This window comes from Mesoplodon bidens (assembly GCF_964165515.1).
Source record: "Mesoplodon bidens genome assembly, chromosome: 5".
Taxonomy (NCBI): domain Eukaryota; kingdom Metazoa; phylum Chordata; class Mammalia; order Artiodactyla; family Ziphiidae; genus Mesoplodon; species Mesoplodon bidens.
In genome coordinates, this window is record NC_138161.1 from 131,718,007 (window position 1) to 131,772,895 (window position 54,889).

At 38.5% G+C, this 54,889-nt stretch overlaps 1 protein-coding gene across 1 annotated transcript; it reads right to left on the minus strand.

Moving 5' to 3' along the window:
- Positions 1-22,156: 22,156 nt before the first annotated feature.
- LOC308617983 (mast cell carboxypeptidase A-like) lies at positions 22,157-49,288 on the minus strand (the record flags this gene model as incomplete). Its single annotated transcript, XM_081235373.1, is given in 16 exon segments — positions 22,157-22,344; positions 30,634-30,676; positions 30,678-30,719; positions 32,405-32,607; positions 33,603-33,727; positions 34,596-34,693; positions 36,283-36,384; positions 37,428-37,529; positions 37,639-37,741; positions 39,014-39,132; positions 45,155-45,259; positions 45,516-45,848; positions 49,050-49,125; positions 49,223-49,235; positions 49,238-49,270; positions 49,273-49,288. Coding segments are annotated over 16 exon segments (1,701 nt in total).
- Positions 49,289-54,889: the final 5,601 nt, after the last annotated feature.

A 54,889-nucleotide genomic window follows, 5' to 3' on the forward strand; every position in this document is an offset into this window, starting at 1 on the left:
TGTCATTTAAAGCTTGTGTTTCCTTATTAATTTTCTGTTTGGATGATCTGTCCATTTTTGTAAGTGAGGTGTTAAATTCCCCCACTATTATTGTGTTACTGTTGATTTCCTCTTTTATAGCTCTTAGCAGTTGCCTTATGTATTGAGGTGCTCCTATGTTTGGTGCCTATATATTTATAATTGTTATATCTTCTTCTTGGATTGATCCCTTGATCATTAGGTAGTGTCCTTCCTTGTTTCTTGTAACATTGTTTATTTTAAAGTCTATTTTATCTGACATGAGTATTGCTACTCCAGCTTTCTTTTGATTTCCATTTGTATGGCATAGCTTTTTCCAACCCCTCACTTTCAGTCTGTACGTGTCCCTAGGTCTGAAGTGGGTCTGTTGTAGACAGCATAAATATGGGTCTTGTTTTTGTATCCATTCAGCGAGCCTGTGTCTTTTGGTTGGAACATTTAATCCATTTATGTTTAAGGTAATTATCGATTTGTGTGTTCCTATGATCATTTTCTTAATCGTTTTTGGTTTGTTTTTGTAGGTCCTTTTCTTCTCTTGTGTTTCCCAGTTAGAGAATTTCCTTTTGCATTTGTTGTAGAGCTGGTTTGGTGGTGCTGAATTCTCTTAGCTTTTGCTTGTCTGTAAAGCTTTTGATTTCTCCATCAAATCTGAATGAGATCCTTGCTGGGTAGAGTAATCTCGGTTGTAGTTTCTTCCCTTTCATCACTTTAAGTATACCATGCCACTCCCTTCTGGCTTGTACAGTTTCTGCTGAGATATCAGCTGTTAGCCTCCTTGGAGTTCCCTTGTATGTTATTTGTCATTTTTCCTCTGCTGCTTTCAATAATTTTTCTTTATCTTTAATTTTTGCCAGTTTGATTACTGTGTGTCTTGGCATGTTTCTCCTTGGGTTTATCCTATATGGGACTCTCTGCGCTTCCTGGACTTGGGTGGCTGTTTCCTTTCCCATGTTAGGGAAGTTTTTGTCTATGATCTCTTCAAATATTTTCTCGGGTCCTTTCTCTCTCTCTTCTCCTTCTGGGACCCCTATAATGTGAATGTTGTTGTGTTTAATGTTGTCCCAGAGGTCTCTTAGGCTGTCTTCATTTCTTTTCATTCTTTTTTCTTTATTGTGTTCTGCAGCAGTGAATTCCACCATTCTGTCTTCCAGGTCACTTATCCGTTCTTCTGCCTCAGTTATTCTGCTCTTGATTCCTTCTAGTGTAGTTTTCATTTCTGTTATTGTATTGTTCATCTCTGTTTGTTTGTTCTTTAATTCTTCTAGGTCTTTGTTAAACATTTCTTGCATCTTTGCCTACATTCTTTTTCCGAGGTCCTGAATCATCTTCACTATCATTCTTCTGAATTCTTTTTCTGGAAGGTTGCCTATCTGCACTTCATTTAGTTGTTTTTCAGGGGTTTTATCTTGTTCCTTCATCTGGTACATAGCCCTCTGCCTTTTCATCCTGTCTGTCTTTCTGTGAATGTGTTTTTTATTCCACAGGCTACAGGATTGTAGTTCTTCTTGCTTCTGCTGGCTGCCCTCTGGTGGATGAGGCTATCAATACTGAATTTATATGTATATTCAAAACTCTAAATCCATGCTAAACATAAGCAAGTCTCCTAATTATGAATTTCCTTCCTATTTTCCGTTTTATGTGAAGGCTAAGAACTTGCACAGCACAAAAAGTAGATCAGCTGAAATTTTCTTCTCAAAATGCTTTGATGGTTTGGTCTCTGCTCTCCGCATTTCCTGATGCATTTGTATTAGAAGAAAGATACAGTTTTGGTCATGTTCAAAGTAGGTGTATTTTCAGGGAAACCCCCTCAAACCTGTGCTTGAAGAAAGCACTGCTTGCTGCCGCGGCGGCAGCAGCGCTTGGCAGCGGCAACTTGAGACTGCGCCCGGGGCAAGCCCCCCCCCCCAGGGTGGTGCTCAACTGAGACGGGGGCTCAGTGCCCGAAGGGGCTGCCCCTCCAAGAGCAGAGGCAGCGAGAGGACGTGAGTGCACTGGTCCGCACGGGGAAGCAGTAGGGACGGAGCCCGGCACCACCTCCCGGTTCTCCCTCCAGATACATCAGAACTTCATCTACACGTGGAACAACTCCTACAGAACACCTACTGAACGCTGGCAGAAGACCTCAGACCCCCCAAAAGGCAAGAAACTCCCCACATACCACCTGGGTAGGACAAAAGAAAAAAGAATAAACAGAGACAAAAGGATAGGGACGGGACCTGCACCAGTGGGAGGGAGCCGTGAAGGAGGAAAGGTTTCCACACACTAGAAGCCCCTTCGCGGGCGGAGACTGCAGGTGGCGGAGGGGGAAAGCTTCGGAGTAGCGGAGGAGAGCACAGCAACAGGGGTGTGGAGGGCAAAGCGGAGAGATTCCGGACAGAAGATCGGTGCCCTCAGGCACACACCAGCCCGAGAGCCTTGTCTGCGCGGCCGCTGGGGCGGGTGGGGCTGGGAGCTGAGGCTCGGGTATCGGCTTTCAGTCTGAGCGCAGGGAGAGGACTGGGGCTGGCGGCAGGAAGAGAGCCTGAAGGGGTTAGTGCACCACGGCTAGCCCGGAGGGAGTCCGGGGAAAGGGTCTGGAGCTGCCGAAGAGGCAAGAGACTTTTTCTTCCCTTTTGTTTCCTGGTGCGCGAGGAGAGGGCATTAAGAGAGCTGCTTAAAGAAGCACCAGAGACGGGCGCGAGCCGCGGCTAAAGGCCCGGACCCCGGAGACGGGCGTGGGACCCTGGGGCTGCTGCTGCCGCCGCCACAAGGCCTGTGTGCGAGCGCAGGTCACTGTCCACCCCGCCTTCCGGGGAGCCTGTGCACCCCGCCACTGCCGGGGTCCCGGGACCCAGGGACGGCTTTCCCGGGAAAGCGCACGGAGCGCCTCGGGCTGGTGCAATGTCATGCCGGCCTCTGCCGCCGCAGGCCCGCCCCACACTGCGCGCCCCTCCCTCCCCTCTGCCTGAGTGAGCCAGAGCCCCCGAATCAGCGGCTCCTTTAAACCCGTCCTGTCTGAGCGAAGAACGGACGCCCTCCGGCGACCTATGCGCAGAGGCGGGGCCAGGTCCAAGGCTGAGACCTGGGAGCTGTGAGAGCAGAGAAGAGACAGGGAAATCTCTCTGTGCAGCCTCGGAGGCAGCGGATTAAAGCTCCACGGTCCGCTTGATGTGCCCTGCGTCTGTGGAGTGCATGAATGGACAGCGAATCATCCCAAATTGAGGAGGTGGACTTTGAGGACACGATTTCAGACTTTTCCCCCTTTTCCTCTTTTTACAACGAATTTTCCCAAATTGAGGTGGTGGACTTTGAGAGCAAGATTTTCGATTTTTCCCCCTGCACTCTTTTTGTGAATGTGTATGTGTATGCTTCTGTGTGAGATTTTCTCTGTATAGATTTGCTTCCACCATATGTCCCAGGGTTCTATCTGTCCTTTTTTTTTCAATAATTACTTTTTAATTTTAATAACGCTACTATATTTTATACTTTATTCTATTTTACTTTACCTGCTCTTACTTTTTTTCCTAACTTCCCTTCCTCCCTCCCTCCCTCCGCCCTTCCTTTCCTTCTTTCTCTCTTTCTTTCCTTCCTCCCTCCCTCCCTTCTTCCTTTCACTCTTTTTCTTTCCTTCCTCCCTCCCTCCCTCCCTCCTGTCTGTCTTTCTTTCCTTCCTCCCTCCCTCCCACCCTTCTTCCTTTCAATCTTTCTTTCTTTCCTTCCTCCCTCCCTCCCTCCCTCCCTCCTGTCTGTCTTTCTTTCCTTCCTCCCTCCCACCCTTCTTCCTTTCACTCTTTCTTTCTTTCCTTCCTCCCTCCCTCCTGTCTGTCTTTCTTTCCTTCCTCCCTTCCTCCCTTCTTTCTTTCTTCCTTCCTTCCTTCCTTTCTTTCCTTCTTCCTTTCTTTCTCTCTCTTTTTATTTCTTCTACTAATTATTTCTTTCTCCTTTTTCTCCCTTTTATTCTGAGCCGGGTAGATGAAAGGATCTTGGTGCTGCAGCCAGGAGTCAGTGCTGTGCCTCTGAAGTGGGAGAGCCAACTTCAGGACACGGGTCCACAAGAGACCTCCCAGCTCCACATAATATCAAGCGGCGAAAATCTCCCAGAGATCTCCATCTCAACACCAGCACCCAGCTTCAGTCAACGACCAGCAAGCTACAGTGCTGGTCACCCTATGCCAAGCAACTAGCAAGGTAGGAACACAACCCCACCCATTAGCAGAGAGGCTGCCTAAAAACATAATAAGGCCACAGGCACCCCAAAACACACCACCAGACGTGGACCTGTCCACCAGAAAGACAAGATCGAGCCTCAACCACCAGAACACAGGCACTAGTCCCCCCCACCAGGAAGCCTACACAACCTACTGAAACAACCTTAGCCACTGGGGACAGACACTAAAAACAATGGGAACTACGAATCTGCAGCGTGCAAAAAGGAGACCCCAAACACAGTAACATAAGCAAAATGAGAAGACAGAAAAACACAGCAGGTGAAAGAGCAAGATAAAAACCTATCAGACCTAACAAATGAAGAGGTAATAGGCAGTCTACCTGAAAAAGAATTCAGAATAATGATAGTAAAGATGATCCAAGATTCTATTTCCAAATTCCAAAATCTTAGAAATAGAATAGACAAAATGCAAGAAACATTTAACAAGGACCTAGAAAAACTAAAGATGAATCAAGCATCGATGAAAAACACAACAAATGAAATGAAAAATACTCTAGATGGGATCAGTAGCAGAATAACTGAGGCAGAAGAACGGATTAGTGAGGTGGAAGATAAAATAGTGGAAATAACTGCTGCAGAGCAAAATAAAGAAAAAAGAATGCAAAGAACAGAGGACAGTCTCAGAGACCTCTGGGACAACATTAAACGCACCAACATTCGAATTATAGGGGTTCCAGAAGAAGAAGAGACAAAGAAAGGGACTGAGAAAATATTTGAAGAGATTATAGTTGAAAACTTCCCTAATATGGGAAAGGAAATAGTTAATCAAGTCCAGGAGGCACAGAGAGTCCCATACAGAACAAATCCAAGGAGAAATAGGCCAAGAGACATATTAATCAAACTGTCAAAAATTAAACACAAAGAAATCATATTAAAAGCAGCAAGGGAAAAACAACAAATAACACACAAGGGAATCCCCATCTGGTTAACAGCTGATCTCTCAGCAGAAACTCTACAAGCCAGAAGGGAGTGGCAGGACATAATTAAAGTGATGAAGGAGAGAAAACTGCAACCAAGATTACTCTACCCAGCAAGAATCTCATTCAGATTTGATGGAGAAATTAAAACCTTTACAGACAAGAAAAGCTGAGAGAGTTCAGCACCACCAAACCAGCTTTACAACAAATGCTAAAGGAACTTCTCTAGGCAAGAAACAAAACAGAAGGAATATACCTACAATAACGAACCCAAAGCAATTAAGGAAATGGGAAGAGGAACATACATATCAATAATTACCTTAAATGTAAATGGACTAAATGCTCCCACCAAAAGACACAGATTGGCTGAATGGATACAAAAACAAGACCCATATATATGCTGTCTACAAGAGACCCACTTCAGACCTAGAGACACATACAGATTGAAAGTAAGGGGATGGAAAAAGATATTCCATGCAAATGGAAATCAAAAGAAAGCTGGAGTAGCAATTCTTATATCAGACAAAATAGACTTTAAAATAAAGACTATTAGAAGAGACAAAGAAGGACACTACATAATGATCAAGGGATCAATCCAGGAAGAAGATATAACAGTTTTAAATATTTATGCACCTAACATAGGAACACCTCAATACATAAGGCAAATGCTAACAGCCATAAAAGGGGAAATCAACAGTAACACAATCATAGTAGGGGACTTTAACACCCCACTTTCACCAATGGACAGATCATCCAAAATGAAAATAAATAAGGAAACACAAGCTTTAAATGATACATTAAACAAGATGGACTTAATTGATATTTATAGGACATTCCATCCAAAAACAACAGAATACACATTTTTCTCAAGTGCTCATGGAACATTCTCCAGGATAGATCATATCTTGGGTCACAAATCAAGCCTTGGTAAATTTAAGAAAATTGAAATTCTATCAAGTATCTTTTCCGATCACAATGCTATGAGACTAGACATCAATTACAGGAAAAAATCTGTAAAAAATACAAACACTTGGAGGCTAAACAATACACTACTCAATAATGAAGTGATCATTGAAGAAATCAAAGAGGAAATAAAAAAATACCTAGAAACAAATGACAATGGAGACACGACGACCCAAAACCTATGGGACGCAGCAAAAGCAGTTCTAAGGGGGAAGTTTATAGCAATACAATCCCACCTTAAGAAACAGGAAACATCTCGAGTAAACAACCTGACCCTGCACCTAAAGCAATTAGAGAAAGAAGAACAAAAAAACCCCAAAGTTAGCAGAAGGAAAGAAATCATAAAGATCAGATCAGAAATAAATGAAAAAGAAATGAAGGAAACGATAGCAAAGATCAATAAAACTAAAAGCTGGTTCTTTGAGAAGATAAACAAAATTGATAAACCATTAGCCAGACTCATCAAGAAAAAAAGGGAGAAGACTCAAATCAATAGAATTAGGAGAGATTACTACAAGCAACTCTATGCCAATAAAATGGACAAACTGGAAGAAATGGACACATTCTTAGAAATGCACAACGTGCCAAGACTGAATCAGGAAGAAATAGAAAATATGACTAGACCAATCACAAGCACTGAAATTGAAACTGTGATTAAAAATCTTCCAACACACAAAAGCCCAGGACCAGATGGCTTCACAGGCGAATTCTATCAAACATTTAGAGAAGAGCTAACACCCATCCTTCTCAAACTCTTCCAAACAATTTCAGAGGAAGGACCACTCCCAAACTCATTCTATGAGGCCACCATCACCTTGATACCAAAACCAGGCAAGGATGTCACAAAGAAAGAAAACTACAGGCCAATATCACTGATGAACATAGATGCAAAAATCCTCAACAAAATACTAGCAAACAGAATCCAACAGCACATTAAAAGGATCATACACCATGATCAAGTGGGGTTTATTCCAGGAATGCAAGGATTCTTCAATATACACAAATCAATGTGATACACCATATTAACAAATTGAAGGAGAAAAACCATATGATCATCTCAATAGATGCAGAGAAAGCTTTTGACAAAATTCAACACCCATTTATGATAAAAACCCTTCAGAAAGTAGGCATAGAGGGAACTTTCCTCAACATAATAAAGGCCATATATGACAAACCCACAGCCAACATTGTCCTCAATGGTGAAAAACTGAAACCATTTCCACTAAGATCAGGAACAAGACAAGGCTGCCCACTCTCACCACTCTTATTCAACATAGTTTTGGAAGTTTTAGCCACAGCAATCAGAGAAGAAAAGGAAATAAAAGGAATCCAAATGGGAAAATAAGAAGTAAAGCTGTCACTGTTTGCTGATGACATGATACTATACATAGAGAATCCTAAAGATGCTACCAGAAAACTACTAGAGCTAATCAATGAATTTGGTAAAGTAGCAGGATACAAAATTAATGCACAGAAATCTCTGGCATTCCTGTACACTAATGATGAAAAATCTGAAAATGAAATCAAGAAAACACTCCCATTTACCATTGCAACAAAAGGTATAAAATATCTAGGAATAAACCTACCTAAGGAGACAAAAGACCTGTATGCAGAAAATTATAAGACACTGATGAAAGAAATTAAAGATGATACAAAGAGACGGAGAGATATACCATGCTCCTGGATTGGAGGAATCAATATTGTGATAATGACTCTACTACCCAAATCAATCTACAGATTCAATGCAATCCCTATCAAACTACCACTGGCATTTTTCACAGAACTAGAACAAAAAATTTCAAAATTTGTTTGGAAAAACAAAAGACCCCGAATAGCCAAAGCAATCTTGAGAAAAACAGAAACAGAGCTGGAGGAATCAGGCTCCCTGACTTCAGACTATACTACAAAGCTACAGTAATCAAGACAGTGTGGTACTGGCACAAAAACAGAAAGATAGATCAATGGAACAGGATAGAAAGCCCAGAGATAAACCCACACACATATGGTCAACTTATCTTTGATAAAGGAGGCAGGAATGTACAGTGGAGAAAGGACAGCCTCTTCAATAAGTGGTGCTGGGAAAACTGGACAGGTACGTGTAAAAGTATGAGATTAGATCATTCCCTAACACCATACACAAAAATAAGCTCAAAATGGATTAAAGACCTAAATGTAAGGCCAGAAACTATCAAACTCTTAGAGGAAAACATAGGCAAAATACTCTATGACATAAATCACAGCAAGATCCTTTTGGACCCACCTCCTAGAGAAATGGAAATAAAAACAAAGATAAACTAATGGGACCTAATGAAACTTAAAAGCTTTTGCACAGCAAAGGAAACCATAAACAAGATGAAAAGACAACCCTCAGAATGGGAGAAAATATTTGCAAATGAAGCAACTGACAAAGGATTAATCTCCAAAATTTATAAGCAGCTCATGCAGCTCAATAGCAAAAAAACAAACAACCCAATCCAAAAATGGGCAGAAGTCTTAAATAGACATTTCTCCAAAGAAGATATACAGACTGCCAATAAACACATGAAAGAATGCTCAACATCATTAATCATTAGAGAAATGCAAATCAAAACTACAATGAGATATCATCTCACACCAGTCAGAATGCCCATCATCAAGAAATCTAGAAACAATAAATACTGGAGAGGGTGTGGAGAAAAGGGAACACTCTTGCACTGCTGGTGGGAATGTGAATTGGTACAGCCACTATGGAGAACAGTATGGAGGTTCCTTAAAAAACTAAAAGTGGAACTACCATATGACCCAGCAATCCCACTACTAGGCATATACCCTGAGAAAACCATAATTCAAAAAGAGCCATGTACCAAAATGTTCATTGCGGCTCTATTCACAATAGCCCGGAGCTGGAAACAACTTAAGTGTCCATCATCGGATGAATGGATAAAGAAGATGTGGCACATATATACAATGGAATATTACTCAGCCATAAAAAGAAACGAAACTGAGCTATTTGTAATGAGGTGGATAGACCTAGAGTCTGTCATACAGAGTGAAGTAAGTCAGAAAGAGAAAGACAAATACCATATGCTAACACATATATATGGAATTAAAAAAAAATGTCATGAAGAACCTAGGGGTAAAACGGGAATAAAGACACAAACCTACTTGAGAATGGACTTGAGGATATGGGGAAGGGGAGGGGTAAGCTGTGACAAAGCGAAAGAGAGGCATGGACATATATACCCTACCAAACATAAGGTAGATAGATAGTGGGAAGCAGCCGCAGAGCACAGGGAGATCAGCTCGGTGCTTTGTGACCGCCTGGAGGGGTGGGATGGGGAGGGTGGGAGGGAGGGAGATGCATGAGGGAAGGGATGTGGGAACAGATGTATATGTATGACTGATTCACTTGGTTATAAAGCAGAAACTAATTTAAAAAAAAAAAAGAAAGCACTGCTTGGGTTTATTTCAGTTTCAAGAGTGCTTAGTATTTTTGTCTACTTCCAGAGATGCAAGTTCCACTTTAGTTCAACTTTAGTTTCCTTCACTAAGTCTCTGTGGGGCTTTTAGAAATTCTAGGCTTCAGATTTGTGACCTCTCAAATTAGGGGCATGGTCTGAGAATTTGCTCATGTTATCTAAAGCTCACGATTGAAAAATCTTTCCAGCTGTCAACATCTCAGGCACTGTAGCATAGTGTTTTAGTATAGATTGTGGGTCAGTTAGTCTGGGGTAGGTGTGGTGATGAGAGTTTGCATTTCTGTTAGGCCTCCAGGTGATGCTGAGTAGAAGGAGTTCAGTGTGCACATTTAAAATTTTAAGTGCTAAAAAAAAGAAAAATAAAATAAAATAAAAATTTAACTGCTAGAAGTTGAATGCCTGTTGTTCCACTTATTAGCTCTGTGACATTGAGTAGGGCATTCCGCTGCTCTGTGCCTCCATTTTGGCATCTGTCAAAATGGGAGTGATTAAAATGGCATTTAGCTCTAAGGATTCATTTAAAGAATAACTGGTATATTTCATGTAAAGTATTTAACGTCTAATAACAAAATGATAACTACTAATAAATATTGATATATATTTTATCTGGTGAAGTAGTTGGTCAAGAATTGGAAGGGGAGGCGTCCTAATGTTTATTTTTGCTTGAGAAGCATTTCAGTAGAAGTCAGTGACCAACTGTCCCAGTTTTCCCAGGACTATCTTGGTTTTAGCACTGAAAGGCTCATATCCTGGGAAACCTTCCACTTCTGAGCAAACTAGAACAATTGGTCACCCTTATGTTTTATATAGTTATTTTAAAATTTTCACAGTAACCTTGTAACATAAGTAGCATTACCTGAATTTCACAGATGGACCATAGCTAGTAAGTGGTGAAGCCTCTCTTCAGACCTGCGTTTGAGTGACTTCAGAGTCCTTGTGTGTTCCTTTACATCTGCTGTACATTCAAATGTTGTTCCTGTATTATTAGTCTTACAAAATGTATATCAGAAGCATATTTGGTTTAGAATAAGATAAGGGAATAAAAAATCTTTAACTTCCACAATGTTATTTTAATTAAAAAATCAATAAGCAGTAAATAGGAATATACTAGACACACCAGAATCATGAGGCTACCCTGATCCACAGTCTGAGGAAAGTTGACTCATCTCAAAGCCTTGCTTTTTGTAGACCATATGAAACGGACAGTTGGGTTAAGATGAAGCTTAGAGGCAGAATATTTAAATAATTCTGGGAGAAGGTGGGTGTTTGGGGAAGTGGCTAGGGAAGAATCTGATTTTATTACTTTTTTCTTCCTGACCTTTTTTTCCTAGTCTTCTGTAAAAATGACTAGACATGTGTTCTTTACCTTTCTTCATTTCTCTGTCTTCGAAAAAGATTAATTGCAGCAGATTCAACTGAGCTTTGTCCAGGGGCAACATCAAGGGTTGCCAGAACATAAGAAAGTCCTCAGATTATCCCGTCACCCTGTCTGAGCTTTTTATGTGACAGCCAAAGAACCATATCAGCTGGAATCCTCCCCTTAGTGTTCACTGAAACAAATGCTGTTAACTCCAGAAACACTTCTGCAGATACTTCTCATAGAATTTGCTCAGTTTTACTATTAAGAAAGCTACTGCTCATTGCTGAAGGATTTTTTAGTCCAAACCAAATCAGAGTTTCCTCAGTTGGATATAGCCATAGTGAACCTAGGCCTTGGCAGAAGTGTTGTTTTTATGTTCTAAAAATGGATTTGGATATGACTTTAACTTAAAAACTTTAAACATTTAAAAATTCAATAAATTGATAAATAAAAATATAAGTTATAAATGGTAAAATATAAATTAATGCCAGTTAAAATCTGTAGAATCAACAGAATTTCAAAGGAGGGACCCTTATTTATTTATGTATATTTTAAACTGTTTTAATGTGTAATGGATTTGAAATGTGTAAATCTTTGTTCAAATACTTATTTACAAACATTTTTATGGAAAGATAGAAATTGAAATGGAAATATCATCCCCATTTCATCTATTTGATTTGTCTACAATTTTAATTGAAGATAAAACCGATGAGTAAGTTACTTTTGCAAATAAACTGCACACTTCAATAAAGATCACCATAATTATTGAGAAAAACAATCATTGAAAAGTAATTATTTTTATTTTAGAACATTTAGAATTATTCTATATCGGTGTTTCTCAAAGTGTGATTCCTGGACCAGCAGCATCAGCATTATCTGAAAACTTGTTAAAAGTGAAAATTATTGTGCTCCACCCCAGATCTAATGTTTCAGAAACTCTGGGGAAGGGGCTCAGCAATCTGTACTTTAGTAGGCTTCCCAGGTGATTCCAATACATGTTCAAGTCTAAACCATTTAGAAGAGAGTCTGATGGGTTGTTAAGAAGATATATTGATACCTTTGGCAGGGTTGGAGAATTAGAACCTAAATTGATGACTCACAAATTAGATAACCTCTTTCGCTGTCTCCTTCTAGGAAAGTGATGACCATTGGACAGTGTGGTGTAAGGAAAAGAATTTGAATTTTTAAGTGTGAAGGTCTAGTTTCAGGTTGCAACTTTATATATGCAAGTCACTTAAGAGCCATGGTTTCTAATACATAAAGTGGAGATAATACTAGCCTCCCCCCAACTCAGTCTCAGAGTTGTCGTGATCAAATGCAGACATGCAAGTGAGGGTAATTTTTAAATTATCCAGTGCTATGCAAATGTTACTTTTCATATGATCATTACTGCCAGTATGATTACAATTCCCCCAATTTTTCCTTCTCACCTCCCCTCTCTTTGTCCCATTAAATTTGATTTCCTCTTGGAATTTGTTTTGCAAAGCAGAGATTAAAAAAAAGAAATTGGAGACTTTTTAAATAAGAAGAGAAACCAATGTTCTTGCAATTTCTTTTATATATGAAATGATACATATATGGATTTTTTCTTTGTTTCATGAATAGTCTTTTAAGTCTCTAATCCACAATGTAAAATGAATCAATAGCACATTTCAGTGATACCATGGCAATAATAATGCATTTGGAACATTAAGTGTCAAATTTCCCTCACATATATCAAAAATTGTTTTACATTTTGCTGGTTTAACCTCTCTTGACACCAGTGAACTTAAGGCTTGTAATTGAAGGATAAGTGAGCAAAAAAGCAGTTCAAGTGATAATACATCCATTTCAATTCCTATTTTCTGGACGGAGACCTTTTATGCTAAGTTCATGTGAGAGTAAATTTTTATGACAAAATTATAACCCTCAGATAGATGCTACTCAGGCAGGCTGAGATCTGTCCTGGTATAATGGATTTTGTGACAATGAAATGCAAGAGAATGTCCCAAAAGCTTTGCCTAAGGAATTTCTGACAGTAGCCTATATGCTGCCGAAATTTTCAAGATGCTATTATGACTCATTTCTACTCATTATAGAAAGATGGCTTGGTATTTTAATCGTGAAATACCATTGTGTTGAAAGGAGAAAGAAGTACAAAGGATAGTCTGAAAAATTGCCATGTATTCATTAGTTGCACTATTTAGTAAATTTTGTTGTTTTTGCTGTGATTTTACATAATAAAACCTTCTAATTTAGAAGGTCGAATATATTTGTTACTCCTAATTTGAGTTTCACAAATAACTTTCTCTTTGTCACTAGTTGAATGAAAAGGAGGTGTCCTCTGGCACCAGAGGTAATCTGAACTTCCTATAATTCTGTATAAGTTCTCTCTTCCCTGAGTGGTAGAATACTGCTTCTTCTATTTCAATGTGTTATTATTTTTTTTTGAGGGTAAGTTTGTAAAGTTGTCTCATAATATTGTAACATGTGCAGTTAAAAATATTACAGCATCTATAAGGGCCAAATATTTTTTCTTTTTCTCCCCCTAGTTTTATTGAGATATAATTGACATAACACTGTGTACGTTTAAGGTGTACAACCTGCTGATTTGATATGTATATATATTGTGAAATGACTACCACAGTAGGTTAGTTAACACCTTCATCACCTCACATAATTACGTGTTTTTTTTTTGTGATGAGAACATTTAAGATTTACTTTCTTAGCAACTTTCAAGTATGTGATATAATATTGTTAACTGTAGTCACCATGCTGTACATTAGATCCCTAGAAATTATTCTTATTATAGCTGGAAGTTTGTACTCTTTGACCAATATTTTCCCATTCCCCCAACTCCCAGTGGCTGGCAACCTCTCACTATTCTACTCTGTTTCTATGAGTTTGGCTTTTTATATTCCCCATATAAGTGATATACAGTCTTTGTCTTTCTCTATCTGACTTCATTTCACTTAGCATAATGCCCTCAAGGACCATCCATGTTGTTACAAATGGCAGGATTTTCTTCTGTCTCATGAATGAATAATATTCTTCTTTATCCATTCATCTATAGCTGGACACTTAGGTTGTTTCCATTTCTTGGCTACTGTGAATAATGCTGCATTGAATATGGGAATGCAGATATCTCCTTGAGATCCTGATTTCTTTTTCTTTGGATATGTACGGAGAAGGGGGATCATATGGTAGTTCTATTTTTAATACAGTGAAGAGCCTCCATACTGCTTTCCATAGTCGCTGTACTGATTACATTCCTACCAACAGTGCCCAAGGGTTCCCTTTTATTCACATCCTCGCCAACACTTCTTATCTCTTGTCTTTTAGGTACTGGCCATTATAACAGGTGTGAGGTGATATCTCATTGTGGTTTTGATTTGCATTTCCCTTGATGATTAATGATGCTACGCATTTTTTCAAGTACCTGTTGGCCATTTGTATGTGTTCTTTGGAAATGTCTATTCAGGTCCTCTGCCCATTTTTTAATTCGATTTTTTGAGGTTTTTTTGTTTTTGTTTTTTTTGGTATTGAGTTGTGTAACTCCTTATATATTTTGGATATTAACCCATTATCAGATAGATGGTTTGCAAATATTTTCTCCATTTCCACAGGCTGCCTTTTCATTTTGTTGATTGTTTCTTTTGCTGTGCAGAAGCTTTTTAGTTTGATGTAGTCCCACTTATTTATATTTGCTTTTATTGTTTGTGTTTTTGCTGTCATATCCCAAAAATCATTGTCAAGACCAATGTCAAGAAGCCTTTTCTCTAAGTTTTCTTCTAGGAGTTTTATGGTTTTACATCTTACGTTTCAATCTTTAATCCATTTTGAGTTAAATGCTTTCCATCTGCATGGAATATCTTTTTCTGTTCCTTCACTTTGAACCTGTGGGTGATCTTAAAGCTGAAATGAATCTCTTATAGGCAGCATGTAGTTGGGTCTTGGTTTATTATCCATTCTGCCTTTTGATTGTAGAATTTAATTCATTTATATTTAGAGTAATTATTAATAGATAAGTGCTACAATGCCAAATTATTGTTTTCTGGCTGTGTTGTACTTCCCTTGTTCCTTTTTTCTCTCTGTCTTCCTTTGTGAATTGATGATTTTCCATAGTGGTATGGTTTAATTCCCTTTTCTTTATCCTTTGTGTATCTACTGTAGGTTTTTGCTTTGTGGTTACCATGAGGCTTACATAAACTGCCTTACGGTCTGTTTTACATTGATGACAACTTAACTTCAGTTGCATACAAAAAGTCTACCCTTTTATTCCCCACATTTTATGTTTTTGATGTCAAAATTTACCTCTTGTTATATTGTATATTTATTAACAAATTATTGTAGCTGTGGTTATTTTTAATACTTTTGTCCTTTAATGTTTTTAATACTTTTGTCCTTTAATCTTTTTTTACTAGAGTTAAGTAGGTTAATATGCCACCATATTAGAGAGAGTATTATGAATTTGACTATATATTTACCTTTGCCAGTGTGTTGTATATTTTCATATGTTTTCATGTCACTAATAGTTTCCTTTTATTTCAACTTGAAGAATTCCTTTCACCATTTCTTGTAAGTCAAGTCTAGTGGTGATGAACTCCCTCAACTTTTGTTTGTCTGGGGAAGTCTTTATCTCTCCTTCATTTCTGAAGGAAAACTTCTCTGGACAAAGTATGTGTGGTTGGCAGTTTTTTTCTTTCAGCACATTGATTATATCATTCTGATCTCTCTCGGACTGTCAGTTTTCTGGGAAGAAATTCACTAATAGACTTATGGGGATTCCCTTGTAAATTACAAGCTTCTTTCCTGTTGCTGCTTTTAAGATTCTATGTTTGTCTTTGATATTTGACAGTTTTATTATCAATATAATGTGTCTTGGAGAAGATCTTTATCAGTTGAATTTTTGGGGGGACCTGTGAGCTTCATGAACTTGGGTGAGCAAATCTCTCTCCAGATTTTGAAGTTTTCAGCCATTATTTCTTTAAATAAGCTTTCTGCCTCTTTCTTCCTCTCTTCTCCTTCTGTGACTGTAATTTGCAGATTGCTTCTCTTGATGGTATTTCATAATTCATGTAGGCATTCATTTTTTCTTCTCTGGCTGGAGAATTTCAAAGTTCTCGTCTTCTACTTCACAGATTCTTTCTTCTGCTTGATCCATTCTGATGTTGATGCTGTCTAATGCATTTTTTTTCATTTCATTCATTGTATTCTTCAGCTCCAGAATTTCTGTTGGGTTCTTTTTTTTTTTTTTTACAATTTCTGTCTCTATTAAACTTCTCATTTTTTGTGTATATTGTTTTCCTAATTTCATTGTATTATTTTTCTGTGTTTTCTTGTAGCTTATTGAGCTTCCTTTAAACAGCTGTTTTGAATTCTTTATCAGGTAAATTGTAGATCTCTATGTCTTTGGGGTGAGTTACTGGAATATTATTGTTTTCCCTTGGTGGTGTCATGTTTCCTTGATTTTCCATGTTCCTTGTAGTTTTGTGTTGCTGTCTTCATATTTGAAGTAGCAGTCACTTCCTCCAGTCCTTACTGACTGACAGTAGGAGAGAAATAACCTTCCCTCAGCCGTTCTAGAAATCCTGAGACTTTCTCAGACTTTCTGTAGATATGCCGGCCCCACACTTTTTACTCCATCTTGTGGCAGAATTCTTAAGCTTGTATGCCTTCTCTTGATCCTGCAATATACCAGGCTGGGTGCTGACAGCCTCCTTCTTTTTTTTTTTTTTTTTTTTTTTTAAAGAAGATGTTGGGGGTAGGAGTTTATTAATTAATTAATTTATTTCTGCTGTGTTGGGTCTTTGTTTCTGTGCGAGGGCTATCTCTAGTTGTGGCAAGCGGGGGCCACTCTTCATCGCGGTGCGTGGGCCTCTCACTATCGTGGCCTCTCTTGTTACGGAGCACAGGCTCCAGATGCACAGGCTCCGTAGTTGTGGCTCACGGGCCTAGGTGCTCCACGGCATGTGGGATCCTCCTAGACCAGGGCTTGAACCCGTGTCCCCTGCATTAGCAGGCAGATTCTCAACCACCGCGCCACCAGGGAAGCCCCAGCCTCCTTCTTTACTTTCCCAGGGGAAGTGCTAAAAGTTCAAGTTTGCGGTTTCTCTTTGGCCCACAGATTCAGGCCTGCTTTGAGCATGTGCTCACTATCTGTCTGCCAAAGGTTGCTCTCACAACTATTGGAAGCACACACAGGGAGCTGGCCATGGGGTATGGGTACATGTGTGTGTGTGTTTGTGAAGAGCTCGGAGTGACTGGGCTGGTTGGGGGGAATCTGCAGGCAGGGCATCCCAGTGACTCTTAGGCAGGTCTCTATGATGGAATCTGTGATATGGTTAGTATCATTCATGTCCCTTTGATATGTTCCAAGCCCTGGCTCCTGTTCTCCCAGCTGCTCACTGCTCGCAGTCATGCAGCTCATGACTCAGTACCCTGGATGAGATGAGAGAGAAATGGGCCTCTTTGGTAGTGTCCCACAAAGCTGGGGAAGCCAGGTGCTCACTCACATGCTCTCCTTTTCCTCTGTGGGAGAAATTGCAGGCCAAGAAGGGCTCTCTTAGGCTGAGTTGTGCCACCTTGGGGGAGAGGTGATGAGGGTAAAGTCAAACTATTCCTCTTACCCTCTCCAATGTGTCCAGTCTTGGATTTTTTTGCTCCAGTGGTTCAATGGCTAGAACTTCTCCACTGAACTCCTGGATTTTCACAAGGTAAGAGGCTGATGTTTTTTAAAATAAATTTTATTTATTTATTTATTTTTGGCTGCATTATGTCTTCGTTGCTGCTCTCAGGCTTTCTCTAGTCATGGCAAGCAGGGGCTACTCTTCATTGTGGTGTGTGGGCTTCTCATTGTGGTGGCTTCTCTTGTTGCAGAGCACGGGCTCTAGGTACACAGGCTTCAGTAGTAGTGGCACATGGGCTCAGTAGTTGTGGCTTGCGGGCTCTAGAGCATAGGCTCAGTAGTTGTGGTGCATGGGCTTAGTTACTTTGTGGCATGTAGGATCTTCCCAGACCAGGGCTCAAACCCGTGTCCCCTGCCTTGGCAGGTAGATTCTTAACCATTGTGCCACCAGGGAAATCCAAGGCTGATTGTTTAAGTCAGTATTCTCCAGGGGCTCCCAGACTGCGGCCAAGAGGGGCTAGAGCCAGTTCATGGGCCACTTCAGGGTCCATAGGCAGGGTTGAGGTATGTATGTCTATTACCCTTGGCATATGGGGCTAGATTCTGTTGCTCCCACAGAGGCACCTTTGTCCATGGATGGATGCCAAATTGTTGTTGTTGAGGGGGGGATATTAGTGAGGGACATCTTGTTCGGCCATCTTGGTGATGTGACTCTCCATATACTACATTTGAACAAACACCAGCTCAGGGTCAGAGCGACTGGGGAAACTGTAGGTGGCACTATAGAGCAGGGACACATTCAGGCCACATACTGTAACAAATACGTTGTCATGCTTTAATTATTTTATAAAATTTTAGGGTGTCCAATTTACTTGTTTTTGATAATTGGAAATGTTTTATATTTTCCAGCTATCTAGTAGACACTTTATGTATTTCTTCTGAATATTGTTAAAAAAACAAAGAAAAAAATCAATATTAATAAACAACAACAAAAAAGAAGCAAACTTCTCTACAAACTCTGAGTTCCCTGGGTTGGAGTTCATTTTTATGTGTGCAGATATTTTTCAAATTATGTTGGATTTTGTTTTCAGTTGTGCTTGTAAACTTTTGAGCATCAATAACCCTTAGATTGTAACAATCTGTTGAAAACTTTGCATGCAGGGAAATGTCTTATGCACACATCCCTTTGTACCTCATTATAGCAGAGCCCTGGGGGGAAAGCACACCTGAGGGCAGCCATGGTGCCATATTTCTGTACCACCTGACACCTACCTCAATTAGGAACCACCTGAGCCAACTCTCTTTAGGATAAGTGTTCTTTGTCTCAAATATAAACAAAATGGAAATAAGTAGCTTACCTTGTTGAGCATCTATTATCTCAAATCCTAACTAAAATCTAGGAGATAAGGAGGGCAGGCAAAGGGTGATTGTGTCTTACTGAATATCATTCAGTGGATTCAGGAGTCTAACCCAACCTCCTGATTTCTAGTCCTGTGATTTTGTATACCACCCTCTGGGGATTTTCATCCAGATCACATCTGGAACTGTTATGATAGCTCCTACTATCATATTTTTAGCTTCAGTTCTCAAGAATATTTTATGGTCCAAGCTGATTGCTCAGCCTCAGTCATCACAGTTGTATTCCAGACAAAAGAAAGAGAAAAGAACAGAAAGGAAGGACCAAAGTGTATATGCTAGAGGTCTATGAAGTTAGCTTTCTAGACTTTGCCACATGGTGTTTCCTCTTGCAACTCACTGGCCAGAACAGTCCAAGAGCCACTCTGTTTGAAAGGGAAGTTTGGAAATTGAGCCTTTGAGTAACCATGTGCCCAGTTCAAAATTGGGAGGCCTATTACTAGGGAAGAGGGGAGAATAGATTTTAGGGGACAACTAGCAGTTTATAAGCTTGGGCACAGTTTCTAGGTGCCATTGCTTCATATAAATGAGTGTTCAACTCAGATTGCTTTCTGCTACTGCTTCTTATAATTTGTGTCCTGGGAAATCAACATAATTTAATACTACCATATTTCATTGTAGGTTTTTGGAACCAATGCATGTTCTTTTTTAGAAAAACTCCCATTTACATATTGTATGTTAAAGGTAAAAGGTTAGAAGTTCTCTGCCTTTGATCTTTTCCCATGTCCACAAAAGCCCAACATTCATCTATTTGAAATGACCAAAATAATTTAAACACTTTGTGAGAACAAGTTGGTAGAACCTGAGAATAGAGAGAACTTGAGTATTTTCAGTGATTTCTTGCACGTTTCTCTGGGAATTACTTGTTTGTTTTTTCATCTAAAGAAAATGAGGCATAAATGTTTGTTTCAAATGAGAAACAGAAACTCTTGTCAATAAGCCTAATGTTTACTTGGGCAGTGAGCACTTATGTAGTAATAGAATGTATCCGATATGTAGGGTGTGGGGAGGGTACTTCTGATATGACATTTTAAAATCAGTTTGTAGCCATAATGCCCATTGGAAACTCAAATTTATTTGCATTGCTAAAAATAATCAGTAAGATGTTTCATTTTCTCATATAATGGAGGTCTATGTCTCAGCTACTAGATCATGGCCATAAAAATTTTCAAAATATGAAACAATGTTTCTTGAGTGAATTTGGTGGTAGGAAAACTAGAAGAGGAATGATGACTTAGAAGATTTTTTTTGTGAGACATTGTCAAGAATATTTTAAGAGACAGCACTACTAGTAACTTGGGCACCAAGTCATTTTACTGATAAATGAGAAATATGACAAGGGAAGAATTAAGCACTGACTACTTAAACTTTTCCATAAATAAAATGAAGCTTTATAGTTTTTAAATTTTAATATATTGATAGATATTTTTCTTCACATGTTTATTTTCACAATTCATATGAAGACAAACGAAATACCCTGAGATGTCATGCAAAAGGTATTCAGTTAAGATAAGGAATGATCTTGTTAGGATTTTTGATTTTTAGTCACTCAAATGCTTTCTCTCTGATTGAGGAAAGAAATATTAAGCTACATAAAGGCTCAAATAAAATGGTGAGTAGAACTTTTGTGTCTTTTATAAACTAGGTGAACACTGGATGATATTCAATAATTGGGATTATCTCTTTTACCTCTGCCACCTAAAGACCTAATGGACTTAGAAATATTTATGTAAATTTTAAGATTACAGTTTCTTTCAGTCTTTTATCAGTTGAGTAAGTAAGTGTGAATGAGTGTATAATTCCCATATGGCACATTTAATGGAACAAATTTGCGTCCCTGGGTTCTGAGCTAGTTCTGAATGCTAAATATTGAGGTAAAGATATCGTATTTTTTATAAGGGGCAGTTTAACCTCATAATCAGAGTTTTATGTTTTACTTTCTTGCCATTGTCACCTTTCCCTCCTCCACCTGTAAAGCAGTTTTGTTAGTTTATATTGGTTTCCCCTAGACAATTCTGCACGGGAAACTTTTACCTGCCTTCTAACTATCAGAAATACCATCACCTTGTAGATTTGATGGCACTCTTTCTTTTATGGGCCCTTAAAGGAGTCATGAGGAATGTCCCAAATTATTTGTTAACCTGGTTTCTCAGGATCTTTTAAGATCCTCAAAAATTTTATCCAGATTGTTCTGAGAAGTAAGTTTATAGGAAGTCAAGGAACTCTACTTGTCCCTCAAATTCTGGTCAGGCATCTGTGTTCTGGATTTTTACAGTGTAGATGCCACTGTTGTCACATGATGAAATATTGAAGAATAAAGTTAGGGAAAAGGTATTTTGTGACACTATCTTAAGCAATATTATTACAGACAGTATAAAGGTAATAAGTTACTCCGATTGCCCTTGGTCGACATGACTTTCTCTTTTCCTTTTCAACTTTATTTCCAGGCTTTTTTTCTATCCATTATTAGGCAGGGCTCACAGCTGACCAGATGTTCTGGCTGTGTCTGTAACTGCCAAGAGGTGTTTTGGCAGGTAATTTCCTCTGATTATGGCAGTTTAAACTATTTTGAATTTTATGTACATTATGTTGATGAGAACTGGGTTGGTTGTTTAAAGCACTGAGATTCATCTCTAAATAAACCACTTTATTTCCTGCTAGAACATCCTTTTGCTAGTGTGAAGATATAAACATTGTCAACTTGTATTAAAAAATATGTAGGCAAAATATGTTTTGAAAAAATTGAAGGTGTTCTTTCTTATTAACAGAATGCATAAGAAGCATTAATGATTATTAATGCTAATAGAGGAATGTAGAGAACATAATTTATAAAAAACAGAAGGTGCATTTTGGAATATGTTTTATTTTTATTATATTGGCACATGAAATGATGAAGCCACATGGTGAAAGTCTGGTTCTGGAGAAAGTGAAGATTCTCATTTCCTTCCCGTGACCCACTGTATATCACCTTTCAAAATAATACTTTGTGCTGGGTTCTAACTTAACTTGGTTAAACTTTCACCTAAGGCTATTTGTTAAGATACTATTGAGAGTAAATAAAAGCAAAAAGAAATAACATAGGACTTAAGTGATCAAGAGAGGACCTATTCAGGTGATGTGGAAACCACACTTAGGGATAGGCAAAGATTGACATTCTAGTGAAAGGCACGGGAAGAATTAACTGGCTTATTCCAAACAGAGGGCAGTTCTTTAGGAAGTATGCTTGAGGATATACTTGACAATAAACTTGACAGCTAGCATGGTCTCTTTACAAGTTGACTTTATCTGAGACCCTGGACGGAGAAAACCAAATTTGCCTTTATCTCGGAGCTCAAAGGCAAATGTGTGTTTGATGCCCACGTTGTAAGCCCAGTCTAAAGAAGAACCTGATGTCGGGTCTGTAAAACATAAGCAATAAATATTTAATTAGAAACAAATGTTAATGTTTTTCTTGAAATGGAAATTCACTGGTGTAAAATTAGCAATAAAAAATTTCATGTACAGTTAATTTCAGTATGAATGGGAGTAGTGGTCTGCATAGTATAGTGTCAAGTAAAAAATAATCATGGCTTTGGAATCCATCACACGTTTTAAATGTGTGCTGCATTTTCGAAATTACATTTTGCTTGGATCATTTTGAGTCTAAATTGAGTTTGTCTTCTGGGTGCACATTGTCGTAGATGGAGGTGGTCTAAGCAAGTGCAAGCAGTTGAGGAGACCAGCTGAGGAGGGGTCACTGGTCACTGAAAACCCACCAAGGAAAACTACACGTACAAGCTATGCAAAATTACATTCTTTCTAGTAGTTCAGGTCTCTTTCCTTTCATGTTGCTAGGATAAACTATTTTATAGTTAAAAGACCAAGAAAGTTTAAATCAATTATTTTAAGGATATATTTAATCTCCTAATCCAACTTTTCCATGTCAATTTTTATGAAATTTTACTGAGAATGTTATTTGTTAAAAAGACTGAGAATATAAACATCTAGAGGTTATATACACATAAGGTTTATACAACATACCTTACATACAGTGTATGTAAATACTGTAAGAGCATTTATGTATATTTTGATTTACATAATTGAAAAACTAATTTTTTTGTACATAAAATTACTTATGTTTTCGGGAAAGTAATGAGTTTGATACAAACATTTTAGGTTTGAAAGATAAAAATTCAAAGCTGTGATGAAGAAAGAGAGAAGGAATATTTTGGTAGAGAGAGACAGGGTTGGCTTTCAAATTATTCAGCAAATATTTATTAAAACCTTTAACATGCGCAGTGCACTTTACTTGGCACTGTGGAGGGTGGGTGGTGCAAGGGTACAAAGACGAAGAAGACGCTACTGGTGTCTTTGGAACTTACAGTTGGGAGAGAAGTCAACTATGCAAATTAACAGAGATAGGGCAGAATATAAAAGTACCATAGGAAAGGTACAGTATCTTGTGAAGATTGAAAGGAAGAAAGCAATTATGCTTGGTGAGGAGGATGGCGTTTCATGCTCAATACCTGCTCAAATACCACCTTCATGATGGAGGTTGTATTTGGGGAGAGCCTTGAAGAAAGGCTAGTATTTTTCCAGATGGAGATTGAAGAAAAGCATTCTGGCCAGTGAACTACAAGGATAAAGCGTGGAGGCATTTTTAGGGACCAGTGAGATATAGTTGGACTGGAAAATGGATCAGTAAGAGTTTGTGGGCAAAGCTCAGAAAACCTAATAAAAAAGGAAAGATGTTTTGTTTGGCAGCGCTGGAGAGAGACCAGTTAGGAGGTATTGTGAAGTGACAGCCTGAACTAGTGTAGAGTCACCACACTGGGGAGAGAATAGGTGGGACTCTATGGAAGAAACGTTGGAATGGAAGAGTCACAGAATTCGATGAAAATGATTGAGATTTCAATCTGGGTAGTTGGAAAAAATCCACATGTTATTAACAGAAACAGGAACTCAGAGGGAGTAGTGATGGGGAAAAGAAAGGGTAAAGGAAGGAAGAAAAAAGATGTTTAGCATCAGTCATGCAGGGGATGGGTGCTTCCTGCTAGGGCTCTGGGGACTGGCGGCCGAACATTGCAGAGCTGTCTGGGCTGGAGCAGTCAGGTGAGGACGGTCACATGTCCAGCCTTGGCGGAATGGAAGAGTCATGTCCAGTCCTGGGATAGAAGGCAGGGGGGACTCCATGGGTGGGGCTTGTGCAGGGTCCTTGAGGCAATAGTTGGTCTCTGTGTGCCTTTTCCCCTCAGTCCTGTGCACAACACCTACCAAATACATAGTGTTTGACGCAGAAGGATATGTGAAACCTCAGTCCTGCGTTGAAATGTGAGTTTGGAGGGTGGGGAGGCTGATGAAAGCCAGGGGTCGCTGCCACCTTTCTCTGATTTACTGTGCCGTGGAGGAAGGAGCCTGGGAAAATGGATTTGAAAATTATTGGCAGAAGCATCATAGGTGAAACTGGCTTGCACACATTCAGGATTATTATGTCTTCTTGGTGGGTTGATCCTTTTATCATTAATGTTCCTGTTTCTGGTAGATTTCTTTGTTCTGAAATTTACTTTATCTGATGTTTAATATAGCCACTCCTACTTTGATTAATGTTTGCATGGTGTATCTTTTTCCCAGCCTTTCAATTTCAACCTGTGTTAAATACGAAGTGAGTTTATTGTAGCCAGTGTATTGTTGAATCATATTTTTCTTAATCCACTCTGCCAATCTCTGTCTTTTAATTAATATATTTAGGTAAATTATTGATATACCTTAAATCTGCCATCTTACTATTTGATTTTTGTTTGTTCCCTCTGTTTTTCATTTCTCCATTTCTCTTTTATTGCCTTATTGTTGGTTACATGAACATTTTTAGGATTCCATTTTGATTTATTTATAATAATGTTTTTGAGTATATCAGTTTGTTAAGTTTTCTTAGTGGTTGCTCTATGTATTAAAATATACATACATGACTTATCACAGTCTACTGGTATCAGTGTTTTATCATGTCAAGTAAGATATAGAAATCCTACTTGCATTTCGATTTTTTCCCCTTCCCACTTTTAAAATACAGTTGTCTTGATTACTTCTCTACATATGTTAAATATCACATCAGATGGAATTATACTTTTTGATTCAATCATCATGAGGAGAAAGATAGTCTATTTATCCTTCATTCATCCACCCATCCATTCATTATTCATTCATTCATTCCCTAATCTATTGTTTTTCCCTCCTTTCCACAGTTTCAAGCCTCTGTTACCATTTCTTTCTTATTTGGAGAGCTTTCCTTATCCATCTTTAAAGGGTAGGTCTGTAGGTAGGTGACAAATTCTCTCAGTTTTCCTTTGTCTGAGAATATCTTTATTTCCTCTTCATTTCTGAAGGATATTTTTTGCTGAATATAGAATTAATGATTGATAGTTCTTTTAGCCCTTGAAAAATGTTATCCCTTCCTTTTGGCCTTCCACGTTTTCAAATGAGAAATCTGCTGTCATTTGAATTGTTTTGCCCCTTCTAGATTGTTTCTCTCTCGTTGCTTTCAAGAGTTTTTACTTTGACTTTAGTTTTCAGAACTTTAATTATGGTGTGGCTTGATGTGAGTTTCTTTGAACTTATTCTGTTTGTGGTTCACTTGGTTTCTTGAATATGTTGGTTTATGTCTTTAGGAAATTTGGGAAATTTCAGTCTTTGTTTCTTCAAATATTTTTTTCCAGCACTATTCTCTTTCTCCTCTCCATCTGAGACTTTGATGATATGAATGTTTGATCATTTGTGATTATGCCACAGGTCCCTTAGGCTTTGTTTATATATTTTTTCAATTTGTTTTCTCTCTTCAGACTGGTAAGTTCTATTGTTCTGTCTTTAAGGTAACTGATTCTTCCCTCCATCTTATTCATTCTGCTATTGATCCTCTCCAGTGAGTTTTTAAAATTTAAGTTACTGTGTTTTTCAGTTCTATAATTTCCATTTGCTTCCTTTTGATACCTTGCATTCCTTTTTTTTTTTGCGGTACGCGGGCCTCTCACTGTTGTGGCCTCTCCCGTTGCAGAGTACAGGCTCTGGACGTGCAGGCTCAGAGGCCATGGCTCACGGGCCCAGCCGCTCCGCGGCATGTGGGATCTTCCTGGACTGGGGCACGAACCCGTGTCCCCTGCATCGGCAGGCGGACTCTCAACCACTGCGCCACCAGGGAAGCCCGCCATTATCTAATAATAACCTAAAATAAACTATAATCTGCAAAAATACTGAATCACTATGTTGTACACCTGAAACTAATATAATATTGTAAATCAACTACACATCAATTAAAAAAAAAGATACATAGCTAGTAAGTGGTTGAGTCAGGAATCAAACCCAAGCTGCATGTCTTCAGAGTTTGCGTGACTAACCATTGTACTGTACTACCTACCATATGTCAATCTATAGTCCTCTCAATAAAAAGTCTTAATTGAGTTCTACAAGATAATTTTTTTTGTTGTTAACATTTTCTTAAAATGTTGACAATAAAAAAATTTCCTACTCCTTTCAATGCACATTAAGTGGAAGGAACTGACTGTAATACAGTCAAAACAAGTCAAGATAAACCTGAACTGAACTAACACTCTTGTTTCACCCCAAAGAAATCCACGTAAAGTGACACTGGTGACTTAAATTCTATGTTTAAAAAAAAATATGATTGATAGGCGTTAAGCATAATAACACGCACTTTTATGTCAACAAGAGTGGAAATTCTATTTGAAGCAAGAGCTGAAGCTAGAGATGCATGGGCATGAACTGAAATATTTACTTTGCACTTCTGTTGCCCTTAGTATAATTTCAGCTTGAATGTCATAGTGGATAGATAGTGGGTGTTGAGCTACAAATTCGGGGTCTTGATTTTCTCCTTTTCAAAATGTAGAGTAGTAAAGAGTATAGAAAACAGTACAAAGTTGAGAAACAAGAGCAGCGCTAGCGATTTTGATGTGTGGGGAAGGCAACAAGAAAGGCACTTTGAAATTAACTTTTTAATTCATTGTGTGACTCATAGATGGATGATATTAATGATACAAGCTACTTGATTCCTATCAATTAAGTGAACTATTCTTGCTAACTAGGAACTATCTTCAGTTATTTCTAAGATGGTAAAGGATTGGCTATGCTGTAAATATGCAAATATAAGCATTTCACAATCTTTCAATATCAATTTTTGTGCCATCTAAATATTGCTGCTTCGTGGCAAAATAGTTGGTATACAATTTGTCTCTGGTCTGGAATGCTGATTTTTGACCCTATTCTGCCCCTAAGTGATGAAATCTTTCTGTATCTCAATTTCATAGTCTGTAAATGAGGGATTTAGCTTATATCAGTGGTTCTCAACCCTTGTTTCATCTTAGAATCACTTTGACCACTTAAAAAAAATTCAAGTGCCTGGGCCCCACCAGGGACTAATGGAATCTGAATCTCTGGGGATAAGACCTGATCATCTGCATATTTTAAAAGCTCCTCAGATAATGCTAATTGGACATCAGACTTGAGAACCATGAATTAGATCATTTCCTAGGTTTCCTCCTGGTTTCAAATTTTATGGTTTTAACTTATTTGTTTATTAGGTTCAAAGTGCAAACATATTTTTCTGGAGGTCAGAGATCTCTCCACAATTTGGGTTTTAAAAATGCTCTCTCAGTCCTTTTCTTCTGTCTCCATCAAATCAAAGAGAGAAAAATACTGGTAAATGTTAGATGCTTCCCCCAAGTCCTGGAACTTGTTAAATGACAATTAGGATATCGGAATGACTAAACTTTAATTGTGGGGTGCTCCTATTTTCTTACCAAGTGCTTTGTTACTGCCTGCTTCTTGTGAATGTTTGATTAACATTTAATCAGGTGCTTTATTAAAGCAGTCACTCCTAAAAGTTTTGAACATCTATCAAGCTGCTGTAGCCCCATGTGGAAGAGGCAATTCTTTCTAAATCTGAATTGCTTTAAAAAACTTATAATAAAATAAAATAAAATAAAAGAGTTAAAAATACTACTACACAGTTGTATAGAATAGTAATTCCTCTTTATCCTCCCATATTGAAAGTGACACATGATAGCATGGAACTATGTTATCTTTGGTGATCTCCTCCTCCCAGTTAGAATGTAACTCTTTGAAAGTAGTCATTGTGTCTTCACTCTTTTCACCTATCTCTCAAAGCTCCAAGCACTGGGCTATTAGGTGGGTGCTCCATAAATTCTTGCTTATTAAATGATTGTGATTCAATGCAAATGCATAGCGCTAATATGCTCATAATTTGCATATATATGCAAATATACATCATGTATATACATGTGTGCATGTGTGTGTGTATATATATAAATATGTGTATATTTATTTATATATAGAAAGTGAGAGTAATAATCCTTTGATGCCCTAGCTGCCATTTGCAAAGTTTTCTCCTGTTTGGAACGCTTTGTTCTTTGCTGCCAAGAAAATCTGTGTTTTTTTTCTCCTTACGATGTAGGAATTCCTCTTACATCATATCTGGGTGGCTTATCTGGCCCTGCTCTTTCTCAATATCCACTAAGTAGGCTGCCATTTTAAACTGGTGTTCTAGTCTGTCCTTTGGTCCTTTACTTTGCTTACTTTTGTCCACTTATGTAGCTGGGTATATCACCTGTTCTGAAATCTTGTTGTCATCTGCTTGTATGTGTAATGAATCCCTGGCCTGGCTGTGTTGCAGCAGATCTATCTGGATGCTGGTGATCGGCTGTGTCACTGTACTTTCTCTTCTGCCCTTTAAAGCACACAACTGGTTGATACGTGATTGCTGATGAATGTTCTCTGGGAATGGAACTTGTCGGTTTTTTTAAGTCATTTTTCTAATTCCACCAAAGGAACCTCCAGTAAATAGGCTCTAGAAGTTGTTTGTGATGACTAAAGCATTTTCAAATTCCATAGCAATTGTTGAGGGTGTAGACTTCTAGTTACAGTTTATTCTTTCAGCTTGGATTAGGGAAGTGGTTTATGAGGTATGGCCAGGTAGAGTTATTGCGTGGAATCCACAGATGCACATATTTATTTTTTCAATCCACACATTCTAAAAGTATCATGGAAATAATCATCTGTATTTGGTGGTGGTGAGTTGTTCCATGAAATGTTTAAAAGTTAAACAGCAGTCTTCATGCTAAAAATGTTGGATATCTTGGCTCTAGAGAGTGATACAGGCTAAATCAAGTCTAATTTTGTTGTGGTTTCAATCCACATTCACACCTTTTGGACAAGTCAGGACACCATTTTCTTTGACCAAGTTTATGAGAATTAATTCTGTTATTGTTCCCTGCCCCATACTAGATATTGTATGATCTGTGAGGAAATCTGAAGTGTAATCCTTGCATTTGAGGAATTAAATTTTGTTAGGAAGTTAAGGTTTTGTGAGCAGTTTCATTGGAATTTCCTGTAAAGTTTGGCCCTAAGAACTTAAACTTGGAAATAGTTTGGAGGAAAGGCGAGTTTTACTAAAGAATTTCCAAACTAAGATCAGTGGGATCTGAGGAGAAAGAGTCTCACTTCCCAGGGTCTGAATTAATGGTCTTTGGTGAAAACTAAATGAATTTCTTTCTATTGCTTGAAAATAGAAATCGCTAGTTATTTTAGCTGCAAAAACCAAATGGGAAAGCAGTATGCGCAGTGGTCAAGATCACGGATCTCGGTTTTGTTAAAACCTGGGATTGAATCCCAGTTAAGCTAGTTGCAAGTACTGCACACATCATCGAACATTGTGAGGAGTAACTGAGATTGTGAAGATCAAGGGCTGAGCACAGTGCCTGACTTGTAAGAAATCTATGTCAATAATTAAAAAATGCAAAGACAAAGAAAGTTTAAACATAGTGAAGATTAAGAAGTGGTGCTGAGACACTAAAGCAAAAGCAGCAGAACTAGGACCTTGTGACCTCCTTTCTTAATCCACCATATAGATTTCGGTTGAACACAGTAGGAAGGGGCTGGTGAGAGGGACAGGAGACTGGCTTTACACGATCAGAGTGGCTGAAACTGTTGGCCTACCCGTTTTCCCCCTAGGAGCTAGGGAAAAGACTGTGCTTTCATAGGGACAAGGCCAAGGAAGAAAGAGTCCAGCCAGAGTTAAATGGTTAAAAAAAAAAGAATTGGGCTTCCCTGGTGGCGCAGTGGTTGAGAGTCCGCCTGCCGATGCAGGGGACACGGGTTCGTGCCCCGGTCTGGGAAGATCCCACATGCCGCAGAGCGGCTAGGCCCGTGAGCCATGGCTGCTGAGCCTGCGCATCCGGAGCCTGTGCTCTGCAAGGGGAGAGGCCACAACAGTGAGAGGCCCGCCTACCGCAAAAAAAAAAAAAAAAAAAAAAAAAAAGAATTGACTCTGCCCCAGTTAATTCTTGTTAGTTCCTGTGAGGATAAAATGGTGGTGGTAGTGGTGGTAGAGAATAGGATGATGAAAGAATTAAACTGTAAATTTGTCTTGATGTAATTACTTCTGTTGACCTTGTAGCCTTGTAAAAGTTCAGTATAATTTGTTTCTAGAAAAATCTTATCCCCCCCCAAAAGGGTGGAATCTGTCTCCTAGATTCACGTATAATTCAGAATCTCCTGTTAAAACCGAAGTTTAAATTAGCAGTTCCAAGATGTTCTAATCCTAACTTACAAATTCTATAACTTTCTTTAATGTCTCCAAAAGAGAATTAGGGGAAGTGACACAATAAATAACAGGAAAAATGTACAAATGGTTGATGCTGTTGAACCACAGGTGTGGAGTGCCTTCCTACTGAGTTGATAGGACATCAGTGCCAATCTTTGCAACTTTGGCCTGGAGAGAAAGGGAAGTAGGGGTGGGATAACCGGATACCATATGAATGCCGTTAATTCACTGGAGATTAAAAAAAGTCGATTTTACTGGTGATTTGGCATTTGAAGATCAAAATAAAATAAATGATTGAGTGAGAAATTTATTTTCAGTACGATATACATATTGTCATTGTGGGGCCTTCTAAATGTGAAATCAGTTATGTACAGTAATATCGTAGCTCGTGTTTCTACAGAACCTTTCTTCATAGTCACTCTTCTTTCCTCTCTCCCTCCCTCCTTTTCTTCCTTTTGACTTCTGACCTTCCTTCTAAAAAAACATATTCTTTCTTTTTCCTCTCAGATTTGCTTTTGGCTTCAGATATTTGTCTCTCTCAGAGTCAGTTTCTCCCATGTTCCTCCTTCCTTGGTCTTATAGGTTCCACGCCACCATATGTCTGTCTCCACATATGATTTTAGTATGCCAAGGGAAGAAAGGTGCTTGACTCCTTTTTAAAGTACCTCTGTTTAAATTAGAGTTTTTCTTCTTGAGTGGCAGCTTATGACCTTATGACCTTTAATACACAATAGTGTTTTGTGCTATGGGATTGATTATTGGAATTCATTTTAATGGAGTATAGTCACTAACGTTTTTGTACTCTAGTGAAGATTTTATTTAGTCCACATGTATAATGTATATAACCAAAAAGTAAGTTTTTTTCTTAATCAATTTCGTTGCTGTGTAAGAACACTTAACTTTACTCAAAATGGTTTGTTTTGTATTTTTTAATCCATAATACCATTTTCCTAAGGGTAGATTGAATTGCATTGCTGTACCTTTGTATATATTAATAAAACTCATGGGTTCAGATTCTCAATTAGATTGATTAAATAAATGGCTCTATGGGCCACATATTGCTTGTATATTTGTTGTATATAAACAGAAGGTTTTAATGACTGGTTCAAATCTTTGCTCCCACTCAGAATTGAATGCTGAAAACAATTGACTCAAGTCAGAAAGGCAATTGTAACCTCTAAAAAATTAAAAAAAATTTTTTGTGAGGCAGTATTTGAATCACAGCTTTCATTTTTTCTAGAGCAATTAAACATATTTATCCCTCATATGCAGATTTTTTTTTTAAAGCTAACATGGTTAAATTAGTTTTCACAGAAAGGAAAAGAATGCTTAGTGGATCATACTTTTGGAGAGAGTATGTTTTTAGTGCAGAAGCTTCACAATCATTCAAAATTTCTTTCCTTGGTTAATAAAAGAATTAATGTAATTTCCAAGTTGATCAGGAGGATAAAAATACAATTGCTCTCCTTAAATCTGGTGTCTCGGTGACAGGAATAGCAGATGTCTTTGCTATTGTCTTAGGCTTTTGCTGTGTATGGTTTTATGTTATGACCCATGGTAAATATTTAACTAGGCAACATTTTTGTAGTATTGGAATTCTACTCTGGTAGCCTAGACCTTTTTTCATACTGGCTTTATCTTAGAATCATATCAAAAGATTCTATTACCTGTGTACTTTTATCACATGAAAAATTAACCTAAGGTTATGGTTTTAACTCTAAGTAGACTTCATTAGTTCTCTTCTTTGGTATTCAAATGTGAAATTTTTTCAAGATAACCCAAGTTGTTAATGATGAACAGACTGAAAGTCAATGGTGGTGTCAGTGCATAAACCACAGGCTTTTCCTACATACCAGTTCCTCGTGGTTAGGTGGCAGTTCTGATGTATATCCGTAGGGAAACAATAGCTTCTGGGAGTAGGAATGGAAGGTAAGGTAAGCCTTGATTGATTTTCGGTGGCTTCGAATGAAGTCAGTGACAGCTTTGGTCTCTTTCTCAGACTCTGGTGCAGGGCCCCGATAGATCTCCTGACATGGGACCTTGGTGTGAGGGAAAGCTGCAGAGGACATGGAGGGATGAGATCAGAATCTGCCCCCCATCAGTACAGCCCTTACTTCTTTTGACAGGGATTCACAAAATATTTTTAACATTTTAGTCTCCCAGGTTTACAGGGCTGCCTCAGTGTCCCTGCAGACTAACTTTGTATGCATAACTCAAGAGTATAACAGACTTAGCCCACTTGAATATTCTTATTCTTAGCCCTGTTTATTTTCCCTCCGTTTCCCAGGGTCACAGGAATAACGCATCAGAAGCAGCCCAGGGCCTGGAGTCAGTTCCAATTCAGCCTCAGCTCCAACTCATTGGAGACTGCTGTAAATTACCTTCTCTGAGCCTGAGTTTCTTTAACCTATTTCAGTAGGCAGCTTTCACTTAGGGATATGTGCTATTATCATATTCATTATGGTAGAATAGAATTAGATGCTGAGGTGGTATTTTCAACAAAGTTAGATAAAGAAGAAAATTTATGAATTGGGATAATGGCAATTTCTCTTTGAATGTATGTAATGATAAAGTAATATTTGTGTAGCAGCTGCAGCATCATCTGATGTAGCAGGTCTCTGCTTATCATTGCTTTTCCCTGCAACCTTTTCACTTTCTTTGCCCCAGATGTTTCTTTTCACTACACATCTGAAGAACTACCTATATGTTGGTTCTAACCACTGGTATTTCTCAAATTTTATCAGATCAGGAAGAGGAGGGACCTGAGATATCTGTTCAGATTATCAGAATTTCTGGATTGTGCCTGATTTTTAGCAAGCTAGATATATTAAGTAAGAGATTGTTTGATAAACAGTCCTACCTCCTACTTCCACCCATTCAACAAAACATTCATAATACTTCTATGGTAGTGATGTTATCTTTCATTTTTTAGATTAGAAAATTAACACTTAGGGAATACCTATCTTTACTGAATAAGTAGGTAGTTTAACTAAATTCGGTGTCTAAACACTCTTTAGAGCTATTTCCCTTGAGATCTTGTCTGCTACTCACAGTTCCATAAGACATTAAAGTTCCTGTTGAGGTCAGTTCCAATGCATTCGGAACGTTGGTTCTTGGAACGATTTTTTCTCCACATGCGGTCCTGCAGTGTTGAATGATGGAAGTGTGTACACAAGCTCAGTTAGCATTTTTCAATTTGATCATTTCAGATTCTCCCTGCAGGTGTCTACAGCTGTATTTGAAATTTATCTAGTTAACCTGAGACCCATTATATAAAGAAAAAAAATTTTTCTTATAACTTGTAATATTTTCAGAATCGTTTTTTATATTAATAGTCTAAGGCCTTGATAAAAAATTCAGTTAGTTTTAAAAACTGTTGATTCATTCTGAGTATTAAAAATGATCAATGTTGTTCTGAAATTACCTATAATTTGAATTTTAGCTTCATTACATCTTTCACCATTTATAGATTCAGATATAATACAGGTCAAATTGTGATTGTTGGAGCATAATTTTCAGAAAATAACTTTTTGTGATAGTATCTGTCTGAAATCTCAAAATCTTATTTAGCAACAGCAGGGTATAAAGAATTCTCTTAAAAGACAGATATCTGTGTCACTCTTTTATTTATTTTTTGATACAATTATTCCACTGCAGATTCTGTCCCAAATTGATGGAATACAGTGATTTTGTTTTGAAGTCATTATGTTCAGAATGTCTCTAAATGACTTTTATTCTTAGCTAGAAATACTTTTGCCATATTGTATAATATACATTTCCTTTATAATTAGTGCTTTATTTCATTTTTCTGCATTACTAGCTTCAGCAGCAGAAATTTCATATTATTTTAAGAACTCCTGCATAACCAGGAAATCATGCTTTCCTTAGTTGAAACTGAGTTTTTAAAAATATACTTTTCTGAACTGGAATTGATTAACCAAACCTTAAACTTAATGCATAACACTCAATGTGCATAAAAGTCAGTAAATAATATATTACCTAAATGCAAACAGGAGACTACAGAGCAATACCTATCTCCATGACTAAATATATCCATCAACATTGAACACAGGAAGAACATAAAAATTCATTCGGTCCAGGAGTTTGGTCATAATTTTGTTTTTACCATAAGTTTTGGTTGCCTGTAGGGGTAGGAAATAATTAGGCTATTGGTATAAAGTTTAGCTGCCATGTGGAAAGCTGTGGTTATGATTATAATGACAACCACTCCTTAAGTCCATTTGCCCAAGGTCACATGATTTCAAACGTATTTCCCCTAACTGCATAAAGATAAATAACCCATATAGATGACAGAAAAAAATGACACTTATTCAGACTAGTGAAATTAATTGAACTAAATATTCTTTAAAGGATCATTTAGGGCTTCCCTGGTGGCTCAGTGGTTGAGTCCGCCTGCCGATGCAGGGGACACGGGTTCGTGCCCCTGTCTGGGAAGATCCCACATGCCGTGGAGCGGCTGGGCCCATGAGCCATGGCCGCTGAGCCTGCGGGTCCGGAGCCTGTGCTCCGCAACGGGAGAGGCCACAACAGTGAGAGGCCCACGTACCGCAAAAAAAAAAAAAAAAAAAAAAAAAAAGGATCATTTAATTATCAAGACTTGTAGCATTCCAAATGTAGCATGCAAGATACGTTTCATGGAAAGAATAGAGGCCAAGTGAAAAATTAGCAGTGCAACTTGTTTTAAATAGATTCTTTTCCTCACATCTTTCAGTAAATATATATTGAATTTGTAAGCATAGGAATATGTAAATATTGGGAGGATTCATGAATTAATTATAAGTAGGATAAAGAAAAAACACTTTGTTAATAAAAAAATTAGAGCATTTAGATTGACCAATCAACTTGTTTTCTCACATCAGATGGAAATTTCTCTAATTATCTGGACTTTCTATGGCTACCTAAAATCTCTCATTATTCTTGGAAAATCTCTTCCAGGTATATCTGTACTGGAGCCAAGATATTTCTTGTAGCCCTATCTTGTGTGTTCCTTTATGGCTTAAGTATGCGAGCTTATTACTTAAGTAAGCTGAGCTCTCGGCCCTCAGCTGGAAGAACTAAAACAACTGCAGGGATAAATGAGTTCTACTGGCAGATTCATTCCTAGTGAAAAGTATCCTTGCCCTGAAAGCAGTTGTGATGTCATATCCCAGTGGCATGATGTATGCAAAAGCTGGCAGAGAAGAGAAAGTTAAAAGATAGTAGGAGTCAGAATACAATAGAAATAGAGTGAGAAGAACAACAAACTTATAAACTGGATTTACTTTTTTTAAAAAGTGAGTCATTTTTCACTTGGAAAGGAAATTTAAGTATGAAAATTCCAAATGTGTGCATAGCCAATTCAATATCTAAACAGGAACTAATGTTCTGTGCTTTGAACTCACTGAAGAAAGGCCAAATTTGTAGGTTGTAATATAAAGATAGTTTCAGATTTCCCATACTTAACTATAGGAAAAACCATATTGTAGCCAAAAATTGTTTTTTAGTTTTATAAACTGTCAGCTGGAGTTCAAGAAGTTTAAAGGAAGGTGTCAGTTTTATAAAAACCTCAACGATGAGTAAAATCCAGAGCGTTTGTTTCCTGACAGCACCAAATGTGGGCTCTTCTTGTTAAGAGGAACTGCACTCATTTGTAAAGGGGTGTTGCCACTCAGTGAAGTGATGGAGACTTGACAATCAAAGGAGAATTGTGTGAATGTTCCAATTGATTTACCTGATAGACAAACCACGGGCAGAATGCTGGGGAGATCCATTCTCGTGCAGGAATGCCACAATCCATAAAAATAGCCTTTCTTCTTTCATCCTTTTCCCCAATCTTTTAAAAAATAAATTTGATATACTATTTTACATGAACTTACACACTGATCTCTTGTTGTCCAAATACTCATTCATAGTATCAGAACAATTCTTTCACCTGTCTTCTGTTGAATGAGTAACTGTGTATGCACATATTTTTCTCAGGGAGGACCATGGCATGTATCCTTAAAATACATAATTCATAATCTATTTTATAGTATATTTTTCAAAAAATTTTCTTAGTGTCAGAGTTGCTTTTAGGGTTTAAAAAAATCACAATCTATTGTTTTTCTTATTTTATTGCTAACATCCTTTGGCCTGAGAAAAAGATTATAAAGTTGCTTCTGTTTCTGCCATTTCCTTTTGTTTTTCTTACTTCATAAACATGATGTTTAGCCTGGAATGGAAAAGATTTTGTAGTTGTGTTTGCAGCAGGGAGGAGGGATAGTGGCTGGATATTTGAAGAACTGTCATTTTAGAGAATTTAGATTTGTTTTGAGTGGTTGGAGAGCATGAATGGATGGGAAATCGGGGTAAGGAAGGGCTTCTCAGTTATTAAGGGGATGCTTTAGGGAGCAATGTCTTTGGATGTACAAAAATCCAGCAGTAGCTGAATGGCAATAGTCAGCTCGGTCATAGAAGGGGATTCCCTATCAACACAGAGTTGAAATGCCTCACTTACTGTACTGGGATCCTATGATTATATGATTCTTAAATTTATTTTCTTGCTGACATTTAGTCATCAGTTTCACTGAATTTTAATGGATGGAAAACTGTTTTATACACCAGGGACATCATAAACTCTTATTATAAAGATATGGGGTAAGAAACTTGTCTGGCTTTGTCCACTGTGTCTGTCAGGTGGTTTATTCAGGGACTTTCTTGGTTCTACCTAAAACCACCTGGCACTTCTATTCTTGAATGGATGTCTAGAGCTTATATGTTCTTCAAAGAAATAAGACTTTTTATTGTCTAAAGATTAGCTAGTTGTGTCACAAAGTAACTCTTACATTCATATTTTTCAACAATAGTAAGAATCTGTAGTTCTTAAATTACTTTTACCTTGAGAACATACAGTAGATTATCTTCAACAGTAGTTCCAATTTTAATTCGAGAGACCATTTTAGGATGCTTATGTACCATTCTTTCAGTCCAAGCAACAGTCTTAAGAACAAAAACAATTTTGAGAGATTAGAATAAAAGAAAACTAAAAGACAACAAATGTTGAGGGTGAGGTTTTTCTTTTTGGAAGTGCAGGCATTTTATATTATACCCTGTCCCAGTTATTGTATTTTGCATAGTTGTGCCTGCCTGGGATATCTTCTTTGACATCAAACTGTTTCTCAACCTCTTCTTGTACATCGTGAATCAAGATTCTGTTTGACAGGGGGAATGATAAAATACACATTTACCGGAGAAAGAAAAACAGTTACCTTTCATTTGCAGAAATTTTCTCTTCCTTCATTTCTATCTTAGATCAAGTTTACCTTGTTTCTTCTTTATTCTGTAACCGTGTCTTTTAGATCTGTCATGTGTCTGGCTTCCAGTCTTCCCATTTATCTAGAGCTGTGCTGTTCTTGCTGATTGACTGATCTGAGTGTAGAGGAAGAACATAAATGAGGTATACTCTTAATTAGAGCTTATTTAGCACATGAGACCAAGTACTGCTCATGAATATTGATTCCCATTAACATCACTGGCAAGCACATTATTATGCATATTATATCTAACTCCCTGTATGCTTGGCTTTTGACCTAGGATGAATCTGGGATTTCTGCGAAAAAAATTATGACAACAAATTTGGAATCAGGTGGGGCATGTTGCACTAAAACTCACATGAAGTCTGAGAAGTTTGGAAGTTATATTCTGGGTTGTCTCTACAGACATAATTAATTGTCTTAAGCTCTAAAGAGGGTATGTGGCTTTTGCTCCACCTGCATTAATAGAAGTAGAGGAACCAGGGAAAAGAGAGATTTTATGGTCTCAGAGGTTGATTTGTAGCATACGGCAGTATTAATTAGTCACAGGAAGCTCGTATCTAAGAATATTTTTAGACTTACACGTATCAATTTAGCTCTTGTGATAACAGCAGCAAAAGAAAATCGTGTGAGCTGAAATACAACCTTTCCACAAATGCAGCTGCAGGAAGACATCAGAATGGTAACAGATTGTTGCTGATAAGGACTAGAAATTAAGCCTGAGGCTGGAAATTAAGAACTATGGCCAGATGTTATTTTCATGAGCTCTTCCACTAACCAGCAGCCAGGTTTAAGTAGATGAAACCAAATTACTTCCTCTCAAATATTATTTTAGCACTCCAAGATTTGCTTAATTTGTTAAAAATTGTTCCTAAATATAGGTGCAAGGATAAATAATTATCCCTGAGGATTTAATGATAGATATGGCTTTAATGATAGAGATGGCTGTTTACTGGGTCTTTCTTATGTACCAGGTTCTCTGTTCAGCATGTTATATACATTTTTCACTTAATCTTTACATCAACACTCTTAGTTGGGTGCCACTATAACTCCCATTTTTATGGAGGTTAGGTAGATTTCCAACATGGATATAACGAAACTACAGAAGGTGGGATTTGAACTTAGAGATGTAGGGCTTCAGTACTCTAGCTAAACCATATACAGCAGTGCCTCCATCGCAAGGAGTGAAGTCCCTGGGTATTGCTGTCAGATCTTAGTCTACTGAGGCTTGTGCGAGGTTTGCCCAGTTGACCAGCTCTCCAGGAAGCCTGAGTCCCACGATCAGGGAGCTGGTAAGTTCAGAGAAGAGGCAAAATGAATCCTATGTTGACAGTTTCAAGACTCCCTCCTTCTGCTGCTTTTAGAGAGCAAAAAAGAAGGAATGGAGATGGCTTTGGCAATATGTGGTCTTTTGTGGGTACATAAAAATTTTAGGATTATTTGTTCTAGTTCTGTGAAAAGTGTCCTGGGTATTTTGATAGGGATTGCATTAAATCTGTAGATTGATTTGAGTAGTATGGCCATTTTAACAACATTAATTCTTCTAATCCAAGAGCATGGGATCTGTATCATCTTCAGTTTCCTTCATCAGTGTTTTATAGTTTTCATAATATAGGTCTTTCACCTCCTTGGTTAAGTTTATTCTCTGGTATTTTATTCTTTTTGATGAGATTTTAAACAGAATTTTTTTTAACTTTCTCTTTCTGATAGTTCATTATTAGTGTATAGAAAAGCAACAGATTTTTACATGTTAATCTTGTCTCCTGCAACTTTGTTGAATTCATTTGTTAGTTCTAATAGTTTTTGGATAGAGACTTTAGGGTGTTCTATGTAAAGTATCTTGTCATCTGCAAATAGTGATAATTTTACCTCTTCCCTTCCACTTTGGATGACTTTTATTTCTTACTCTTGTCTGATTGCTGTGGCTAGGACTTCCAGTACTATGTTAAATAGAAGTGGCCAGAGTGAACATCTGTATCTTATTCCTCAATTTAGACGAAGGGCTTTCGGCTTTTCACCTAGCTTGAACCCAAGCTTGGATTTGTAATAAATGGCTTTTATGTTGAGATACATTCCCTTTATACCCACTTTGATGAGAGGTTTTATCATGAATGGATGTTGAATTTTGTCAGATGCCTTTTCTGCATCTATTGAGATGATCATGTGATTTTCTATCCTTCGTTTTGTTACTGTGGTATATCATATTGATTGATTTGTGAATATTGAACCATCCTTGCATCCCTGGAATAAATCCCACTTGATCATAGTGTATGATCCTTTTTATATATTGTTGGATTCGGTTAGCTGGAGGTATCACTCTCTCTGACTTCAGACTATACTACAAAGCTACAGTAATCAAAACAGTAGAGTACTGGCACAAAAACAGACACATAGATCAATAGAACAGAATACAGACCCCAGGAATAAATATATGTACCTATGGTCATTAATCTGTGACAAAGGAGGGAAGAATATATGATAGAGAAAGACATTCTTGTCTCTTCAATAAGTGGTGCTGGGAAAACAGGACACCTACATCTAAAATAGTGAGTGAGGTTAGAACATTTCCTCACTCTATATACAAAAATAAACTCAAAATGGATTAATGATCTAAATATAAGACCTGAAACCATAAAAATCCTACAAGAGAACATAGGAAGAACAGTCGTTGACATAAATTGTAGCAATATTTTTTTGGATCTGTCTCCTTAGGTAAAAGAAGCAAAAATAAACAAATGGGACCTAATTAAACTTAAAACCTTTTGCACAGCAAAAGAAACCATCGAGAAAACAAAAAGACAACCTACTGAATGGGAGAAAATATTTGCAAATTATATGACCGACAGGGCGTTAATACCCAAAATGTATAAACAGCTCATACAACTCAACTATAAAAAAAAAACCCAATCAGAAATTGGACAGAAGACCTGAAAAGACATTTTTTCAAAGAAGACATATGGATGGCTAACAGGCACATGAAAAAGATGCTCAACATTGCTAGTTATTAGAGAAATGCAAATCAAAACAATGAGATATCACCTCACACTTGTCAGAATGGCCATCATCAGAAAGTCTACAAATAACAAATGTTGGCGAGGATGTGGAGGAAAGGAAACCCTTGTACACTGTTGATGGAATGTAAATTGGTGCAGACCTACTATGGAAAATAGTATGGAGGTTCCTTAAAAAACTGAAAATAAAACTACCTTATGATCCAGCAATTCCACTCGTGGGTATATATCCAGAAAAAACAAAAACACTAATTTGAAAAGATACATGCACCCGAATGTTCATAGCAGCATTATTTACAATAGCCAAGATATGGAAGCAACCCAGGTGTCCATCAACAGACAAATGGATAAAGAATACGTGGGGTGTGTGTGTGTGTCTCTGTGTATAAATACATACACACACACACACACACACACACACATACATATACAATGGAATATTACTCAGCCATAAAAAGAATGAAATTCTGCCATTTGCAGCAACATGGATGGACCTAGAGAATATTATGCTTAGTGAAATAAGTCAAACAGAGAAAGACAAATACTGTATGATATCACTTATTTGTGGAATCTAAAAAAATAAAGCAAGCAAATATATATATATAGCAAAATAGAAACAGACTCACAGATTTAGAAAACAAAATAGTGGGGAGAGGTATGTGGAGAGGGAAAAGATAGGGGTATGGGATTAAGAGATGCAAACTACTATACATAAGAATAGATAAGCAGCAAGAATATATTGTACAGAACAGGGAGTAATAACCATTATTTTATAGTAACTTTTAATGGATTGTCTTCTATAAAAATACTGAATCACTATGGTATCCACCTGAAATGAATATAATATTGTACTCAAGTGTACTTCCATTAACAAAAAGGAAGGAATGGAGAACTGTGTGCCAGTATACGTGACTGCCATGAGCTTCGTGTGTGTGCGTGTGTGTGTGTGTGTGTGTGTGTGTGTAACTGTAGTGGGGAAGGATGTTTCAGGGAGGCAGAGTCATTGTTATGGTGTCTTATAAACTGGTCTGGACTGCGTTTGCCCCATGCCCACATTCCTGCAGGATAGGGTCTACTCAAAAAGCATGATTTCAGGTTTCTACAGGATCTCATTTGTCTCCAGTAACTCCCTAATTGGGTTACTTTGTATCATACTTGGCACTTATCGACATGGATTTCCACCAACATTTGAGGCATACCTCTGTGTTGGATAATAAACTTTAAGGCACTAATTTATTCAGTAAGAGGGAAAGGGTGCAGCTGATGATAGTCTCTAGTTATCCCCTGTTGCACAGTGTGTGTGCATGTGTGTGCACATGCTCATGTAAGCACATGTATAAGTGGTCGTTCCTCCACTTTGCATTAATGAAAGTAGTAAAGGAACCAGCCAAAGAACATTATGTGGTCCCAGCCAATCTTCATGAAACCCCTATGAAACATCATTTTAAAGATGAAGAAAATGAGATGGAGAGAAGTTAAATGCACTGTCAATGTTAAATACCTAATGCATGGCTTAAATGGGACTAGATTCAGGCACCTTCACTCCAGAATCTACATTCTTATCTACCACACTCTTCTGCTTTCCACCATGACCAACATCTCTTTGACATTTGTATCAGGTATTAACAATACCCATTTTATTCTTGGGTAAGGAATATATAAAAATGTGGAGCAGAAGGAAAAATGAATAGGATGAAACACTAGAATGATTTATTTGATTGAAATACTTATTTGATAGGACCATGCATATACTTGGAATATGGATTTGTATCTGACTGAACATTATTAGGTAATTAGACATTAATATGAAGTGTTGATGATCAGTTTGGTATAGATCTCTTCCACATTTCTCACATAATCTTATGTGGGTCTTAATAAGATTTTACTTAATTGTATCATTTGAGTTTTACTATTATATTAGTTGTTGTTTCCTGAATTACCTTTCATTAACAACTCTTTATTTTCTAATTTTAACTTTTGATCAAGAAGAGATAATCTAAAATGTATCTAAAATACGAATATCTAAAAGGTAGAAAAATTAGTAAAAACACTAGGGTTTTCAACTGCTGATTCTAAATATGGTGTCTGTCCTTTAAGGCTCAGTCCAAGGGATGTGCATTCTTTTAGACATTATTGAACCAGTCTGTTCAGGTTTGTTAGTATATACATATTATTTGTTTTTTAGGCTTGGCCTTTTGTGATTTTGTAAGAATGTAAGGGGAAAGAAAGGGAGCAAATATGCTACTTTAAAATAAAATCTGTCTTGGTAATTTAATTTTCTGAAAATTAAAAAAAATATCACACAGATGCTTTAAACTAAGTAGTGGTTTATATGCACTGTCTAATGAAGGGTATCTTAGTAAATCATTGTGTCAAGCCAGCCTCTTAATGTGGTTTTATTCTGACCGGTGTCTGGGTCCAACCGATGTTTCTGTTCTTAGAACCTTCTTCTGTTACTGACTGACACCAAGTAACACATGTAATTAATATGCAGATAAAATTATCTATATAATTAGTACTTGGAGACAAGATTTTAAATAGTTCTTGTCTGCACAGATCACTTTACATATTTATATTTCTGAGGAAGGTAACTATCTAATTATGTGGCTTTCTCACAACTGTGGCTAATTTGGATCAATTTCTAGAAATCATCTCCTAATTAGATAAAACTGGTTTTTATAGGTAGTTTAACACTTTGGTTCTTGATGTAGATAGCAAGGAAGTATTTGGCATAAGACAAAGTGAAAAACCACACTACTCGTGAAGATCTGGATTTAGACCTCTGTTTGAGTCAGAATTGTTCCAGGCTAGGAGAGGATCAAAGAGGAGAAAGGGCTGATGTGAGTTATCTGATAAAATGGAAAGATGGCAGCCCCCTGCCTGGGTGTCTTCTGTGACAGTGATTTATTCCACTGTCGACACTCAGTGTAGAGCAACTAGCTGCTTGTCTACATTACCAGCATATTAAGGAAACATACTGCTTCATTTTTACCCTGCTGTTCAAACAAAATTATACGAAGTTTGCCAACTAAAATATATTTCAGCTTGGGCTACTTACCTTGTAAGAATTAGTTGATCATAGGAATCTGGGTCAGGTTTATATTAATGAAGTAAAGTGAAGATTGTAATAATTGAGGCACACATTTGAGAAGTCTGGCTGTGAAGTGATTCAAGAGACACGGTCACCAGGGAGTATATAGGGTAGAGGGTTGATTTCTTTTAGATGAAAGAATCGGGACATCATATCGACCTTAGCAAAAGCATACAGTCCATAACACACTACTAATTTCTGTGATTTGAAGGTATATTTATAAACTGTCTACTTCTAATTTTAATGGTACAATTTATAAAATCATAGAAAAACATATCAGTATATTAATTAAAAAGGTTTAAATGCTGGTATAAGTTAATTTTGAATATGTTCTCCCCATATATTAACTGCTACATTTGTTTTACAGCCCTCTTGAAACAACAATAAAAACAAAGACAGTGATAAAAACAATCACACATAATAGCCTGTGACTTTAAGCCATTAAGCCATAGACAGGAATATTTTTTGTTTACTTGTCTATGTATGTGTTTCCTTCACTTCAATAGTATTTATATTTACTAGGAATATTGAAGCAATATAATAAATACAATCAAGTCATGATGAGCTGCAATAAATCCTGCTCTGTAATATGACATTATAGGATCTTGTCTGAGCCAGAAGTAGAAGGCCTTTTGAGTTACAGCACCAGGTTAGGTAGCAGAGGCATGAAATAGCAAGTCAAAAAGAAAGAACTGGTGTTTAGCAGTTTTGAGTGGGGGGTTTCTTAATAAAGGGGACTACTGGAATGACAAGGGCTGGGGGAGTACAGGACCTCTCAGTACATCAAATTGCTAAATACTTTAAAGCATAAAAACACATTTTGTTTTCTATATTGTATATTGATTTGTGATATTCATCTCTGGGCTTCCTGCTTATTTGTTGCCCCAGGGCCCAGACTGCGTGTCCATGACCCATGGTTAGTGCTAAGTTCCAATTTCCTTTTATTTCTCTGTGGGACCCCAGCGACTCATTTCTGCATCTTTGGCCATTCGAGAACTCTCTGCTCTTAGATTTGCCTTATTTTACTGCATTGTCTCTGAGGAAGAATTTCTTGCATAAAGAATTATTTATTTATTATGTATTTTACATTCCTACATCTCTGACTCAAGGATGAACATTGTTAGGGTCTCCTCTTATGTATCAGGAGAATTCAAATACAAGAATGTGGTGCTGGTAGTCATCAGTAGTGCTGAGCTCTGGGTTGATTACCTGGCAGGGGTGACGAGTGGGACCAAACCGTCCATGCCTGATCACGTGCACACTGTCCTTACCAGGGGCTGAGTTGTAGAGATGGCAGATATCGTAACTGTCGTTCTTGCAGATCATAGCAGATGTAAGATAGACGTTGAGTGGCCAGCTTTGAGCTCATCACTTTTATAAGCAGGCCTCCATGGTCTGTTTGGAAGTAACTATAAATTTTATCTCATAGATAGAGCTTTCATTTTGGGGGGCCCAATTTAAAAATTACCCTTGCCTTTCAATTTCAAGACTCCAAGACTTTGAGTCTCTAGCACATTTGAATATTTGCATAGGACTTACTCGTAGTGCATTCTATTTTTTTTTTTTTTTTTTTTTTTTTTTTTTTTTTTTTTGCGGTAGGCGGGCCTCTCACTGTTGTGGCCTCTCCCCTTGCAGAGCACAGGCTCCGGACGCGCAGGCTCAGCAGCCATGGCTCACGGGCCCAGCCGCTCCGCGGCATATGGGATCCTCCCGGACCGGGGCACGAACCCGCGTCCCCTGCATCGGCAGGCGGACTCTCAACCACTGCGCCACCAGGGAAGCCCTGCATTCTATTTTGATCCAAGGCAGCCTGAATGGACTGGAATTCCTCTTCACTAATTCTGAAATCTACTGTCATGTTAGCAGCTACATGGTGGGTGACGTCTGGATACCAGAAGTCAAGCTGTGCAGATGAGTTCAGTGTTAGTCGCCGTTGTTTATTTGCTCACCCAACACATATTTATTAAGAAATGACTATGTGTCATACACAGTGAAAGGAATTTGAGGTTTAACGTGACTGAAGTATGGACTCTTCTCTTAATAAACCTATGAGATTTTTGCAAATGTATTTAAGAACGGTTGACTGTTAGGGAGTGGGAAAATAACTATTGTACTGATCACTTTTTTAGGACATAGTATATACAGTTGCAAAAAGAATGAGCAGCTTTTGGTTAATCTGTTTGCTTCTACCATCTTGGGGCCAATTGGAGTTGTTTCACAACTGATTTAGCCACAGCATCTGTCTCTAATTGGGAATATGGATTAATATATGGCATCACCCCTGCTCCTGAGTCAGGCCTCAGAACCACATGTCCCAGTAAACTCTGCAATTCCTAGAAGGTTTGTGTCCAATGAAAGCATAATCTCTAGCCATGTCATTTTTCTAGCAGTATGTCCTTGGGCAAATTACTAAAACTCTTTGAGTTTCAGTCCTCGCCCCTAAAAAAGGGTCTAACAGTCCTCCATTGGGGGTGTTGTGAAGACTGTGAAACAGCTGTGACATGTGGGCCACGCAGGCATTTAGCAACGGCTGATTCCCTTCTCTTTATCTTCCTCTAGCTGAGACTTTCAGAAATTTGGTGAATGGGACTATAAAGATAACATTCAGATTAAAGTAATTTAAGAAGATTCCAATTCGTGTTCTTCAAAATCATACTCAATTGTGAAACCCAACGAAGTATAATTTCCCAACCTTGGAAATGTAGAGAAAGTGCTCACTTTCTACCCATCATGCCAAGCTTGCGGGCGGGTCTAAATCTACCTGGCTGTTTTGTGATTGACTTCCTCTCTACCTCTAGGTCAATCAGTTATGTGCCAATAGGGGGCTGCAATGAACCAACCAATATTTATTGGCTTATTTGGATCAGGAAGCTACAGCCTGAATTAGACATGTGAGCGATGTCACGTGGGATGTAAAGGTAGGGCCCTCTAATCACAATAGCAATCTCTCTGTTCCAACAGGGTAATGTAGTACAAGAGTTAGGGCTCAGTGAACCTTCATGAGCATTTACTAAGCACCAGGCCCAGAGCTGGGTGCCAGGGTTGTAGAGGTTAAGAAAAGAGAAGCAAGAAGTTCAGTGTGGGAGGCAGAGCCATATATGCACTTCCAACACGCGGACCAGTGCCAGAGGCAAGCACACGTGTTCTAGGAGCACGACAGGCAACCCGAACTGGGTCATGAGAGTTGATGAACAGAGAAGGACTTCCTCCAGGAGATACTGCCTGAGCTGGGTCTTTTTTTTTTTTTTTTTTTGCGGTACGTGGTCCTCTCACTGTTGTGGCCTCTCCCGTAGCGGAGCACAGGCTCCGGACACACAGGCTCAGCGGCCATGGCTCACGGGCCCAGCCGCATGTGGGATCTTCCCGGACCGGGGCACGAACCCACGTCCCCTGCATTGGCAGGTGGGCTCTCAACCACTGCGCCACCAGGGAAGCCCCTGAGCTGGGTCTTGAAGAATAAATAGCAGTGAGCCAAGTAAAGAGGGAAGTGCCTTCCTCCTGAGAAAAGGTGTGTAGGGCCAAAGTGGGCGAGCTTTTGGTGTTTATGTTGCTTGAAGGGTGAGAAAGAGGGTGGAGTGCAGAGGTTGGAGATTATGAAGTGCTTGGAATAGCACCCTGATCCCAACAGAAGATGCTTCTGCGGTGCTTACTACGGCCAGGCCCACTTCTGAGCATTACCCAAATATTAGCTCATTTAGTCTTTACAACAACGTTAGAAAGTACGTGTGATTGTTATCCCCACTTTACAGAGGAGGAAATTGAGTCCCAGAGAGGTTAAGTAACTTGTATAAGGACACAGAGCTAGGGTAGAGCTGGGGTTGGAACCTCTGAAGACCATGCTCTTTCCAGACTAGGCTGCCTCTCACTAAAAAGCTTCAAGTGGAGGAATGCAGTTGTCCAGCTAGAGAGCAAGCAGGGTGCCATGAGGACTTGGCTTTGTGGGAGGCAGGGCTAGACCCCTGAACACGAGACAAACTGTACTTGTCTATTGAAATCGTCCCTGTAAAAGGTAGGGCAGACGTGAATTTGGCAGTGACAGAGGAATGAAGAGGAGAGTATGGATGTGAAAACCGTTTGGGAATCAGTACAGGGAGAACTTTTTTTTTTTTTTTTTTTTTTTTTTTTTTTTTTTTTGCTGTACGCGGGCCTCTCACTGCTGTGGCCTCTCCCGTTGCGGAGCACAGGCTCCGGACACACAGGCTCCGCGGCCATGGCTCACGGGCCCAGCCGCTCCGCGGCATGTGGGATCTTCCGGGATAGGGGCACGAACCCGTGTCCCCTGCATCGGCAGGCGGACTCTCAACCACTGCGCCACCAGGGAAGCCCCAGGGAGAACTTTTGATTGATTTGATGTGGAGATAAGGGGGTATCTGACTAGGTCTCAGATTCCATTCTGGCTTTAAATTTGATATGTCATCTTGGTCATTTAATTTACTGTCTTTGAACTTAAGTTATTGTTTTCAACAAGTTCCATTTGGACACTGACATTGCAAGTCTGATGGAGAATTTGAAACGATGTACGTAAGGTGGCTGGCACGGTGTGTCTTGTGCATAGGAGCAGCTGAATAACTGAGAAAAGGATAACTTTAGCCCACTGGATTTTAAAAGACGGATCTAACTTCAAGAGTTTTCTTTCACAATGGACCTGCTCTTGGAAAGGGTCACATCTTGATATTATCAACCAGTGCATTGCTGTTATCAGGTAACCAGTACCTTGATGTTATCGTAATTTTGACAGAAATTATGCCACTGGTACAGATCAGTGTGGGAGTGAGGAGAATGGAGCAGGCAAGGCACTACCAGCAGGGAGGGAGAAGAGGCCATGATAAAGGTGTCAGGAGCGTCTCCCTGTTTCACACTTTCACCTAGAAAAAGCTGTTGTTTGCAAAGCTTTTGGGTGGGAAAACAGAAGTGGTAATTTGGGGACAAATAAATAAAAACAAGGGAAGTACTGGCAACTGGCTGAATTATCCAAGTAGCTCCTGTCACTTCCCCCTCTCTTTGTCTTTGGTAGCTCCGTGGGCATTGAAAATAAAAGACAAAAGAAGCAGGTTTTAGGGAACAGAAAGAAAAAGATTAAAAAAAACCCCTCTATTTGCTTTACCTGGTTGGTTTTGGCCAAGTCCTTTATGATGTTTGCTTGTTTTTCATCCTGGGGCTCCACACGTAGCACCTTCTCCCTTTAAGAATACAAAAGATGAAACCTGTAAACTGTAAAGAAGCGTTTCATAATCCTCTTCCCACATGGAGTCTGGAACGCAGGGCGGCAAGATTCACCTGTCAAAGCGACAGGAGCAGTTGCAAGGGTGACAGCGATCAAACCAGAGGCAGGATGAACTTCATGGTTCTTCTTTGCCTGTCCCAAGCCCCTCTGCCAGTTCTATGCCTCAGCTCTTGTCTGGAGGAGCAGCTCATTTCCTCTTAGGGTTCTGGTGGATGAAATGCCCCCCCCCACCATATTTTCTAGTTGGGGAGGGGAGTAGGGTGGCAACACTAATACTAAATGCCCATTTTGTGACAGGTGAATTCCATGCTACTCATATACCTTTTACAATTGGGAATGCCCATTTTACAGATGAGATGACAGGCAGATTCCTTGTTTAGCAAATAACTTGCCCAAGGAAGCAGAGCTAGTATGTTGAGATTTGAACCCAGTTCTTTGTTCTAAAATACTACTCTACCATATGCTTGAATTGAAGGATGGAAGGACTCGGTTTAAATTTGCACTTGGAACCCGAGATGAGTTTGGGTATCTGGCCACAGAACCCTGATGGGTGGTCCTTAATAGCAAAACTTTTTTTTTTTTTTAACATCTTTATTGGAGTGTAATTGCTTTACAATGGTGTGTTAGTTTCTGCTTTATAACAAAGTGAATCGGTTATACATATACATAAGTCCCCATATCTCTTCCCTCTTGCGTCTCCCTCCCACCCACCCTCCCTTTCCCACCCCTCTAAAACATATGTTTTTGAAGCTACATTGTAAATTGTTAAAATAAGAACTTTTGATTACAAATTATTTTGAATATAGTAAAAGTACTGTAAGTAATCTGGAAAACATTGGTATGTTCACTGTCTAGATTTTATACTTTTGCCATCGTTCCTCGGTACCTCTCTTGGTAAAGAAGTAAACATTACAGAAATTGCTAAATTACTCACATCCCCACTCCTTTCCTGTTTCCCTCCCTCTGTCCTCAGGGGAAACCCCTATTCGTAAAGCAACTTGAGGACATTTAGAGGGCAAGATAATGTGGTTGCTCAAATGTTTGTTCATGGGCTGCTCTCTTCAGGGTCTAGATGCTGTAGGTGCCCAGTAAATGCTTTTTGAAAGTTGAATTACTGAAAGTCATTTATAAACCATTTGAAACAGTGTCTTGGGGGGCGGTCTTTAATCTTGAACAAAACTCAGTTAATTACGGATTATTTGGGAGAAGGCAACACTTTTACCCAGAATTATAGGTAACCTAATATACTGAGTGAATTTAATCAGATAACTTATTAGAATTTCCTTTAAAACTACCTCTTCATGTATAGATGGTCATAAATGAAACTTCTCAGAGTCATAGTTGTATATTTTTATTATCAAAATAATACTGTTGGGGAGATGCCCCTGTTATATGTATAGCAGCGATAGCTTCATTCCTCTCCACCTGATAGATGTGCAATGTGATAGGTCCCCCAAGAGGGTTCCCTTGCAACCCTACAGGTAAGGAAGTGGAGGGGTTTACAGATGCCTTCATGTTCTTGACATTGGACAAGCTTATCAGCACTAGAAAATCCCAAGGCAAATTCTTGCTCTGTTGATTCTAAGGGGGCGCTTGGCAGGAGTACAGAGGAAAAGGAAGAACTTGACTTTGGAGTTAGACAAACGTAACCTCAGGGTGGCTCCCAGACACTAGCTACTTTACCTTGAGCAGGCTGCCTAGTCATTCTAGGCTTTGGTTTCCTCATCTGTAAAATAGGGATGCACATGGGACTCTAACAAGTGGCTGTGAGGGCTAAGTGAGATGCATATGTAAGGGACTTGGTGGATGGTAGGTACAAAAAACATGCCTATGTCCTCTAAGCAGTTAATACAATTGTCAAGTTCTGTAAACACACTTGCTGGCCACTGTCAGGCTGCAGAACTGATGAGTACCAACATGTATCATGTGGTAGGTTAAAGTGGTAGCTGTGTCCTATAAGGCCAAAATATCTCTCTGTATTTGGTTTAATGTGGACTGCTTAAAGAAAAAAAAATTTGTTATAGTTTTGCTTTTTGGAATTTTGTTTGGATTCTAAAAGTAATAAATGCCCATTGAAAATAATTTAGCAAAATATGGAAAAGCTGAAGGAAGAAAATAGAAGTCACTCTTAATTCTAGCATTCTGATATATTTTCCATGCTAAAGCTTTTTTCTGTGTGACTACTTTCAAAGCTGTATAGAGAAGGCTTGTGTGTCTGTTTTTCAGGTCAGCTAGGAAGGACACTTTTTTTTTTTTTTTTGTGGTACGCGGGCCTCTCACTGTTGTGGCCTCTCCCGTTGCGGAGCACAGGCTCCGGACGCACAGGCTCAGTGGCCGTGGCTCACGGGCCCAGCTGCTCCGCGGCATGTGGGATCCTCCCGGACCGGGGCACGAATCCGTGTCCCCTGCATTGGCAGGCGGACTCTCAACCACTGCGGCACCAGGGAAGCCTGGAAGGGCACTTCTATTTGGGTATCTAAGTTAATGTTTGAAGGATCCTCGTATTTCTCAAGATAAAACTTTGATGATAAATAATCTTTGACTTCTTAATATCTGTTGCATATTGACAGTTCCTTGTTTCTGGAATAGGACATAGACATATGATGCTTTAAGACCTCCCACCCCTCCCCAATCTATTTAGCCTCTGAAAAACAATACAATAGATGGATTTCAAGAATATTTTGGAGCTCTTTCTCAGAACAAGTATGGTTTCTTAGCAGGCATAGTTCAGTAAAACCTTGTATTACTGAATCAAGATTTATGAAAGGTCTTGGCATATGTATGGAGTAGGATGAATAGTTGTTAGACACCATATCATTTTAGGATTGACTATGTAAGATGGTGTGATGTTTCATAGGTTAATTTAATCTCTTTAAAAATATTTAAAGTTGAATGCTTCACACGACAATAATTTTCCATCTTTCTGGATCTTTGCACTCCTTGGATTTTTGTATGTCTAGACACAGTTAAAAATACCACTGTATTTTTTAAACTATGCTTTTCTGCATATTTTTCAAACCTTATCACTATAAAAGAAATGTCCTAGAAAATGGAAGTGAAAGTTCTCTTATGATTTACTACAATCTTTCAAATAATTCTCTATCTTCAAATCAAATATAGTAAACTTCTGGAATACCTTTAGATGTCTCATAAAGGATATGTTGAAAGGAAAATTTGTTGCCTTTAGTTACGGATATTGGATTTTTTAACATTGAAATGAAACTGCCCTGGAAAATGCTGGAGAGAAACTTGTCTTTTATTACTTGCAGGCAAGGTGGCATTTCTGGACAGAGACGTGGGTGAGTGATTCAGGCAGTGTCAGACCTGGCTAGAAGGGGAGTGACTACCTGCTCAAATGAGATGACCTAAGAGGCTCATCAATACCCCTTTTGGCCCCCAAATCATTAACTATCATGGTTCCTCTGTCTTCCTTCTACTCCTGAAATTCTCTCTTTGACCAATGCATGTAGGTTATCTGGCAAAGTAGGTGAACACATGAGATGCGATTCTAGATATGTAGACCTCCCATATTCCAGACTGGGAAACCAGTCTTGCTATTTTGTAGCAACACTGTTTGAGGTAGGAAAGATTCAGGGGGCCGAGCCCCTGCTGTTTGTTAATTGCTGCTTTGGGGAGGTGAGAGTTAGGGACTGAAGGAGCTTAGAGCCTGTCCTAGGTCCTTCTCAGGGTGGGAATTAGCCAAAGAAAGGGAGAAGAGAGGTGCCCTCACAACCAGGGGCTCCTGTGTGGGCAAGGCTGGGCAATGTCTGGTCTCGCAAGGCAACAGAGTCTCTGGTCAGCCGGGCAGGAAGGCATAAAGTACTATATTGCACTGGAGAGGCCTAAAGCAAGAACTTCTTTTCTCTTTTTTCTTGGTGAAGCTCAGGCAAGTGGCACTGCTAGCCTGCTAGCTGTTAACTTTCAGTTGGCAAGAGATATAGCAAAAATGTCTCCAGTGCAGGAAATCTCAGGTACATGGATTTTATTTGCTTTCCTGTTTCTAATTCTTCTTAAAAATTCCTTGAAATTTTAGAAAAGCCCATGTATATTCCTAATTTCTGTTTTAAAGCACTGAACTTTGGGCCACAGCATCCCTTAGATAGAAGTCGATGGCACCTGCTAGAGGTAGGGTAAGGCAGTGTCCTGTGGAACTGAGTTGAATGATACACCTCCAGCAAGATAACTTCACTCAGGTAAGTATGGTTGTTAGCTTTGCAATTCACATGGATATAACTTAAACAGAATGGGAGAAAGAAACAATAATTCCGCTAAATTACATCTATTTTAAAAATCAACATCAATACTGCTTAAGAATTTACGGGAATTTCTTTTTTGGCACTTAAGGGTCTCTGTTTTTCTGTGCCTATTTAAATGATATATTACTAAATTATTTTGAAGATGGTTGCCTGACAAATTGTAGCAGCTGCACTGCTACCATCTAGTGGACAATTAATGCAATTAATCATTCTTTGGCTTGACAGCTTCCAAACAGATCATTGTGACGTTAATGGATTCTGTTTTTGAATGGAACACTGTGATAGATATTTCAACATATTATGCTAGATATGGAATCTTCTCTTCCTTGCATCTACATGGAAAACAATGAGGTAATGTTTTGTTCTATGATTTTAAAGTAAGCAATGCCCCCAAATTATAATCTAAATACATATTATTATATTTTAAAATTGAACTTTGCACAGTACTCTCCAACATTACTAGCATGTTCAGTTTTAATTCTGGAAAACTTCAAGTCATGTTTGATATACAAGTCACTGGCACCTTCTTGTTTCACTTCCAGTCTGCTTTCCACACCGTAGCCTGGCTGGTGTTTAAAAAAACAAAAAACTCTTATCATGTCATTTACAATTTAGTGGCTTCTCATTGCTCTTTTTTTATTGAATGAAAGATTCTTTAAATTCTATAGTACTTTACAGTTTTCAAAAGTTTCACACACATGATTTCATATAATCACATAATAACCCCTTTTTCCCCCTATCTCTATATTGCCCCTTCCACATTTCCTCTCCCCACTGGTAACCACTAGTTTGTTCTCTATATCTGTGAATCTGCCTGTTTTTTGTTTATTCACTAGTTTGTTGTATTTTTTAGATTCCATATATAGTGATATCATACAGTATTTGTCTTTCTCTGTCTGACTTATTTCACTCAGCATAATGCCCTCCTAGTCCATCCATGTTGCTGCAAATGGCAAAATTTCATTCTTTTTCACGAATGAGTAGTATTCCATTGTATCTATGTACCATATCTTCTTCATCCATTCATCTGTTGATGGACACTTACGTTGCTTCCATATATTGGCAATTGTAAATAATGCTGCTGTGAACATTGGGGTGCATGTATCATTTCAAATTAGTGTTCATATTTTTTTGGATATATACCCAGGAGTGGAATTGCTGGGTCATATGGTAGTTCCACTTTTAGTTTTTTGAGAAACTTCCATACTGTTTTCCACAGTGGCTGCACCAATTTACATTCCCACCAATAGTGTAGGAGGGTTCCCTTTTCTCCACATCCTCACCAACATTTGTTATTTGTGTTCTTTTTGTTGATAGCCATTCTGACAGGTGTGAGGTGATATCTTGTTGTTGTTTTGATTTGCATTTCCCTGATGATTAGCGATGTAGAGCATCTTTTCATGTGCCTGTTGGCCATCTGCATTTTCCCTTTGGGAAAATGTCTATTCAGTTCTTCTGCCCATT